The sequence below is a fragment of the Nerophis lumbriciformis genome, linkage group LG09, assembly GCF_033978685.3.
Source record: "Nerophis lumbriciformis linkage group LG09, RoL_Nlum_v2.1, whole genome shotgun sequence".
NCBI lineage: Eukaryota > Metazoa > Chordata > Actinopteri > Syngnathiformes > Syngnathidae > Nerophis > Nerophis lumbriciformis.
In genome coordinates this window covers 23,680,948-23,750,000 of record NC_084556.2, presented here as the reverse complement: position 1 = coordinate 23,750,000, position 69,053 = coordinate 23,680,948, and the positions used below count along the sequence as shown (strand labels likewise).

At 38.8% G+C, this 69,053-nt stretch overlaps 4 protein-coding genes across 4 annotated transcripts in view; 3 read left to right on the top strand and 1 right to left on the bottom strand.

Moving 5' to 3' along the window:
• The window catches only part of brwd3 (bromodomain and WD repeat domain containing 3), a 30,128-nt gene extending 10,323 nt beyond the window's left edge, over positions 1-19,805 (top strand). Inside the window, exons 17-40 of the mRNA XM_061962152.1 lie at positions 1-38; positions 116-256; positions 1,981-2,158; positions 2,241-2,334; positions 2,421-2,579; positions 5,249-5,322; positions 5,403-5,598; positions 5,669-5,779; positions 5,891-5,998; positions 6,306-6,430; positions 6,512-6,594; positions 6,676-6,787; positions 6,924-6,985; positions 7,947-8,102; positions 8,202-8,322; positions 8,411-8,536; positions 8,695-8,767; positions 11,554-11,607; positions 11,718-11,855; positions 11,933-12,085; positions 12,160-12,317; positions 14,834-14,922; positions 15,036-15,161; positions 18,041-19,805. The exon at positions 1-38 is cut by the window's left edge and continues 188 nt beyond it. Coding sequence (XP_061818136.1) covers positions 1-38; positions 116-256; positions 1,981-2,158; positions 2,241-2,334; positions 2,421-2,579; positions 5,249-5,322; positions 5,403-5,598; positions 5,669-5,779; positions 5,891-5,998; positions 6,306-6,430; positions 6,512-6,594; positions 6,676-6,787; positions 6,924-6,985; positions 7,947-8,102; positions 8,202-8,322; positions 8,411-8,536; positions 8,695-8,767; positions 11,554-11,607; positions 11,718-11,855; positions 11,933-12,085; positions 12,160-12,317; positions 14,834-14,922; positions 15,036-15,161; positions 18,041-18,774 — 3,409 coding nt within the window. The 3' untranslated portion in view covers positions 18,775-19,805. The remainder of the gene's footprint in view (positions 39-115; positions 257-1,980; positions 2,159-2,240; positions 2,335-2,420; positions 2,580-5,248; positions 5,323-5,402; positions 5,599-5,668; positions 5,780-5,890; positions 5,999-6,305; positions 6,431-6,511; positions 6,595-6,675; positions 6,788-6,923; positions 6,986-7,946; positions 8,103-8,201; positions 8,323-8,410; positions 8,537-8,694; positions 8,768-11,553; positions 11,608-11,717; positions 11,856-11,932; positions 12,086-12,159; positions 12,318-14,833; positions 14,923-15,035; positions 15,162-18,040) is intronic.
• Positions 19,806-25,676: 5,871 nt separating this feature from the next.
• On the bottom strand, positions 25,677-35,870 carry LOC133607480 (terminal nucleotidyltransferase 5C-like). Its single transcript, XM_061962153.1, has 2 exons — positions 35,409-35,870; positions 25,677-32,504 (listed from the first exon to the last, which is right to left on the bottom strand). Exon 2 carries the CDS (start codon positions 32,496-32,498, stop codon positions 30,621-30,623), a length of 1,878 nt encoding a protein of 625 aa, XP_061818137.1. The 5' UTR covers positions 32,499-32,504; positions 35,409-35,870; the 3' UTR covers positions 25,677-30,620.
• Positions 35,871-35,980: 110 nt separating this feature from the next.
• Positions 35,981-41,628, top strand: chmp1b (charged multivesicular body protein 1B). The gene is made up of 8 exons (XM_061962154.2): positions 35,981-36,146; positions 36,799-36,896; positions 36,980-37,126; positions 38,434-38,502; positions 38,725-38,832; positions 38,902-38,945; positions 39,027-39,099; positions 41,046-41,628. Exons 1-8 carry the CDS (start codon positions 36,131-36,133, stop codon positions 41,088-41,090), a joined length of 600 nt encoding a protein of 199 aa, XP_061818138.1. The 5' UTR covers positions 35,981-36,130; the 3' UTR covers positions 41,091-41,628.
• Positions 41,629-44,752: 3,124 nt separating this feature from the next.
• Positions 44,753-60,734, top strand: rraga (Ras-related GTP binding A). Its single transcript, XM_061962155.1, has 10 exons — positions 44,753-44,918; positions 45,233-45,337; positions 48,705-48,804; positions 48,885-48,951; positions 49,041-49,263; positions 51,088-51,183; positions 53,189-53,311; positions 53,401-53,492; positions 60,106-60,221; positions 60,291-60,734. The coding sequence occupies exons 2-10, from the start codon at positions 45,311-45,313 to the stop codon at positions 60,392-60,394; spliced, it is 948 nt and encodes a 315-aa protein (XP_061818139.1). The 5' UTR covers positions 44,753-44,918; positions 45,233-45,310; the 3' UTR covers positions 60,395-60,734.
• Positions 60,735-69,053: the final 8,319 nt, after the last annotated feature.

Genomic DNA, 69,053 nt, shown 5'->3' with positions numbered 1-69,053 from the left:
GGATCAGCTTATACCTCAACTAGGATACATGGCTAACAGTAAAACACGCTTTCTTGTTCATGAGAATTCCTCACACTTGCTAAAAAAATACACCTCATAGAATCTCTTCCCCAAGGTGAAGGAGAGTTGGTTGAGCAGGTTCTTGGCCAACAAACTGCAGAAAATGGAGAAAACATTTTGGATAACATCATCAGACAGTTGCAGGACGAACAGAATGAGCGTCAGAATGCAGAACGCCAGGCGGATGAAGCTGAGGGTGCGTTTTGCTCATTGGATTTGCAAGTCTGATCCCCGCCATTCGCGGCGATTATGTTCTCTGGCCATTCACAAAACGCAAGAACAATTTAGATAATAATTGATTAGCCAAAAAAATGTCTAATTTTGATATATGTCATGCTCATATCCCTAAACCTTCCCTGCTAGCTGACGTTCAATTTCGGATCGACATTTACTATAGGGCTTGAAAGTGCGATGTGGAAACACATTGCATTGTGGGTCTTGCTGGACTTGGAATCGCTTGAATACAAGACTCTGTGCTTAAGTTAATTTTTTTTCTTTAACCAGTTCAAAATATGGTGCGAATGTGCGGCATAATTAACTGCCTTAATCGTGGTCATGATGGCTTTAGGAAAAAAAAGGATTTGTTGAGATTTTTCTCAGAGACGGCGAATAGCCTGCACAGCAGCCGTGAGACCATTAAACATGACTTTTGATGCCATCACCTGGTACGTGTTGGTGAGTTTGAATCAAAGCATGTTTTATTCTGTTGCACAAGTTGCATTTAGTAGACTGTTAGCATTAGTTGCTAAGATAGCTGCGGGTTAAGAACAACGTACAGTATTTGGGGTGAAAAAAGCAATACCTCTATTCATAGTTCAATAACTGAGAAGACTTTAAATATTTCCACATTAATGCACAGTGTGTTTCAGACTTGAAATATAGTTTGCAACAAATATCTCCAGGAGACGCAACAAAGTGACAAGTCCTGTTGACTTACCGTACCTCTGAAAGATCGACAGTCTTTCTTTTCTTAAATTACACACCCAAACCTGGTTTGTCCGTGAGCCTTTAGCGACTTAGTATTCCGAAATGTTCAGCCTGTATAAAAACGGACTCTGTTGACAACCAACATACAGGATACGTGCAGCAGCTTGCTCAGATTTTGTCTATTGGAGGTGCTCATAAGGATCAATTCTATCAATTTTATATATTTTTAAGGTAGTGAGCCTTTGGAATAGCGTACAGTTTATTTTCATTTTAATCCAGTTTGTTGCTCTCTCTCACAATACCGCTGGTTGAGCACAGCCATTTAACAAAAACTTTGTCCAGCAACAATGGCAACCAAACCCCACAGTGCATTGCAAAATCCTACGTCCTCTTAAGCCGTTTTAAAGTAGGTGATTATTATATTAGATTTGCCTCCAGAATCCTCTCTCTTCAATTGTCACTGCCATCTTGCATTGACATATTATTAAGCTGTGATGCATGTATGTCAGTGATTCTCAAACTGTGGTTAGGGTGTATCTAGTGGTACGCGGGCTCCATCTGCTGGTACGCCAAAATAATCACTTGATTAAAGTACAGCATTTTATTTTCCTATATATTCAAACACAGTGTTACTGTTGAAGCTGTGTGTAATGTTATAGTGACCAAAATAATTGATATATACTTATTAAATATAACCTCGGCCTTGTTTTTAACGAATACTAAGGCCTACTATGCTACTGTATTTTAATGTTGGTCATTATGGTGGTAGTTTTTTCTGAGATAGTACTTGGTGGAAAAAATTTGAGAACCACACCGCTGTATGGTGTAAAAACATTTTTTTTTTTATTGAGGGCCACATTGCAATTTTGGCTGCCCTCAGAGGGCTGTTTAGTGAATAGATATGACCAGAAACGTACTATACTATTTACCTCATTTTGCTTATCAATATATAAATTAAATTTATAACAAGCTTTCTCATTGTTGTTTTTACAGGTGATGCAGTGGACGTGGTTGCATCCTCTCCAACTGTGGGTCCTCGCAGGAGTGGGCAGGTAGACGGCGTGTGGCAGATGCAGCATAATTCCCTGCGGAGTCAAGTGGCCACTGAGCGAGACCTGCTGGCATGGAGCCATAGAGTAGTTGTCAATGAGGTGCCGCAAGGAATATTAAAGTAAGACCGCAGCAGGTTCGGCTGTATGAACACCGTTCTTCTCGAGGTATGATTTATGGATGGTACCCTCTCCTTTTTGTAGAGCCATGGAGGAAAGCAGACAAGCCAAGAGTGACATGGAATGTTCGTTGTACTACTCAGAGAGGAGAAAAAAACCCATAACTTGTCCACCTAAGGTTTGCATTCCGACCCAGCCACTTATTTTTACCATACCACTTTTTGTCTCACTGTGGTTTTTGTTTTTTCTTTCTGCACTTTGTAGACAAAACCATTAACACGCCTGCGCACCCTGCGGTCGACAAAGAAAAAGCCGAAGCACCACACATATCAGACACGCTCTGCTCAAGTCCAGCCTCAACGGAATAGGAGTGGCCATGAACGTACTTCTGACAACCACGTAGACTCCGACAGTGAGAGAGACGTAGGTTCCAAATAATGATTTAATTTTTGTACCATTTAAAAATGCAGTAATCTAAGAATTAAACTTTTCTTAAATTGTAGGCAACATAAAATGTAATGACATAAAAATACTTAAATACAACTCTTATAAAGATTAAGATTGTTTATTTATATACAGTAAGTAAGGAAATGATACATTTTCTTTTCTTTTATCCAAAGAGTTGAACATTAGGCCTTATACGACATATAGACAGTGCTGTGCCGTCAGGGCCAGCTAGGCCTTCTCTGCTGGCCTAACATTACCAGAAATCATGATCATAATTAAAGATGAAAATTATTTTTTAATTTACTTTCTCTAAATATCTAAAAGTATTCACATTATCTTCATGTCATATTCTGTTTGTTCCAGTGCTGTTGTTTTTAAGTTACAGTTTGTATCCAATCAGAATTCAGCTAGCTTATTTTGCCATGCTGTACCAAATCTGCTCGAGGCCTTCAGAATCAACAATGCGGGCGTCTGTGCACTGTAAGTGAACGGGGACATACAGTGACAGACAGTTGTGATAGCCAATCAGATCACGAGTTGGTGTCAGTAAGGCCTTCTAGATGGCCTCACGTTGAATTAGGGCTGGGCGATATGGCCTTTTTTTAATATCTCGATATTTTTAGGCCATATCGCGATACACAATATATATCTCGATATTTTGCCTTAGCCTTGAATGAACACTTGATACATATAATCACCAGTATGAAGATTCTATGTGTCTACATTAAAACATTCTTATTCATACTGCATTAATATATGCTCATTTTAAACTTTCATGCAGAGAGGGAAATCACAACTAAGTCAATTTACCAAAACTGTATTTATTAAACAGTTATTAAGTAGTGACACAAACATTCATGTCATTTCCAAAACAGAAAGTGCAAGATTGTCAGAGACATTTTAAAACAAGTTATTAGTGCACTTTTGTGCATGGTGTCACTAAGATGACTTATCAAAACAACACTAAATTAAAGTGCTCTTTTTGTACAGAACACCACTACAATAGTTTAAAACATGATGTCACACAAGTTATTTCAATACGTGTCACATAAAAATGAGCTGCATATCAAATAGTATATGTCCTACGGTGTTGATGTGGAAATAGTTGCTTCGGCATTTACAAACCCCGTTTCCATATGAGTTGGGAAATTGTGTTAGATGTAAATATAAACGGAATACAATGATTTGCAAATCTTTTTCAACCCATATTCAATTGAATACACTACAAAGACAAGATATTTGATGTTCAAACTCATAAACTTTATTTTTTTTGCAAATAATAATTAACTGAGAATTTCATGGCTGCAACACGTGCCAAAGTAGTTGGGAAAGGGCATGTTCACCACTGTGTTACATCACCTTTTCTTTTAACAACACTCAATAAACGATTGGGAACTGAGGAAACTAATTGTTGGAGCTTTGAAAGTGGAATTCTTTCCCATTCTTGTTTTATGTAGAGCTTCAGTCGTTCAACAGTCCGGGGTCTCCGCTGTTGTATTTTACGCTTCATAATGCGCCACACATTTTCGATGGGAGACAGGTCTGGACTGCAGGTGGGCCAGGAAAGTACCCGCACTCTTTTTTACGAAGCCATGCTATTGTAACACGTGCTGAATGTGGCTTTGCAATGTCTTGCTGAAATAAGCAGGGGCGTCCATGAAAAAGACGGCGCTTAGATGGCAGCATATGTTGTTCCAAAACCTGCATGTACCTTTCAGCATTAATGGTGCCTTCACAGATGTGTAAGTTACCCATGCCTTGGGCACTAATGCACCCCCATACCATCACAGATGCTGGCTTTTGAACTTTGCGTCGATAACAGTCTGGATGGTTTGCTTCCCCTTTGGTCCGGATGACACGATGTCGAATATTTCCAAAAACAATTTGAAATGTGGACTCGTCAGACCACAGAACACTTTTCCACTTTGCATGAGTCCATCTTAGATGATCTCAGGCCCAGAGAAGCCGGATGCGTTTCTGGATGTTGTTGATAAATGGCTTTCGCTTTGCATAGTAGAGCTTTAACTTGCACTTACAAATGTAGCGACGAACTGTATTTAGTGACAGTGGTTTTCTGAAGTGTTCCTGAGCCCATGTGGTGATATCCTTTAGAGATTGATGTCGGTTTTTGATACAGTGCCGTCTGAGGGATCGAAGGTCACGGTCATTCAATGTTGGTTTCTGGCCATGCCGCTTACGTGGAGTGATTTCTCCAGATTCTCTGAACCTTTTGATGATATTATGGACCGTAGATGTTGAAATCCCTAAATGTCTTGCAATTGCACTTTGAGAAACGTTGTTCTTAAACTGTTTGACTTTTTGCTCACGCAGTTGTGGACAAAGGGGTGTTCCTCGCCCCATCCTTTCTTGTGAAAGACTGAGCATTTTTTGGGAAACTGTTTTTATACCCAATCATGGCACCCTCCTCTTCCCAATTAGCCTGCACACCTGTGGGATGTTCCAAATAAGTGTTTGATGAGCATTCCTCAACTTTATCAGTATTTATTGCCACCTTTCCCAACTTCTTTGTCACGTGTTGCTGGCATCAAATTCTAAAGTTAATGAAAATGGATGGATGACTACGAGGCAGTCTACTGTAATCCTTTCATCCGTCATATATGTATAATTTCTGTCTGTGTTATCAGGCAGTAGAGCAAGCAGATGCCAGTGATGCGTCCTCTGAGAGTGAAGCTCAGTGGCAGAGTGAAAGTAGCTCCAGGTGAGGGTCGTCTTTTTCTGGAGTGCTGCTAATACAGTTCTTGTTTGAGACATGACAAATGGCTGTCTCTCCATTCGTAGTGACTCCTCCAGCGAGTATTCAGATTGGACCGCCGATGCAGGGATCAACCTGCAGCCCCCGAAGCGATCAAGCAGGAGGCTTGTCCAGCCCTCAAGTTACAGCAGTTCTGAGGAGGAGGAAGGTGATGACCAGGAAAAGGAGACAAGAAAGAAGGAAAGTGTGGAGAAGAAGAAAAAGCCCAAGGAGACCAAACAAGTTAGTTGGAGAATTCTTCGCCTCGATGTAAACAAATTTGTATATAAATAAACACTGCTTTTATTCTCAGAAACCCACAACCTCTCTGGGTGGACTTGATGCCGAGGCGTGGCTTCCACCTTTATGGGTAATGGAGACCATCCCACACCGCTCTCCGTTTGTACCGCAAATGGGAGATGAGGTAGAAAATGAACACAGTGACCTTAAAGATACCAATGAATATTGTGACATAATCCTCAGTTTGCTTTGGGTGTTATTAGTGTTAATGGTGTGAGCTCTTGTCTTTCTTCAGCTTATCTACTTCAAGCAGGGCCATCAGGCCTACGTTCGAGCGGTCCGTAGGGCCAAAGCTTACAGTATCAACCCTCAGAAGCAACCATGGAATAAACTCAACCTCAGGGTGAGACTCTTCATTTTATAAGCCAATATGGTGTATTTTTACTTTTTAGGAGGTGCCAACTATTCATTCTGCACTCTTGTAAGTTATCGCAGATTGTTAAAGCATGTAAAGACATCATTTAGAATTAAAACTCAACTTATTTGCGTACATCAAAATGATGTGAGAGGTGTTGAATTAACCCACATATACAGTATATTCCCTTATATCTTGTGTCTCTATGCTCATGCAAAATGAGATATAAATTAAACTGTAATTATATTTAATCAAGATGAATCTAAATTAATCCACTTTCTCCTGATTATTGCAGGACCAGGAATCGGTGAAGGTGGTCGGACTTAAATATGAAGTGGGACCTCCCACTCTCTGCTGTCTAAAACTGGCATTTTTGGACCCAGTCTCAGGGAAAATGACGAATGACTCTTTCTCCTTAAAGTGAGCGTAAATATACAGTCAGACATAAATCACAGTAACTCAAATCTATTTGCTCACTCACCACTTCCGTCTCCAATAAAGGTATCATGACATGCCTGATGTCATAGATTTCATGGTATTGCAGCAGTTCTACAATGAGGCTAAAGAGCACAACTGGCAACCAGGTAAGAAAGTCTGCAGTTTTTCAGCTAGTTAATGTACTTTGAGAGGGTGCTATCCTTTTTTCCTCTTTTTTTTGTATACAGGTATGCGATTCCGCAGCATCATTGATGACGCCTGGTGGTTTGGTTCGGTGGAAGACCAAGAACCTTTACAGCTGGATTATCCAGACAGCCTTTTTCAGTGCTTTGCAGTCAAGTAATTACAGATTACTTGGTTTTCCGGAATCTCAACTGTTATAAATTGATGCTAATATTGTTGTTAGCTAATCAAGTCTCAATACAATTCTATTAAATCTGTTGTCTTTGTCGTGGAATTGTCTTTGTCTTATCAGGTGGGATAATGGTGAGCAGGAGAAAATGAGTCCTTGGGACATGGAACCTATTCCTGAGGAAGGTCAGTGGTAATAAAGCAGTTGGACAAACAGTGCCAGACGAAAGTAAAAAAAACTATTTAAGTCAGTATGCGAGTGTGTCCAAGTATTTTTATTATATTGCTTCCAAATAAATACCTCTCAATTACGCCACACCGTTGTTTCTTGGTTTTTGGACGACTCAATTTAATCTTGGAGGAAAATGTTCACCAAAACATTTGCCCCAGTTCTCATACACCATATCGGTATTGTACAACAAACTAGTCTGTTTGCCCATGTATCATTCAGCAGAATGAAACAGTGCCTAAACAAAGAATCCCATGAGTTGGTGACTCAGTCTCTGTGCTTTTAGTATTGAGTGTGGCTGCAAAATAGGCCAACGTGGGGCCAAATAAATGACCAATTCTTTGACAAAAAAGATGGGAAACACTATTGAATTTTCAATAAAGGTAAATAATATTATGTTAAACGGCTTCCTCCCCCCTCCAAAGACATGCACCTGGGGATAGGTTGATTGGCAACACTAAATTGGCCCTAGTGTGTGAATGTGAGTGTGAATGTTGTCTGTCTATCTGTGTTGGCCCTGCGATGAGGTGGCGACTTGTCCAGGGTGTACACCGCCTTCCGCCCGATTGTAGCTGAGATAGGCTCCAGCGCCCCCCGCGACCCCAAAGGGAATAAGCGGTAGAAAATGGATGGATTGATGGATGTTCATTCAATCATTTCATTCGTCATAGAGGACGCACCAGAGACGGGAATACAAAAGAGGCATATAAGAAAGAATGATCAGCTACATAGCGTGCACAGATTTGCCAGTCCTGATAAAATCAACATAAGTAAAAATGGAAAAAAATATAGAGCAGATGTCTTGTACAAAATGTTTTAGTTATGTCAGTGTTATCTATTCTTTGTATACAGTATAGGCAAACACATTCACACCACATCATTCAGCTACTGTCTTTGACATTTCCTTAATGCTTCCAGCTGCATTACCTGACCAGGTGGGTGATGGTGTGGAGGTGGCAGAGGAGGAGCTCAAAGCTCTGCTCTACGAGCCTCAAGAAGGAGAGTGGGGAGCTCACATACGCGATGAAGAATGTGAGAGAATCATCCATGGCATCGATCAGCTGCTTACACTGGGTGAGTCCCATAAGGAGTTTAAAGGATAGAATAGAATAGATTATGTATTATATGCAGGAAACTTACTTACATGTTTGATTTGTTTTGTTTGTTCCACAGATGTAGCAAAGGCATTTGCTTTACCTGTAAATCTACAACAGTATCCTCTGTACTGCACTGTGGTGGCTTACCCCACTGACATTAGCACAATCCACAAACGCCTGGAGAACCGTTTCTACAGGTAGAGCGTTTACCGCAAGTTCAGCAGAAATCTTAGACACACTCTGAATCCACCAATACAGACAGGCTGTTACTCTTCTCTGTTCAAGACGCATCTCCGCTCTGATGTGGGAAGTGCGCTACATTGAACACAACGCCCGCACATTCAACGAACCCCAGAGCCCAATTGTAGCAGCAGCCAAAGTGGTGACCGATGTTCTCCTCCACTACATCGGGTAACAAGTTTACATATCTTCTTTAGCCCATCAGCAACTCTGAATCTCCAGTTTTGGCTGCTGTACTGAAGTGTTTGTGTGTTTTAATGAAGGTTCTAGCTTGGACTGCTTAACGAATACGACATTGTGGTAACGGTAACACTCTTCTTTGGTTCCAGAGACCAGAGCTGCACAGACATCTTGAATCTTTATCATAAACTCAAGTGTGAGGTCAGCAGTGGAGAAGATGAGGTGAGACATTTGGACTGGGATAAGGATGGGTACCAAAACTTGGTTCCATAATGGCACCGGTACCGACATACAAACCCTGTTTCCATATAAGTTGGGAAATTGTGTTAGATGTAAATATAAACGGAATACAATGATTTGAAAATCATTTTCAACCCATATTCAGTTGAATATGCTACAAAGACAACATATTTGATGTTCAAACTGATAAACATTTTTTTTTTGCAAATAATAATTAACTTTAGAATTTGATGACAGCAACACGTGACAAAGAAGTTGGGAAAGGTGGCAATAAATACTGATAAAGTTGAGGAATGCTCATCAAGCACTTATTTGGAACATCCCACAGGTGAACAGGCAAATTGGGAACCGGTTGGTGCCATGATTGGGTATAAAAGTAGATTCCATGAAATGCTCAGTCATTCACAAAAAAGGATGGGGCAAGGGTCACCACTTTCTCAACAAATGCGTGAGCAAATTGTTGAACAGTTTAAGAAAAACCTTTGTCAACCAGCTATTGCAAGGAATTTAGGGATTTCACCATCTACGGTCCGTAATATCTTTAAAGGGTTCAGAGAATCTGGAGAAATCACTGCACGTAAGCAGCTAAGCCCGTGACCTTCGATCCCTCAGGCTGTACTGCATCAACAAGCGACATCAGTGTGTAAAGGATATCACCACATGGGCTCAGGAACACTTCAGAAACCCACTGTCAGTAACTACAGTTGGTCGCTACATCTGTAAGTGCAAGTTAAAACTCTCCTATGCAAGGCGAAAACCATTTATCAACAACACCCAGAAACGCCGTCGGCTTCGCTGGGCCTGAGCTCATCTAAGATGGACTGATACAAAGTGGAAAAGTGTTCTGTGGTCTGACGAGTCCACATTTCAAATTGTTTTTGGAAACTTTGGACGTCGTGTCCTCCGGACCAAAGAGGAAAAGAACCATCCGGATTGTTATAGGCGCAAAGTTGAAAAGCCAGCATCTGTGATGGTATGGGGGTGTATTAGTGCCCAAGGCATGGGTAACTTACACATCTGTGAAGGCGCCATTAATGCTGAAAGGTACATACAGGTTTTCGAGCAACATATGTTGCCATCCAAGCAACGTTACCATGGACGCCCCTGCTTATTTCAGCAAGATAATGCCAAGCCACGTGTTACATCAACGTGGCTTCATAGTAAAAGAGTGCGGGTACTAGACTGGCCTGCCTGTAGTCCAGACCTGTCTCCCATTGAAAATGTGTGGCGCATTAAGAAGCCTAAAATACCATGATGAAAACTGTTGAACAACTTAAGCTGTACATCAAGCAAGAATGGGAAATAATTCCACCTGAGAAGCTTAAAAAATGTGTCTCCTCAGTTCCCAAACGTTTACTGAGTGTTGTTAAAAGGAAAGGCCATGGAACACAGTGATGAACATGCCCTTTCCCAACTACTTTGGCATGTGTTGCAGCCATGAAATTGTAAGTTAATTATTATTTGCAAAAAAAAAAAAAAAGTCTATGAGTTTGAACATCAAATATCTTGTCTTTGTAGTGCATTCAATTGAATATGGGTTGAAAAGGATTTGTATTCTGTTTATATTTACATCTAACACAATTTCCCAACTCATATGGAAACGGGGTTTGTAATCGGTTGTACCCACACCAAGAAAAAAAGTAGCTATCGTTGCCTCATTTCAGTGCTAAATGGACGTAGACTCGGCCACCTGATATTGTGTAAATATCGTCTCGTAAGAAATGACAGAGGCACATAAAGTCGGACGCTCTTTTTTTTAGTGCCGACCTGAACACGACAACAGCTGTTTTCACTTTCATTTCGCTGCTTCCACTATATGCATCAGTCATGGTCACGGCCAGCAAGGGGCATTCATTCACCTACTGCTCTAATTATGACACTTAGTTGTGGATGTTTTTTTTTTTCACATTATTGAATTAATACCTAGTTATAATTTTACAGTGAAGCTTCAATTTACAAAATTAATTGGTTGTAAATAAAAAATATTTGTATATTGAAGAAAAGTTCCCCATAACAATGTAAACATGAATAATGGGTTCCAACCTCAACTAAAGTCCATATTTTACCATCCCACGCGGTGTATTTAGCCCTGTGATGCACTTAGTTTGAGATCATAAAACTCTAACTGGCTACACTGAGTAGGAAGAAATGTTATTATTTCACTTTACCTTGTCGGTTAATTTTCTTGGCGTGCAGCGGAATGCAGGGTGACAAGGGAGGTAGGTAAAATTAATGTTTCAAAACCACACATTGCTTGTCCATTGCTTTTTTTGGACTCCTATTAAGCTAGCAAAACTAAAACAATGCTTTTAAAAGGCTAAAAAAAACAATTAATAAGCACACAAAGTAGCACTGCGCACAGTAGGTAACACCTTCAACTCTAAGCTGACAAACGATAAGCACCGGAGATTGATATGTCCGCCCATATTGAACATGTTGCTGGGCACAAAATGGCCGCACTGCAAGACATGAAACGGTTTGTATGCAGAAACGAGGTTTGTACATCAAAGCATATTTTTGTTCGGGCTGTGGTTTGTAAATAGAGAAGTTTTTACAATAAGGTTCAATCGAGGTTTCACTGTATTTATATGATTGAATTATTCAAATTAGTACTTGCATGTTGCACAATTCCATATAAATGTGTCTATTTTAATTTTTTGTTTGAAAAGTACTGATTTGCCACAGTTATCAGTTTAAATGTAAACAATACCCATCATTAGACGAGAGTAAAAAACATTTGTATAATGCTTTTATATGTTCCTCCGCAGGAGGTAGAGTTGGATGTGGATTCTGACACTCCAGGTACATCCACAGGACATCGGGTGAGACAAAACGATTCATCTTTATCCTCAAGTCGCCAGGAAACTTAAAAAAAACATTAGTATTTAGGGAATTATTTCCAGTGACAAAGATGTCCTTTCCTCGATTTCAGGAAAGCAACCCTAAAAAGCGTGGCGTGGTTTTAGATGCGAGACTGTGGCAGGGTCAATGTCGAAAGCTGCTGCGTAAGATGATCTCCTCCCCTGATTCTCAGCCGTTTAGACAGCCGGTGGATCTCTTGGAGTATTTGGTAAAACAATCAGCAGGAACATCTTGTAGTTTCACACAATGATAACAAATTCAACTTAAATGATCTCCTTTATTCAGGACTATCGAGACATCATTGACACACCCATGGATCTGGGTACTGTGTCTGAGACCCTAGTCGCTGGGAATTATGAGAACCCGATTGAGTTTGCCAAAGATGTCCGCCTTATTTTTAGCAACTCCAAAGCTTATACACCTAACAAGAAATCCCAGGTAAAGACGGAAAACTTGTTTTTAAGATGTCTGAATGAAGTATTTTCTGAATGTTTTGTTGTCTTTCTGTTTAGATCTACACCATGACTCTCAGCTTGTCTGCCTTCTTTGAAAAGAACATAATCTCCATCATTTCTGACTACAAGTCTGCCATTCAAAACGAACGACGAACTCGTCAAAGAGAGAGTTACAGGAATAGTTTGCACAATGGACGCAGCTCGTCAACTATGAGGTATAAACTCAGACCCCACAATACTTTGCTCTTTACTCCACTGCTGCTGACATTGTGCAACATATTATAAACAACACAACAATACGCAAATGTTTGCTCAGCACCAAATTGTAAAACGAATCAAACTACACTGCAAAAACAGTTTGCTTATCATTACTGTACGTGTTAAATCTGAGATATACAAGGTGAAATAAACAAATGAGACAAATTAAATAAAATAATCATATTGTTTCAGTCATGTTGAAAAGCAAAATATTTATTTATCAAAATTCCATAAACATGGTCAAATATATAAATTAAAGTTAAGTCAATAATTCTGTAATTATAGTATAACTAAAATCGATTTTTACAAAGCATCACAAATGTTTATTTTGCACAAAAATGCTTTTTTATTGCGTGTGAATGTAATTTTTCACCCTGAACCCAGAAATGTTTACACCTTGTTAAAATTGTAGATCATTTGCGTGAGAATTGGCTATTTTATTGTACGGTACTATGAAAATATATTTAAATCATTGGGACATATTGTATTACCTAAATTAAGCCAAGTAATCCTTTATAGTGGTACATCAACTTACAAGCTTTATTGGTTCTGCGACAGTGCTGAAATAAACACTCCCATTAAAAATGAATTGAAATCAATTTAGTTGGTGCATTGCCCCTCAAGCAGCACAGTTCAGACATGTAAAATGCATTTTAGGAAGAAAAACTTACTTTAGGAAACAAATATGTATAAAAACAATATAATGTACTAACAACTATGGTAGTTTTATGAAATAATGTGATAACAATGTACAGTATTTACCTGAGAGAATGGATTTCTACTGTATCTCCTTACCGCTGCTTCTCCATCAAACACAGCTACAGCAGCTTTTGCATATTTTCACAAATAATTGTCCACCTATAAGATATTATTAGATATTAGACTCATTCTACCTCAGCATGGTGCATACAAGCAGCAAAATGCCCCAACTGCCTCACCAAGTTGACAACACGCGCAATCCGGTTTTTAATAAATTCCTAAATTCAACCAATATCATTCACTTCTTCTGTTCAGTACTGTCTTTCACACTCCCTTTCTTCCTTTCCGTGGTTGGAAAACAAAGTGATGTCTGTCACGAGCTATAAGCTAATGTTTTGGGCGGATTTTACGGGGTTCAGTTAGGCATTTACTAGGCCAACTGATGGTGGGGATTCTCATAACTAAAGTTTTTGCTTGCAACTCAAAGCATAACAATTAGCCAAAAGGCAGCTCTTATCTAGAAGCACTTTCAAATTTGGGGCACTCTTAAAGTACCACTGTAATTAAAATAAGAATATAATCTCCTACAACCACAACAACAACATTTGACATGCCAAAAACGCATGAAACAAAATGATGTTTTGGCATGTCAAATTTGATTGTTGTTTCACTTACTGTATTGGCCTAAATATAAGACAAGGTGTGTTTCATGGAGATTTTTTAAGTCAAAATCAAAGACACATTCTGAATATCGGTAAATTAGATATCTGCTAGATTACAATGAATAAAGAACATCATATTATTTAGCCATTTACAGTTGTCTGATGACTGCTGCATTGACTTGTGACTGTACTTGAATGTGTGTGAGCAATAGGAAGAAAAGCTCTGACTTGTGTTGGGAGAAGTCATCTGGCTCCACCTGTTGGTTTGCATGTATACATCTCTTGGCCCTCAAATATAAAACAACTATTTTTTTTAAATTCAAAATACTATTTTATAGCCAGATCAACATGGACATAGCATGGTTTATAAGGTATTATATATGCCGGACTATAAGCCGCTACTTTTATCCCAATTTTTGAACTCTGCGGCTAATTCAAAGATGTGGCTAATTTATGGATTTTTCTTTTACTAATGGCTGAATTATGGAAAGGATTAAACAAATAAATCAAACAATGTACTAAAAGGATCCACCTTTAAGAAACTGTTCAAACTCAAAATGTTCACAAATTACAAGAAAGAAGAATCTTGACAAACATCTTGAACCTTATCAAAAAAGGAGAAAATCTTATTCATTTAATGACGAATGAATAAAGACATCAATGACTTTTCTGTTTTGTTTTATCAGCTATTTTACTGCCGTGTTACAGGCACCATATGGAAACAATTATGGTATGTAAATAAACATTTACAAAATATTTCTATGGAAGTATCTCATATCACGACACATAAATGTGCACTTTATACTCCGATGCGGCTAATATATAAAAACAATTTTTTTACTTTACCGGTGCAGTTTATAGTTAGTCAAATCTGTAAAAAATCTTTTATCTTTCAGAGTTGGTACATGTTAGGATAAGAAACTGGTCTAACTTTGAACGTTCCTGTTCCTGTTTTTGACATAAATTATAGTTTTGCAGTGTGAGCAGTACTCAGTACTGCATTTCACTGCAAAACATGACGTTTCCAAAATTCTGGCTGTGTTTGTTTGGGGCCATTGAATCTTCAGCTGATATATATAAATGTCATCTCCCCTCTGTTTTCAAATGTTCAGCTCCAAAAAGAAGCACAAGTCAGACACTGTGTTGCAGCCCAAAAAATCCCAGACATCAGTGAAGAATCGTGCTCGGAAACCTCATCAGGGTATGAAGTCATTTATTTGTGTTATATTTAAAACAAACGGCCTCTTTGAATCACTGTCTGTCCAATATAAAACAATTTGTGTGGCTTGGGATAACATTGTCTTGTTGCTTTAGCCCAGGAAAGCAGCAATGTAGCAACAGAAGACGACGACGACGACAACCAGCCTTCTTCTCCCAGTTCAGAGACAAGTAATGAGAACAGAAACCAGCAAAATCGCAAAAAGCTCTCCAAAAAATCAGGTACAAGAAGCTTCACCTTGATTCAGCCCTACAAACCTTTTACCCGTTCATAATAAAAGACATACCGTACTATGATATCATAATAGCATAATAATGAGGGGGGGGAATTATTTATATATATGTGTACCGGTATATATATATATATCCATCCATTTTCTACCGCTTATTCCCTTCGGGGTCGCGGGGGGCGCTGGAGCCTATCTCAGCTACAATCGGGCGGAAGGCGGGGTACACCCTGGACAAGTCGCCACCTCATCGCAGGGCCAACACAGATAGACAGACAACATTCACACTCACATTCACACACTAGGGCCAATTTAGTGTTGCCAATCAACCTATCCCCAGGTGCATGTCTTTGGAGGTGGGAGGAAGCCGGAGTACCCGGAGGGAACCCACGCAGTCACGGGGAGGACATGCAAACTCCACACAGAAAGATCCCGAGCCCGGGATTAAACCCAAGACTACTCAGGACCTTCGTATTGTGAGGCAGATGCACTAACCCATCTTCCACCGCGCTGCCCCATATATACATATATATATATATATATACATATATATGTGTGTGTATATATATATATATATATATATATATATATATATATATATATATATATATAATCTCCCCATACTGGTACTACAGACATGGCAATTTATCTATATCGGCAAAGTTATCAAGTTTATTTTCATTTATCATTCGATTAATTGATTTATTTATTGGCTCAGGCCTACCGTGGACCAAAAGCCGAGGTACCGTACTGTGGGTTCCCTGTATCGTAGCACCCCTAATGTCCACCAACTCATTAAGTTCCGGTTTACTGTGTTCTTCTTATTGTTAAGTGCCCGTTTGAGTCGACATCGATATACACTGTGGACATAACATTTTAAACACTAAGGGGTCATTTGTATGAAGAATGGGTCTATTTACGGTGTCATGTTGTAGTACAACGCATCCTCATGTTATAAAAAATTTCTGTTCGATGTGTTGTGAGACGAATTTTAGTGCAAGTCGGAAGTCGTACCTAATGTAACACTTAATCCACTCACACTGTACAGATGGACATAAAATACAGTATTAAAAACACTAAATACAGCAATTAAATGAAACTAATATAAAAGAGACAACAATTCCCTCCAATGAGTACTGCATTTGGTACTGACCAAAATGTTGTCGATACTACCAGGTATGAATTAATGTAAAATCAAACATTACCATATTTCAGTACCTTATGTTGCCTGTGACATCGCGTCCAGTTGCATACTCGTTACCGGTTCGAACACTTAGCAGCGAAACTAGCACTCAAGCAGCACAAGTATATCTGACAGAAAACGCTCAAACGTAAAGTAAGGCTCCACCTTTCCAAAATGTGCTAGCTTGATGCTAATTTACATTGGCTCCGCTATATAAATGCTACTGGTTAGCATTTGCAATTTTATGTGGCGATTTCAAGACTTTTAAATTTGGTAATGAAAAAACTACAACGAAGGTGCATGTTACAATCAAACAGCTGGTGTATAATAAGTACAATATCTACAGTATAAACACTTTGTAGTGCACAACAAAAGACTAGACTGGCACAGTCAGATTAATAGCAAAGACTGCTTCATTGATGGGCAACCCACCGTAGTCGCTACACTACTGCCATCTAATGTCTTGGAATTGCAACTGCATGCAAAGTCTACTATATAATACTTGCAAATGAGACACAGAAATGTAATAACTAGAGATGTTAAATAAATGCTTTAAAATGTAATACCGGAAATTATCGGTATCGTTTTTTTTATTGTCGGTATCGTTTTTTTTATATTTTTTTATTTTTTATTTTATTAAATCAACATAAAAAACACAAGATACACTTACAATTAGTGCACCAACCCAAAAAAACTCTCTCCCCCATTTACACTCATTCACACAAAAGGGTTGTTTCTTTCTGTTATTAATATTCTGTTTCCTACATTATATACCAATATATATCAATACAGTCTGCAAGGGATACAGTCCGTAAACACACATAATTGTGCGTGCTGCTGGTCCACTAATAGTACTAACCTATGACAGTTAATTTGACTCATTTTCATTAATTACTAGTTTCTATGTAACTGTTTTTATATTGTTTTACTTTCTTTTTTAGTCAAGAAATTGTTTTCAATTTATTTATCTTATTTTATTTTATTAATTTCTAAAAGAAGGACCTTATCTTCACCATACCTGGTTGTCCAAATTAGGCATAATAATGTGTTGATTCCACGACTGTATATATCAATATCGGTTGATATCGGTATCTGTTGATATCAGTATCGGTAATTAAAGAGTTGGACAATATCGGATATCGGCAAAAAGCCATTATCGGACATCCCTAGTAATAACAAAACAATATATGACAACTGGACAGCACAGTTATCGTAATCAGCTTATTTTCAAATGTTACATCAGAAAATGAGAATTTATTATTAAATAATTAGCATTTATTAACACATGAACACACACATAGGTACCGAAAATTAGTACCGTTATCGATTCCCAGGTACCCAAGATTCAAATGTGAAAGTTAAGATAAGTTAAAGTACCGATGATTGTCTCACACACACACACTAGGTGTGGTGAAATTTGTCCTCTGCATTTGACCCATCCCCTTGTTCACCCCCTGGGAGGTGAGGGGAGCAGTGGGCAGCAGTGGTGCCGCGCCCGGGAATCATTTTACCATCCCTATCCTTACCATCTTTTACCATGCTTAAAGGCATCCTCTTTATCTTTAATGATGGTCGCGACGTTTGGGCGTTTGAGTATACAAATGCATTGGTGTGCGTTTCTCCTCTCTTGAAGGGTTTGATGTTCATGTTCATTAGCGTTCAATGTTGCTAACTGTCAACAACTGTTACAGGTTTCAAGCTCAAGCTGCCGCAGATGATCGTTTCCGAGCAGCGCCACCATCCAGACCCGCCTCAATCTGATGATGACAGGGAGGAGTCCCGGTCCAACAGCTCATCGTCGAGGTCATCCTCCGTGTCCTCATCTTCGTCGTCGTCCTCATCATCGACTGACAGCGAGAGCAGCTCGGACGGCGAGGGGGACAAATACGTGGAAGGCGGCGATCACGACTACAGCAAAGCGCCATGCCTGTCGCTGCGTATCTCCCTGAAGGGCAGGCTGACCACCTCAGGGAAGAGGAAACATAAAGAAGAAGAAGACATCTTGAAGGGTGCTAAGAAAGCACGAGTGCAGCAGCCCGTAGAGGAGGACAATGAAGAAGAGGAAGAAGAAGAAGAAGAAGAAGAGGAGGAGGATGAAGAAGAGGAGCAGCTACCACCGGGAAATGTAAAACCAGATCAGCAAGAGGAAGATGAAGAAGAGGAGGAGCTGGAAGAGGAGGAGGAACCAGCGGAGGAAGAAGAGGAGGAGGACAGCGCAGCAGTTTCATCAAAAGGCCCAGGAAGTTCTCGCCAGGTGAACACTCGCAACCGAGGCCGCAGGACAGTCGTGTACCAGGACGAGTCTGATGACGATGGTCGGGGGTCCAAGGAAGACCGCATTAACCTGGGCAGGTCTCGCTCAGGACGAGTACGCCGCATGACGGAGAAAGCTCGTGTCAGCCACCTAATGGGCTGGGGCCACTGAACCTAAACAAAAACTAAACTACAAAACGCTCAACCACACTGCAGGGATTCTTTTGTTGTTTTTTGTGTACAGGTGTGTATAGAATAAATCTTATATTATATATAAATATGATCAAGGAATTTTTAAACTTGAGACTGTTAGACGGTGCTAACATGTAGCCAAGGTGCTTTTTTGCCTGCCTGGCTGCCAGCTGCTGGTCATCATGGACCTCCTCCCCCACCTCGGCCTTACTGGTACTCTTCTTCCTCTGCTCTTCATCCTTCACTGGCCACCAAAGAACCACGGTGCTCATTTTCCTGTCTCTTCCCAAACATCCCATCTGAAGACCTTTTTTCGTCACTTCCTGCTCTTGCCTTCTCCACCTGTCATTCACAAACTATCACGGCGAAGAAGAACTTGTAAATATTATGTCTTCCCCTTGTTCCACTTTAATGGCATTAATTTAGTTGTTTTTTTTCTTAGAATGTCTGCATCCTGTTTGTATTTGTACACCTCCACAATGGAGGTCTTCATGAAGGCTTCCTCTCAAAGGGACTCATGTATCAGCACAGAGGTATTTATTTTTCCATCCTATCCGACTCGGGTCGCTGTTTCATGTATCGACCGTGAAATATTTTGCACATTTTATCTTCTCCATGCGGCAGCTTAGTAATGAAGATAATAGAAGAAAGGTCATCATTTTTATTTAGGAATGCTCCATCTGTGCCAGCACCGCCATGTTTTTCTGAACAAACAAAACGGGATGCAACTACAAAGTAGTTTGGGTTTTCTTGCTTGATCTGTGGCTCCGAACCAAACAACTGGATTCACAAAGTGTCATGTTTACGGTGTGCCCAAATCAGCTGATTTACAACAACCATTTTTTAGATTTATTTAGTGGATGGATCTCAGTCTGACTTCCTAAGCGTTGCATTAGTCCACACATACGTGTAACTTTCTACTGTAGGTGGGAGAACTTAGCTCTGTGACTTGTCTTTTATACGTAGTGTCTAGCTTTTTTAAAAATAAAAGATACAAATTTCTTAAAATGACCTTTGTTCTTTGTTTGTGTGGGCCCATTTTGGCCTTTTGATATTATTTGTGTAACACGCTCGGGGCCATAGACTTAGACTTAGAAAATCTTTATTGTCCCCGAGGGGCAATTTGGTTTACAGCAGTAGTCATTAAAAAACAAGGTTCAACAGTAAAACGAGGTACAACAGTAAAAAATAAGGTGCAACAGTAAAAACGAAGTACAACAGTAAAAACAAGGTACAACAGTAAGGCAAGGAACAAATACATACAACATACAAACCATCATGAAAGCATTGAGCTAAAATCTAAAAACATTTGTAAAACAATAAAAACTAATCATCACACGTCGCTTCGAGGGCTGACTACAATTTGAAGTTTGCTGCTTGTAAAGATGACTCTGTAGGTGTTATTTAACGTCTAAAACATTTTTAGAAAGTTGGTCTTGATATTCTAGGTATGAAATTATTGAATTTATAATAATTCTTACTTTGTAAACGAGGGCATCCCATATTACTCTTGGCGACCAGAAGTTGATTTGTCTATGGGAGGGAGCCGGAGTGTGTGCATAAAAGATACAACCAACAAAAAAATTAGTTAGTTTATAATTAGATTGTTAATATTTTACAAGTTATTTAAGGATTTTGATTTATTTTAAATACTATCATATCAACAATAAACAGATTACATTGACAACTACAATTCAGTTCAATCTAATTTGTTCAATAGTCATCTGTTAGGATTCTACAAAATGTCTTAAAGGGGAACTGCACTTTTTTTGTAATTTTGTTCACAGTCTTTTTTTTAGGATTCTAACGATAAAACGCTTAAAAGCGGGGCTAATAGAGTCACTTTTGTAGCCTTCAAAGCCCTTTAAAAAAACTTCAAAACCCTCCATAAACGTTTTGTATACACACTGCAAGTCTATATATAATGTAGTAACAGACACGTTCATAACAATATGTAATATGTTTAACATTTACCGTGTTTTGGTCATTTTATGCATTATTGGATCTTCTATCCTCAGCGCATTTATTTTCGTTTCCATATGTGTCTTCCTACTCCCGGAAACAAATGCGAGTGTGTTCTGATCATGGTAGACTTGGTAACAGCCAACGACTATCTTTGGAGAAATGAGGATTCACAACCTTATCTTTTTTAACCTGAATACACGGCAGATGAATTGCTGGTTATAGAAGCAAGGACAAACAGAGGGTGAAACGTTGGAGCTGACGGAAGCCGAGAGAGTGAGGTCGGCGTGACTTGGACGCTGCAAATGTGGAAATTGGAGCCAATCTATGCCGACAGAAATGGATTGCTTACCCAAAATCAACTGGAAACGTCCCCGGCCAGCTGGACCAAACGAACGACTGTCCATCGAGTGAGTCACTAATATTGATCATCCTGCGTATTATTACAACTACATACACTGTTGAGCTACCTGTGTACAAACAAAACATGAAATGTGGGCTAATATTATCTAGGTACTATAATGTGATCGTTCATTTTTTTCAGTCAGTACAGATTGGTGTCTTATCGAATTGTGTTGTGTATTACAAACTCAAAACGCGATTCAGCTGCTGAAGCAAAAGCTAGCTTACCTCTTGCCGTAGCTAGTTTACAGCAAATGCCGTTGCAAGATGATGCGTTACTACGCTAGAAAAATAGTTCCTCAGTGTTCACTCTTACAATAACAATGTTGCTACAGTTTGGTTATTATACAGGTTACCGTATTGTTGGCTGTTTTTGGATGCATTTTTAAAGAGATTGACAGGCAGAATTGATTGCTCCTATTCGCTGCATTGCTAGCCACCTAGAACGAGACAATTTTTACAAATTAGAATGGAAAAAAAAAAAAAAAAAAAACTTTGTTTTCTTGTCTCTCATTAGGATTGTGAACTATTGCCAAAATGAAAACAAAAAGTGCAGTTCCCCTTTAAGTTTATTGGAAAAAGTAAAAAAAAAAAAATTTGATAGGTCCAATTGGAAAATAAAAATGTTGGACATTTCCTACCGGAGTGAAGCCAATTTATAACTGCCAAGTCACTTCGGCAACAATAGAAAGAGTCAACAAAACACAATGAATGCGCAAAAACTATGAAAAAACACATGTTTAGACATTACATATTTAGGGAACATTTTTGGTTACAACACTGAAATAGTACGGTCATTTTGGAAATACAGCTGTAAATCTGTCACGATGACAGCGTTCGAAGCGATGCAAAATTAATAGCAATTATCCATATGGCCTTTTGAATGGATTTGACCGCGATGCTGCTTAACCAAACTAAAACTCTATCATATACCATGCTGAGTATAACTTCATCACAAAATATAACTAACCCTGAGGTAATTCAGTCCATCAAAGAACAAGCAAACATGATCGCATTAATCAGATAAATCAAACAATTTCTTTAAACTTTACCTTAACGGGGTACAGCACTTTTAAAATATTAAATTTTGCCTATCATTCACAATCCCTACTATGCAAGACAAGTACACATATGTCTTTTTTATGCATTCTAATGAGTAAAACACAGCAATTATGAGGTGGCTAACAATGAAGTTAATAGAAGTCATCTATTTCGCCCAAGGCCGTTTTAATGCACGGGCTTACCGGGCCCCCGATTTTGATGGGAGAATGCAATGATTGGTGTTCATAGCTGTCAATCACAAACAACTCAGCTACGTCTAGTGATCGTGACGTTGTTTTTTCCTACTGCTCCGAGCGGGGCTCAAACACACACAGCGTGTGTATGAGACCGGCGTACTACCCATCCCATCCATCCATTTTCTACCGCTTATTCCCTTTTGGGGTCGCGGGGGGCGCTGGAGCCTATCTCAGCTACAATCGGGCGGAAGGCGGGGTACACCCTGGACAAGTCGCCACCTCATCGCAGGGCCAACACAGATAGACAGACAACATTCACACTCACATTCACACACTAGGGCCAATTTAGTGTTGCCGGGGGCGTAATGTTGTAACAAATAATATTTCTATTAAATAGGCTTTACTTTGCATTTTAATTAACGTGGGATTATTTTTTGTATTTAGAAATAATAGTAACAACTTTTTTTTTCTTCTCTCCAACATTTGTGGCACTGGCGTGGCGCCCCCTGATGGACAGCGCCCTTAGCATTTGCCTATACGGCCTATGCCACGGGCCGGCCCTGGGCGGAATCGAGCAACTCCTATTGGCTCCATTGTTTGCTGACCGTTGCTAACATTTATTTACGAGTTAGGATGCTTTAAAAGAAGACAATACATGTGTGCTTGTCTTACATAAGGATTGTGAATGATACGCAAAATTCCCCAAAAAAAGTGCAGTTCCCCTTTAACTGTAGATGGTGTTAGGGCTAGACAAAACTGAAGTAAAACATGCAAAGATAATATTTAATATAACAAAAGGAGTATAACATGTAACTGAAAGAAAGTATGTTAAACAAAAGACAAAGCCAACATAAATGTGCAAAACAAGACTAAAGTAGGCTCCAGCCAACAGCCAAACAGAGTGGCATTCTGGAGCTCCCAGCTGATATCCATGCAGCTGATTAGGAGAATCAGGTGCAGGTGTGGGACCTGCAAACAAAGAGGGAGAGAAGGGCGACCAAGCAGGCAGGAACACTAAGCCCCTCCCAAAAGTCCTGGATCGTAATAATTTTTACCTGACACGATTAGTGATCATATCATATGCCAGCGCAAAGATGAGGAGACTCACTACTGGTGCGCTCGTTGGCAAATTTTACTTCAAAATTCTTCAGTTTTGAGCAAATACATGACGTTCATTTGAGAATTTTTTTTAAAAATGTTCCTGTATGACAATCTGACAATAATTGCATTTGTGTCAAATATACTCAAAGCCAAACTGGGCTAATTAACAGTTTGGATTTTTTAAATTGTTACTTTTTATGCTAACATTTTTCAATACATTCAGGCCTAAAAAAAATGATTAAACATGTAATGTAAGGCCTTTTTCAAAATATTAACCCTTTTGAAGGCAAATGTATATTCATTGAAAACTGTGACAATATTTCATCAACGGGCCTTCAAAGGGTTAAAAGTAAAACATGAAATGTTTAATATTGTAGTTTAGGGCTAAAGTTGATGGAAATATTTAATCAAAAAAGTTAAATAAAAAAAAAATTTAAGGGAAAAAAAAAAGGTTTATGTCCTGTTTGATATTGTTCAACATCCGTGAAATAATTGGACAAAAACAACATTGAGAAAAATCATGTATTATAAAAAAAACATGTATTGAAAGGACAGAAAAGTCAATATTTGTCCCCTGAGGGTTAAATTTAATTTAGATTATGAAAGCTAGTAATTTGTTGTGATTAATCAAACTTTAAACATAATTATTCTGATTTAAAAATGATATTGTTTGAGAGCTCTCCAAAAAAATAAGATAAAACAAGAAAACTAAAAACAGCAACAACAACAAAATTAGTAATTTTCCATCAGTATTTTGCATCACATATGGTCACATAATGTATTATCAACATGCTAGCTGATGTAAACCAAACTTAAAACTGGCTGACAGATGGTTTGCAGAGTTTAGGGTTTTATTTTAAGATGTGTAGCGAAGCTTGCTTTTTAAAGCTTTCCCCATCTGGTTCATAAGAAAGAAGCCTGGCACAAATCCACATTATACAATCTTTTAAAAAGTCCACTTTGCATTATGGAGGACATTTAAGTCCATCCCTCCAGCCACAATTCCTAATATCTGTGACCGTTTCTGCACGTACGAAAGCTGTAAGTCAAAGATGGTCAGGATCAGATGCAGATATACGCTTCCATCTTTCTGACTGTTCCGCCAACTGCATTAATGCAGCTAAAAGGCAGGCTGAGTCAGAGCGGGAACAAACAAGGTTGAGCTGTGACGCACTTTACTCTGCCACGCCTCCAAACTGCAGCTGAGGAGCACTGACTGTGAGGGATGGGAACATTAAAAAAAAGAAAAGTGCCTAATTCCATGTTTGTGTGCTAATATTGGTGAACTGATCATATACAAACACAATAAACAAGCTATATAGCTTCCATCATATTTCTACAAGCAGGTCAGCTTTGTCAAGTTCATGGTTTTATAATCTAAATCACGTGACTCTCATCTTACTTAAGAATTTACTGACAGTTGGTGAGATTTGATGACTCTCCCAAAAAAACCCACAATAATTTTTTAATTAGTCATTCCTTATTAAGAATGTACTGTATTTGTGTAAGAATTGGTGTAATGGGCACAATAAACATGAAGTTAATTAAACTGGAAGTATTTCTGCTTGCATTCCATTATTACAAAAATATTGTTAGAACAAATTGTAAATATTTCTTAAATCATATATATATATTTATATATATATATATATATATATATATATATATATATATATATATATATATATATATATATATATATATATATATATTTATGTGTATATATGTATATATGTATATGTATACACATACATATATATGTATATATATATATATATATATATATATATACATATATATGTATATGTAGAATAAGTATTATTATGGCTGTTGCCATTGTGTTTATCAATATTAATACATTATTAATATTAAAAAGTTTATAACTACATTCACGACAATTGAAATCAACAATTACAATTATATTGACACATCTATCATCAAAATTGTGGTCATTACTGTGGATTTAATGTGATAAGTTTATTATAACATTTATAATAGTAATAAAAACATATTACTATTTGGGTAATGTTATTCATTTGACATTGGTATGATAAATTAATTGTTAATGATTAAAACTCATACATTCTTTTATTTTCATTATTATTAGCGTAATTTATCTTGTTGTTTTTATTGTTGTTATCATCACAGTGTAAGAGAAGACGCCAGACAAAGAGGAGTTAAGTATTTTTACTGAAGGGATTGCACAGCATAGCCAACATCAATACAATGCATTGTTACAGTGACACTACTTGTCATTAATATCAATTATTTGGAAAACCCACATATTACATGTAATATTGTACACATTATGACTTACGTACTTCAATATCACATCTGAGCATCACAAGCATAAGTCAACAACGGACATCTACTGTAAGTGCAAGGAATTTGTGCTTCAATCTCAGACAAAAGTGTGTTTTACCTGTGCTTGATTTTGTTGTTGTTTTTGCTCAGCAGCCACAACATTAGGAGCGTCGGCACAATTTAATGATTTGATAATCCGATTTTAGTCACACTTATCGTTATCTAACATGCATTAGATTTTGTAGGCGTAGCTAACGTTGTGGCCAGTGAGTGTGTACTTTAATCAATGCACATCTATACTGTACACACACAAACATTTGAATAATTGAACATTTAGTGGTACTCACTATGTTCACTGCTACAAACAATAACCACATTGCTGCAAATTCACCTCCTATTAGACAGCTCTACCTTTTTCATTCTATATTTAGTATTGATGAGCGCCCATATTAGTTATGCAGCAAAACAAAACACGTCTAATGCTATACATTGCTTTTATTATTAATAATATTATTAGGGATATCATATCATCAATAGTCCAATACTAATGAATGCAGCCATTGTGTTCATTACATGAGTAAAAATGTGATTAGTCAACTAAAATACTTTTTAGATGTTCCAACTGGGTATATTTAGGTGGAATGCTGCAGTAAAGAACAAAAAGGACTCGTAAAAAGCATCTGAAGATTCCAGTTTGTATTTTGTGTGTATTGAGCAGTACCATAAAGAAGTGTAACCAATTGATTTTTAGTAGTTTAAAATGTGTATTATCTGATTTGGAATTGGGAAAAAAATATTGAAATTTATTTTGAAAGAGTTACAAGGCCACATTTTCCGGCGGAAGTGGGGATCGAACCTGCAACCCTCAAGTTGCTGGCACAGCCGCTCTACCAACCGAGCTATACCGTCCCATTAAAGTATTGTCATTAGAAATACAGTATAAAAATAAACATTTAAATATTGAAAGATGAGGGAGGCCACTTTCATACATTTTGTGCACTAAAGATGCTAAAACTAATCCAATGTAAGTCAAAGTATGCTAAGCTATCTGGAAAAAAACTTCCACATTATAGCTTTGAGTTATGATTGACATAAAAGTGTTGTATTATTGAATAATTTATGTTATTTTTATATACTGCCAATAAAAAAAACAAGCAGAATGATTTTAATTTTTCGGACTTCAGAGAAGATGGGCTTTGGTTGGTGTTTTGATGGAAAAAATGTAAAAGACTTAAGCCAAATATGATTCTGAAAATCAGGAGCAGCCTCGAGGGTAGACAGAGAGTCATAATCTGTGGAACGGGAAAAGTGCAGAGCCAGCCCTCAAAAACGAGATAAAAAATAAAGTAAGCAGCAAGTATACCATTGTGCATCCTCTTCTACTGATGTTTTCCTCAAGATGCTTAAGAGAATGCTGAAATAAACATTAGAAAACACAGGCTATGCTATGTTGTCTATGGAATTGGCAATTATTTTTTTTTGCTCATAATGTTCACCAGTTAATCAGTTTACGCAGGAAAATGGGCCCCAGTTCTATAGAGCAGGGGTTCTTTATCTTTTAACTTTTCCACTACAGTGGGGCCCGGATCTCACCCAAATATGAACACTCAATTGGTAATTATTAATTAATCTTACTCTTGATTTGAAGGGTATTCAATAAAATATCTAACCTTCTTATAGTTAAACATGATAAACCTTGTTAAATGATATGAAACCATGTGATAATCACAAAGATTATTTATCAAGCCTTAGGTCAGACTGATTACAAAATAAATAATGATCAAATATCCTGCAAAAGGAGGTACTCATAAAAACTGACGAGAAATAAATCTACATACAATTACACAGTGCTAAAACACATTTCAAGAACATTAATAATAAACAATATGTTTCTTAAAATAACTATCAAAGTGTAAGTCTTAACTTCAGTCATCATTTTTGCACCTACGAAACTTATCTATGACTTTATCTCCAGACTTCTTCTGTTTGTTTGAGATTGTCATTACTGCCACAAGTGGTGGAAAAGTGTATTACAACTGAGTACCAACATATTTTTCGAGTATCTACCGATTACTTAACAACTAATTGATATTATGGGATATAACTGCCAGACTCATTTCAGGAAAATCTAGGGTCCTTTACGCTATGGGTCCTTTGAATGAATAAACGTAACTTGGCTCATTTTATTCATTTATGAGCTGGTTATTTGCAACCCATACAATGGTTTGCACATATAAAAAATAGCAGGTTATTATTATTGTTATATACTATCGATTCAGAGGGGCGTGGAAAATGGCTGTCCTTGGCAAAGGAGGCAAGACACATTATAAATGAGAATCATTCGTTTATGTAAATGTTCTGTCCACCCAAATGACTTAATAAGGTGACTGTAACGATAAAACGGTATAATGATGAACCACAGTAAAATGCTCGACGGTTAGTATTAGTTTAAAGAAAATGTATCTTAAAACTCACGGACTTGCTCATTTATTGTAGAAGAGAATTAGTGCTAGCTAGCTTAAATGCTAACATGAATAAAAGAGACATCATCATCTTTCCTCATTACAAACGACATTCCCCAATCCAAACTTGTATAAATGTATTTCTGTCCGATCAACTAAGTTATTCGATTTTTTTCATTGAACCCCCATGCTCCCTTAGTAAAGTGATCGCTGTGTACATTAAGGAATATTTCACAAATACACGGTGACTACAGGGCAGCACGGTGGAAGAGGGGTTTGTGCATCTGCCTCACAATACGAAGGTCCTGAGTAGTCTTGGGTTCAATCCCGGGCTCGGGATCTTTCTGTGTGGAGTTTGCATGTCCTCCCCGTGACTGCGTGGGTTCCCTCCGGGTACTCCGGCTTCCTCCCACCTCCAAAGACATGCACCTGGGGATAAGTTGATTGGCAACACTAAATTGGCCCTAGTGTGTGAATGTGAGTGTGAATGTTGTCTGTCTCTCTGTGTTGGCCCTGCGATGAGGTGGCGACTTGTCCAGGGTGTACCCCGCCTTCCGCCCGATTGTAGCTGAGATAGGCTCCAGCGCCCCCCGCCACCCCAAAGGGAATAAGCGGTAGAAAATGGATGGATGGATGGACGGTGACTACAACCAGAAGCTAATTTGCATTACGTCACATAAATCGGAAGTGACACGACAACACACGTTTTCCTCGATCATTTAAAACCTTTATAAGTTATGACGAAATAAGATAAACAGATGAAAAAATATGTATTTATGTATATGTATATGTATATGTATATACAATCGTGTTCAGAAGTTTACATACACTTGTAAAGAACATAATGTCATGGCTGTCTTGAGTTTCCAATAATTTCTACAACTCTTATTTTTTTGCGATAGAGTGATTGGAGCACATACTTGTTGGTCACAAAAAACATTCATGAAGTTTGGTTCTTTTATTAATTTATTATGGGTCTACTGAAAATGTGACCAAATCTTCTGGGTCAAAAGTATACATATAGCAATGTTAATATTTGGTTTACATGTCCCTTGGCAAGTTTCACTGCAATAAGGTGCTTTTGGTAGCCATCCACAAGCTTCTGGCAAGCTTCTGGTTTAATTTTTGACCACTCCTTTGCCAAAATTGGTGAAGTTCAGCTAAATGTGTTGGTTTTCTGACATGAACTTGTTTCTTCAGCATGGTAGTATTATGCTCTGGGCCTGGTTTGCTGCCAATGGAACTGGTGCTTTACAGAGAGTAAATGGGACAATGAAAAAGGAGGATTACCTCCAAATTATTCAGGACAACCTGAAATCATCAGCCCGGAGGTTGGGTCTTGGGCGCAGTTGGGTGTTCCAACAGGACAATGACCCCAAACACACGTCAAAAGTGGTCAAGGAATGGCTAAATCAGGCTAGAATTAAGATTTTAGAATGGCCTTCCCAAAGTCCTGACTTAAACGTGTGGACAATGCTGAAGAAACAAATTCATAACCTTTGACCACGACTGTATGTGTATATGTATGTAGATTTTTTTTAAATAAAACTTGGTTTCAATAATTTCTACTTTTTGGGAATATCCAACAATACCGTGACAATTTTGGTCACAATAGCCTTGGTATGTAATTTTCATATTATTACATTTCTATGACTTATCAATTAAAGCAAAGCGTGATCCATTAACAGCCATCTTGGCCCCAAACACAACATGTCGGATGGATACGCCACCAGTGTTTTATACTGATCACTTTTGGATAACACTAACAAAAAACACATTAAAATGTGGTTTACATATACCGTATGCATATTAGCAGGTTCTTAACAGTATTTCAATTAAGGGAAGGTGGGGGGTGTGGAAAAAAAAATCTCCATTGGCGGCGACATGACTGCAATAAATTGAGACACCTGCAGTTTGTCTCATTTCCAGTTGATTTCCTACACATTCCCATGGAAACGTTAAATTTTCCTGGAATTTTGCAGCCCTATACACACACACACACACACACACACTGCTTACAGTTACACTTACAGAGCAAATGAGTTAAATATCCACACTGTGTGATACAACATGCTGACAAGTTGTGATGCACATAAGCGTGTTGATATTTCATGATTATTCATCACCCTACGATGATAACACTTTCCCGTGTTCGTAAGTCCATGCAAACTTCTCCTGTGCACTTGTCGTCCTTGTTGACGTTTCATGTCCAAAAGACTTCGCTCAGTCCTGGCGATGTCAAAGCCTGAAAGGACACCGTGCCCGACGGTCCCTCTTCTTGTCAAAAGCAGTGCCAGTGAAGGCCCGCATTGAAAAAAAAGCTGCCTTCCCGCCTCCCTGGGGGCACGTGGCCGCGGCTACACCACGCCGCTCTGCATGTGCACGTGCACCGGGTAGGGGTGGTAGACGAGCGGCGGCAGCGGCGGCGTGACAAAGTAGCTGCCGTAAATGGGCTCACTCACGTAAGGCGCGGGCTGGTAGAAGCACGTGACGTTGGCAGCGTTGGGGATGGCGTTCTGCTCCCCCAGCACCCTCAGAGCCAGGACGGTGATCATGTTGAGTGTCTGCCTCCTCTCGTGGCCCATCAGGCACACGGTGCTCTCGTCGATGACGCGCCGCAGCGTCATCAGGTAGTCGTACCTAATGCTCTCCTCGCTGCCCGTGAAGTGATACTGCAGGTAGGCCTCGATCTTGCGCTGCTGCTCGCCCACGTCAGAGAAGTCGATGAAGAAGCGGGAGCACATGTACCTCTCTAAGGACTTGATCTCGGTCTCGCTTGCCGGGCGGAAGTTCCTCACCAGGAGGTCGCTGTACTTCAGCAGGCCTCCTCCTCGAATCTCCTCGGGATTGTGCGTGGCGATCAGGCGGTGGCGCAGGTGCTCGATTGCCTGGCCAAAGTCTCCGTACATGCACTCTGCCTCCACCGCCATGCTGGACCCCCATGAGCTCAATGGGGGGGCTTCTTCCTGCTCCTGCTGTGTGCATCCTACATTTACAAGGTTGCCATCTGGAGGTTCCTTGTGTTTCACGGTCGGTTCAACGGCTTGATTTGTCTCAGGGTCTGCGAAACTCTCCTGTGAGGCAGCCTCTTTATGTACAGGAGGCTTCGGCTGAGGTGGTATCTGGATGGGCGTGAACATCTGAGTGGTCATATCAGAGACGTCGGTCAGTAAAGACCATCTCTCAGGGGTGCAAATCATCTTGCGGGACATTTTCCGCTGAAGTTTGGGCGAAGGACAGTAGTCTGGGACGACATCCTGTGACGTGCTGCAGGTTTTCTTTGCTGGGGGAGGAGAAGAGAACTCAAGACTGGACTCTTGCTGGGTGGGGACCTGGAGACAATCCTGCGCCATGATCGGTTGAGAGGTCTCCTCTTGAACCTTCTCGGCATTTGAGGGTGAAGGAGGTGAAACTACAGGATCATCTTTGCAAAAAGGCTCACAAACAACATCCTCCTCTTCCTGATTGGAGTTGACGTCGTCGGACGCTAACTCAACCTTCTCTGCATGAGGAGGCTCCTTTTCCGTAACATCTTCATGCCCATGTGGAATCTCTCCGCAGGAAGCCATCTTAGACTCTGCTTGTTCCTCACTCTCTTCTCTTTTTCCCAAGTTCTGAGCATCCAAAGACAAATTGCAACTTTGCCTCCTGTCAGTCTCCCAGTAGGACTGCAGCACACGGTCTAGAATGATCTGGAAGGAGTCTACGCTGAACTCGAACTGTCTGCGAAGCGCACTAACAAATCTCAGCCCGACGGTTCTGGCTCGGTTGTTGGACAGAGCGATGAGGCTCCATCTATCCTGCTCGGTGAAAACTTTCACCATCTTTTGCACGTACGCTTCCTTCATAGTGAGGCAGGTGATCTTACGTCTGTTCACTCCGCTTGGAAGAAGGTCTCTCAGGCTGCCCAGGACCACCTCTTTAATTACCTGGAAGTCCTCCTGCCTCGGTAACTCCACTCTGAAAATGATGTCTAAATCTCTGACGCCCAGGCCATTGTCCTTCACCAGAACATGGCTGGCAGTTGCTCCATTCAGGCGGATATCTTTAACGAGGATCTTTCGTTCCACGAGTCGATCCTTTACCACGCGGATTAAGTCTTTGGCTCTCACCTGCAATGTGGGGAAATTCCCGCGTCCTTGGATGGGAATGACCTCGGTCAGGATTTGGTCCAGAGCCTGGAGTTGCTGCAAGGTCAAGTTGTGGAATCTTTTCTCCGTTTGAGGCTCTGCCATGTTTGCCTGTGAGGAAAGAAGTGTGACAATACGTATGACTCGGGTTGGGCGATAATATAAATGATAGAAATATGACCGACGATAGAGCTTTTAATACTGTCGTTATATCGCGATAATGCATGTTGATGACATATTTTAGCTTTATCTCACAAATTTGACAGCGACTAGCGAACGAAGGTGTCCTTAACGCGATGTAGCATTTTTGCTGGCGTTTGACGTCCCCACAGTGCAAAGCCACTTATAAGTCACCGATACTCACCTCGATGGCAGAAGATAAACTATGTTTCTTACAGGTATCCTTATTACATGAGGACGGGAAATGGATAACATACTGCTCTACACACCCTAAGAAGATATGCTACCTGCTAAGTGCAAGCTAGAGCACCTGAATGTAAAGAAAGGTGGGCGGATCGATACGAATGTCAACAGTAACGATACCAGATATAGTATCAGTATATGGTGGATACTACAGTTAGATCGATATTTTTTTTTACTATCAAAAATCTTTTGTCGTTTTTGTAATTGTTTATCAACTCATACACAGGAAGACTTTAAGGGCAAAAACCAAATAATTTAAAACAAAGCTAATAGAAGGCAATAATGTAAATATTTAATTGATATTGTTACATTGTTATCCTGTGTTTTTGTCTGATTATAATAGTGATTAAAAATGTATTCATTCAATGATCTTGAAAATGTATATCAGAATCGGTATGACCGATACTGCGTCTGTGATATTGAAATTTGTAGTGTCGCCCAAAACTGATGTAGTGTCCAACAACAGAAGAATAAGTGTTTATTACATTTTAACAAAAGAATAGATAGAACCGTGTTACAACAGAAAGCTAATCAGATATTAACAGTAAATTAGCATGTAGAGTAATAAAAGTTTTGAAAATTAATACAATTGTACATGACGCAATATGTTACAGCAGACGTCAGCAACTAAATTAGGAGTCTTTGTAACCCGTTTTGAAATGGTTCTACCAACTTTTACATACCAAAGAATATATGTTGATATATATACGGCGTGGCGCAGTGGGAGAGTGGCCGTGCGCAACCCGAGGGTCCCTGGTTCAATCCCCACCTAGTACCAACCTCGTCATGTCCGTTGTGTCCTGAGTAAGACACTTCACCCTTGCTCCTGATGGCTGCTGGTTAGCGCCTTGCATGGCAGATCCCGCCATCAGTGTGTGAATGTGTGTGTGAATGGGTAAATGTGGAAGTAGTGTCAAAGCGCTTTGAGTACCTTGAAGGTAGAAAAGCGCTATACAAGTACAACCCATTTATCATTTATTTATATATTGTTATCGCAGGAGACTGCAATATATGTTGCAATAAAGACTTTAAGCCATATCGCCCATCCATCCCTATTCCAACAACCACTGAGCTTGCCACTAAGTTGTTTTTCAGATTCTATGGTTGTCATCACACTTTAACTTTGCTATTACAGAAACCTTTGCTTGGTAGGATGACAAGAAAGAGTTTGACACTCAAGTTATTAGGAATTCAAATAATAGATATATTATAGAAATTGGATATTAATTTACCTAATATTTTTTTTATGTTAAGAAACATTTTCACATGTAATATGGAATATAAAGTATGTAACAAAAATTGATGCATACATACAGTATAGTCCAGACTTTTGTTTATGACAATAAGACCAACTTTGACACGACAATGCACACCTCAACCTTTGCATAACTGTAACGACCCTGCCTATATGCTGAAAATGTATCCGCGTATTTTGCGGGTTTCTGCTTCTCCTCTGAAGTGTCAGTGATGAATCTAAGCTAATCACACACTTGACTGCATCCTTTGGATAATGATGTGCTTATTATGCGAGAACATTGCATTTTTAAGAACGGGGCGGGAAAAGGTATAAGTAACCGGTGTTGTGTATGCGATGACTCATTCATTCCGCAAAGCAAATGTCAAAATCGGGCCGCTTGTTGATGCAACGTTCAAAGTCTAATGTATCATTTCAATGCGCTTATCTAATTTTGGGGTTGTTATCGTCATCAGCATCACAAGTCATACAGTATATTCTTCATGTTACTGTGCTACTAAAGTAAACATGTATACATTATGCACTTTAATGTCCAGGGTGTACCCTGCCTTCCGCCCGATTGTAGCTGAGATAGGCTCCAGCGCCCCCCGCGACCCCGAAGGGAATAAGCGGTAGAAAATGGATGGAAGAATGGAATTACAAAGTGTAAGTAACATAACCCCTAGTAATGTGCTTGTAGAATAAAATATAAAACATATGACCCATATATAGCTTCTTTCTTTTTTGTAGTTTGAATATTTTTAAACTCATTTATGATACTGTTTTTTTATTCGGTATATTTACTAAACTAAGAAAGTGTCATATTCTAGTAGACGAGTACTGTTGTTCTTGTTTTGCAATGTGACACACTATTAAAATGCTGTCATATGTATATTTCTACATTAATATATATATATATATATATATATATATATATATATATATATATATATATATATATATATATATATATATATATATATATATATATATAATTTATTTACATTAAAAGGGGGCCCACAGCATCTTCTAAGTCAAGCTTGGTCCTGCAGCAGGAGTCATCTCTCCTCTGCCACTTTTTTTTTTTATAGGTACCACACTATGAGTCATGCAGCTGCACTCAATGGTAAAAAACACATCAAATATTTGAAAAAAAATAGCATTTAGTGCATGTATATTACATAATTAAAGAAAGCGCACCCATACATTACTAATATAGACATATATGTTTATAGAATACTGCTGCCATGTAAATGTACGTTAACATTACACTTATTGTGCTTAGAAATAATTTGAAAGATTGGATTATAATAAAAGCAGCTTGCTTTTTAAAGTATAGAAAACTAAAATAAACTTACCGGCTTATTTTGCTCGCGTTTTGGTCAAATTAAAGACAAAAAGAGACTTCAGGTATCCAACAGGTTTAGAGATTAAAATGCCAAAACGCAGCGCAGCAATGTTTCCATGGAAACCAGTGGGACGGGGAAATGACGGTAAATCACGACGGCCTCTCTCTCCCTAACTTGTAGACTCTCAGACGCCTAAGTAAACTGTGTATTTGAGGTCCAGACAACTATTTATCAAAGTTTGTCTTGTTGTTGTACGAAGCAAAAAGCGACATGTCGAGCTGCTCCGCCGCACTGCCGAGCTGTCGCGGGGTGAAACATCTCAACAGACGGAGTGAGTCATCCTCTCTCACCCGCTGCGATCCACGCCATAAATCTTATCATCAATCAACCGCTGGCCCCGCCCACTACTCGAGATCAACTTTCGCTTTTGTTGCGCAAAACACGTCAACATAATATTTTGGACTCCCAACCAAAAAAATATTAGCATTTTGTGATCGTTATTCCCCCCCTTTTTGTTCCCAATTTTGCGGAAAAGGCGGGAGGGCAGCTTCCCTGTGACGTCGACACAAGGCTACATCACGTGAGGATGACGTCAGCCATATTTTGGTGAGACACCAGGAAGTGAAGTGAGACGAACGGAGACGGAAACCTAACCAGACCGACGTTTTTCCCGTCAAATTCAGCTTTATTTGACTTTTTGGAGGGATTTGACTACCAAAGCCACACCGAAAATGCCCGGCATGGAGAGTATCCTTCTTTTTAAAAAGTCCCCGATTACCGGAAGTGTCGAAATGTCAACGCGAAGGCTATGTTACCGAAGGCTATGTTACCAAGATATTTATGGACGATACTGTTGTTTCCGTGTTTACAGGCCTTTAGACATTGATAAATATTTATATTTGTACTAAATGTTATTATACAATCGCAGTTACGAACTCCTCTTGACGTTTTGTATACAATACTACAAAACTAAAGGCCTTGAAAAGCCTTCAATTGCTTCCAACAACGGCTAGCTCCATGTCCGAATACTTCATAATCGCATGTAAAATATGCGATTATAAACTATTCAGACATAATCCTAATCGCATGCAAAATATGCGATTATAAAGTATACAGACATAACTCTTTAATATGTGAGTAACATCTTGTTGAATTACTTACAATTATCAATACTGAGCTGCTGGGAGTCCTGATAGTATTCATGATTTATTAATACTTTTGTTTGAGTGGTTACAGAACTTTTATTTCTATTAGGGTGTGCTACTGTGCTCTGATCTCAGGACTTGACAATGTTTGCATTGTTTTGCTGGGAGCTCTGACTAATACACTTGTGTTAGCAGAAAATATTCAAGATCACTCGCTGTTTTTAACTTGTATTTGCTTTAACGTCACACACCAGAGCATCTTTTCAATTTAAAGTTTGCCGCCAAAGAACTCCAAAGAAACTCCAAGAAATGCGACAAAGATGAGAAAGCAGAGAAGGCTAAAGTCAAGAAAGTATGTTGTACAGCCTGCTAGTGACTGGTTGTCTGCTGATAATTATATTACAAACATTTTCTTGTGTTTGTGACCCTTTTTAGGCCATTCAGAAGGGCAACACGGACGTGGCAAGGATCCATGCAGAGAATGCCATCAGACAGAAGAACCAGTCAGTTACTTACTTGAGGATGAGTGCTAGGGTGGAGGCAGTGGCTGCAAGAGTCCAAACTGCTCTGACCATGAACCAGGTACACAATGAAATTACAATCTTAAACTATTTATCAATAGGATTTATTCAAGGATGGGCGATATGACCTAAACTATTATTTGGCATATAAATGATAATAGAACCATTTCCAAATGGGTTACAAAGGCTTTTGATTTACCTGCTGACGTATGCAGTCACCCCCGCGACCCCAAAGGGAATAAGCAGTAGAAAATGGATGGATGGACGTATGCAGTTACATATTGTATCATTTCCAGTTGTATTATTTTCTCACAACTGTTATTAATATACTTGAAAATGTACTCTTATTAGCTGGTTACTTTTGGTTGTAACACTGTTAAAGTGTTATTAATATGTTAGCACTTATTATTTTTTTGTTTATTTTATTTATATTAGTTTATTTGGACAGGGACAATGCACATTAATCAACATTTCTGTAAACATACCAGTTTTAGCTACAAAGCTATTTTCCAACCGTAGTACCTGGGCAAGATGTAGATCGCCAGCAACAAACAATACACAATAACAACAACAATCATTAAAAGTCTACTTAAAAATAGTAAAACAATTCATTAATATCTCACACACACCTACAGCAACGTTCAGCACAAGCACTACAGATACTACAAATGTGTTATTCTATCCAATGCAAAGTAGTAATTGTAAATGGAACCATGTTACAGCAAAATGTGAGCAGATATTATCAAGAAATGAACAAGTAGATTAATAAGAGTCTAGAAAAAGGATAATATAACAACTGTTGGTGTGTCAGCATTGTCACCGTAAGTACACAACACTTATGAGGGCGACAGATGAATCCATAAATCTGTGGTGTCGATGCCAAGGGTAGTATCAGTATATGATTTATACTAGAGTGATTAGGTCTATATTTGAAATTTCTCCCCAAAAAATGGTTGTATTGTTCATGTTTACAAATTTAGAGAATAATTAATTGGACACAAGAGCACTTTGAGGGCAAAAAGTAGTAGATAATCATTTTTGTTTTTCTTTAGTTATTGACTTTGTTTTGCTTCAACAATTGAATGTAATAATGTAAAATGAGGAACTAGATTAAATATTGTTGGACTGTGTATAGCACTTAGCATAAATAAATTGATAAATGTACAGTTCATACATGTAAATGGTATCGCCAATCTCAGTCATGAATTATCGGAATCGGCACCATAAAACACTGGTCGTAACGTCCCTAGATTAATCAAAACTTGCCTCTAGCTGTATAGTATCATTGAAATGTTCAAATGAAATGTTCTATCCTGTATGCACACTTACTTGTCTGTTACACAATGGTAACCATGTGCTATTTCTCAGGTGACAAAATCTATGGCTGGAGTGGTAAAAGGCATGGATGTTACTCTGAAGTCCATGAATCTGGAGAAGGTAGAGTTTTTCATATGTTTATTTTCGAAACAATCACATTTGTATGCCTTTACAAGGACAATGCCACTTTCAGAAGGGTGTTATTAAATTAACATAACAATGTATGTACATATATTTTTGTAATTATTGGTTGTGATGGCATAGAACTGTACTACATTATAGTGGGAGTTGTTTAATATTTTGGTTATTTAGCACCACTTAACGCTTCCTTCTTTTTTGCAGATTTCTGCTCTGATGGACAAGTTTGAGCACCAGTTTGAGACGCTGGATGTCCAGACAGCCCAGATGGAAGACACAATGAGCAGCTCGACAACGCTGACCACTCCACAGGTACCCACTGCACTTTTTCCACGATTTAAGAGACAATCGCACTCACTATGTGTCTAACGTGTGTTTCAGAACCAAGTGGAGTCGTTGCTGCATGAGATGGCCGATGAAGCAGGGTAACGAAAGTTATTAGGAAAATAATCAAACCCACACAAATTACGTCATTAGCAAATTGACCTTGATGCACTTTTTTTAAGGTTGGACCTGAACATGGAGCTCCCTCAGGGACAGACGGGATCAGTCGGTACCAGCGTGGCCTCAGCAGAACAGGTAAAGTTTGCACTGCTAGTCTGTTGTTTACAAAAAAGTGCATTCGGTCTAAAAGAAAAAAGAAAGACAACAAAAACTGACACAATAATACGAAAGAGTATTAGGGCCACTGTAGAAAGGTAAACTACTACAAGAATAAAGGCATATTTTTGAGGGAAAATGCTGTAATATGATGAAAACAAAATAATTGTTCGAAATAGGGCTGGGCGATATGGCCTTTTATTAATATCTCGATATTTTTAGGCCACGTCACGATACAGGATATATATCTCGATATTTTGCCTTAGCCTTGAATTAACACTTGATGCATATAATCACACCAGTATGATGATTCTATGTGTCTACATTAAAACATTCTTGTTTATACTGCATTAATATATGCTAATTTTAAACTTCCATGCAGAGAGGGAAATCACAACTAAGTCAATTTACCAAAACTGTATTTATTAAACAGTTATTAAGCAGTGGCACAAACATTCATGTCATTTCCAAAACAGAAAGTGCAAGATTGTCAGAGGCATTTTAAAACAAGCTATTAGTGCACCTTTGTGCATGATGTCACTAAGATGACATATCAAAACAACACTAAATTAAAGTGCACTTTTTGTACAGAACACCACTACAATAGTTTAAAACAAATAAAGTGCACTTTTGTGCATGATGTCACACAAGATATTTCAATAACTGTCAAATAAAAATTAGCTGTATACTTCCTTCACTATTTGGTAGTTTACTGCGGACGTTATCTCCTTCAGTTGTAGACTATTTTTTTCATACGGTGTTGATCTGAAAATTTATGCTTCGGCATTTTGTTGGGTGGCACCGGCCGGAGATATTGACAAGCGGAGTTTCAAGCACTCTTCGTTCTCTAGCGGGTGACTTTTCAAATGATGCTACAAATTAGCAGTGGTGCTACTTTTTGTAGCAACGCTTTTTCTGCATACTTGACATATTACGGTTGTCTGTTCAACATCTTCTTGCTTGAAGCCAAACCACCGCCAGACGATGGACCTCCTGCTGTTTTTTTTGGGAATTATTATTCCTCCATTTTGTTACCAGATTCGCACCTTCTTTCTCTCGTATTACCACTCGCACCGCTCCGCTAGCATCCCAGCTAACGTTACCCATGCCGCTACTTGCCTGCTCCGCGAGAGCGTATGACGTTGCACGCACGACAGTATGTATCGTATGTAAGAAGGTGCGCTTGTTTTATGTCTCTGTGAGAAGGAGAGACAAGAAAGAGTGAGAAGAGCCTGTAGTGTAATGCCCGCAGCTAAAAGCAACTGCGTGAGAACGTTTACTCGAATATCACGATATAGTCATTTTCTATATCGCAGAGACAAACCCGCAATATATCGAGTATATTCGATATATCGCCCAGCCCAAGTACGAAAGTAAGTTTGCAAATAAAATATGAGTTATATATTTACAAGAATAAAGTATCTGCAAAAAATACTTTCATTAGAATGAACACCAGTCTTCCCTCATTTATCGCGGTTGATTGAGGCCGACCATCACAGCGATAAACAGACTTTATTAATAAATAAAAAATGTTCATAGTTAGAGCACAAAAACAGTTCACAACCTTTTAAATACATTTTTAACATTGTTAAAGCTCTCTAAACATAAAGTAACACACATAGTCCCCTTGACACTTGTTTCACCCAAGATGAAAGTGTAGTCTCGAGTTAGCTTTGATATTAGCATCCCGGGTTAGCATTGCGTGTTTTTTATTACACTGATATTGAAAACATGGTTGTCTTATATTTCTTTTTTTTTTTTTTTTTTTTACAAATACATCTTTATTCTTGTAACTAATTTTTTACTTTTTGTTTTTTGTGTCCCAATTATTCTGTCAGATATATACAGTATAGTACATCTTTTCTTCAAACAATTTTTTTCCAACATCTCTACCAATGACTGTCTTTTCTTATTCTTGTCTACAGGATGAACTGTCTCAAAGATTGGCCAAACTCAGAGATCAGATGTAAAGGACAAGTGCAGCAGAGCAACACTGTACCACACAGCCCTGACATGGCCATACACTACGAAAATTATAACTTCCTCAAAATATCCTATCTCCTTTTTACATCTCATGATGATAAGATTATTAGACTCTGCAGATAATAGCTCTTACTGGTTTTGTGTGTTGATAACCAACTTAAATTGAACAGGGATGCTGGTTGTGGAAAATGTTCTTATGTGATGTTACTATAAAACATATACACTGAACAACTTGCATACACTTTAAATAGTGTGGTGTATATAATACCATATATTGATAGGCCAATGCCTCATAACTGCGGTGAAGAAGCTTTGGTCTGGGAAGGTATTTTCTTACTCTTACTGTATGTTTATCGTTTAAGCAAACATTTTCTTGTATTGGTATGCGTGTATGTGTGTGTGTGCGTGCATGCGTGTGAAGACCTTATCCCTTCCTGGTGAATAGACCTCATGTTGTAATTTACTGATCATTTGGAAGAAGGTTACACTTTGAAGATTACACAAAATAAAGTTTTATAATAATAATTGTATTCCCTTTTCAATAAATTATTCAAAATCTTTTTTTTAAATTAAATTAAATTTGGAAAAATAATAGATAATTTTTCATCGTTTGTTGTGCCAGAAATAAATATTGTGACAATAAATCTATTTTAAAACATAGATAGCTTTGAACTAATATTGTACACAGCCTCTTGCCCTAGTCTGCTAACAGACTCCAACTGGGATAGGCAGCAGCTCACCCGTGACCCTAATTCTGAAAAGCAATATAGAAAATGAAATTAATTGGATTTGTATAACGCTTTTACATTGAGAAACCCATTATCTACATTTACACCAGTGTGGGTGGCACTGGGAGCAAGGTGGGTGAAGTGTCTTGCCCAAGGACACAACGGCAGTGACTAGAATGGCGGGAGCTCGACTCGAACCATGAACCCTCAAGTTACTCGACTCTACCATCTGAGCCACTCCACCCCATCATGATTATTTCATCAATCGATGTATTAAATTACCCACCGATTAGCTAGACAAACAGCTCTAGTTATGTCTTGTGGCATACCTCAGGGATCAATGCTGGGACCAAAATTATTCATTGTTACAAAGTACTTAAATTTAGTACAAGTTTCAGATGATACGGCTGGGTTTTTGTTCAGAAGAGAACACACGGAAGCTAATACAAATACAGTTGTGACAGAAAAAGAGATGGTTTGATGTCTTTGAATCTCAGTGAAACTAAAATAATGCTATCGGTAACAGCAGAAGAGAAAGTCAAATACAACTAGAAGGTGTAGGCATTGAAAAGGTAAAATAAATCAGATTTCTAGGTAGATAAAATTAAATGGAAACCTCATACAGAAAATATACAAAATAAGGTGGCATGAAATACAGGTAATAAGAATTTTAATAAACATCTTGAACCTTATCAAAAGATTGTAATTCATCTCATGTGTATCACAACTAAATGATTCATAAGAGCTTTACTGATTATTTAATTTGTTTGTGTTACAAATTGAGCACAGGACATGAACAAACAAAGATGTAAGAAATTGCTATGAAATGGGAAAGGGGTATGGTGTTAGTTTATTTCGAAAATAGATACAATTACAGCATAATACATATATTTAGTTTCTCATTACATTATGGCCGAAAAGGAGTAGGAAGAAACAGATCCTATTTAATCGTTTATTTCGAACATGCATTCAATTACAGTATGATGCATCACATATTTCTAGTTTCTTATTTCATTATGTCCGAAAAGGGGTAGGAAGAAACAGATCCTATTTAATCCTGCCCTTTTTGTTTCATAACCATTTCTGACACATTTGTTTGAACTCAATCTGTAACACAACAGTGAAAAAATGATAAATGGATCATACTTGTACAGTGCATTCAAGGTACTCAAAGCGCTTTGACACTATTTCCACATTCACCCATTCACACGCACACATGCATTCACACACTAATGGCGGGAGCTGCAATGCAAGGCGCTAACCACGATCCATCAGGAGCAAGGGTGAAGTGTCTTGCCCAAGGACACAGCGGACGTGACTCGGATGGCGGAAGCTGGGATCGTTCCTGGAACCCTCAAGTTGCTGGCACGGCCGCTCTATCACCCGAGCCACGCCCTATAAATGAGTACATAAATAAATAAACAAGACAAATGAGTAAGTAAATACATGTTAATAAAGTTCTCAAAACGGTTAAGTGGTTTAGGATTCATATGTGATGAATAAGAAGATTAACATTCAATAAGGGACAAGCGGTAGGAAATGGATGGATGGAATAAGGTTCAAGATTGAGGATTAAATAAGCTCTGCTTCTTTCTACTCCTTTTCGAACATGTTGTAAGAAGAAACTTGAAATATGTCATGATTAAAAAATTATTGTTCTGCTACCCGATTATATTTGAACAATAAAAAAATACTACAAAAGCACTTCTTCCGGGACCTTTTCCGGATATTTTCTGAACAAAAAAAACCCACTCTAAACCATGATTAACCACAATTGTATGACTGGTTGTTTGTTGTTGTTTGGTGACAGAATAAATGTCAACTATAGGTAATTTGGCAAGTTCAAGTATAAACAATAAAAACTACAAAAGTGTGTGAATGTATGTGTGAATGGGTGAATGTGGAAATACTGTCAAAGCGCTTTGAGTACCTTGAAGGTAGAAAAGCGCTATACAAGTACCCATTTATCATTTATTTATTTACTTGTTCCACGACCTTTTTCGGACATTGTTTGGAAATTTAATCCACATCTGTCCATTACGTATGTTGCTAACTATCGGATTATGCAACTGGTTGCATTTTTTTTAATGAAGCAGCACATTTTTTATGAACACCGGAACCATCCATCCATCCATCCATCCATCCATCCATTCCTACCGCTTATTCCCTTCGGAGTCGCGGGGGGCGCTGGAGACTATCTCAGCTACAATCAGGCAGAAAGTCGCCAGCTCATCACAGGGCCAACACAGATAGATAGACACATTCACAACCATCCATCCATCCATCCATTTTCTACCGCTTATTCCCTTTGGGGTCGCGGGGGGCGCTGGAGCCTATCTCAGCTACAATCGGGCGGAAGGCGGGGTACACCCTGGACAAGTCGCCACCTCATCGCAGGGCCAACACAGATAGACAGACAACATTCACACTCACATTCACACACTAGGGCCAATTTAGTGTTGCCAATCAACTTATCCCCAGGTGCATGTCTTTGGAAGTGGGAGGAAGCCGGAGTACCCGGAGGGAACCCACGCAGTCACGGGGAGGACATGCAAACTCCACACAGAAAGATCCCGAGCCCGGGATTGAACCCAAGACTACTCAGGACCTTCGTATTGTGAGGCAGATGCACTAACCCCTCTGCCACCCATTCACAACCAATTAAATTAAAATATTAATCATGTATTTGTAATGTTCATTAACGTGGACCCCGACTTAAATTAGTTGAAAAACGTATTCGGGTGTTACCATTTAGTGGTCAATTGTCCGGAATATGTACTGTACTGTGCAATCTACTAATAAAAGTTTCAATCAATCAATCAAAACATGTTGACAAGTACAAATGAGATGGTACAACACATGCTGTTGTTACAAATCGACCAACAAAACGTATTTGTTGCCTTTCAGACAAAACCGAGGGCGTACGTTTTCCTCCCGTCATGTGACTGCGGCGTAAACAGGAAGCAGCTGAGCTCTCTACTCCAATGCCTGATCCCATCAAGTAATGTGCACAAGTGGACTCGTTAAACCCCAGCAACCCTATGTGTACGGTTGATTGAATACACGTAACCTCTCTTTCCAGGTCGGGTAAGTAAGATGCCTTATTTCTAGTCGAATTTAGTTTAGCTAGCGGCTAAGCCTGGCTAAACTACCTGGCATAAATCTGGAGCGTTTTTTCTTGCTAGGCAATTTAGCATTAGCTTCCAAGTTGTTATGGGGGCATAGTCTGGGTGTAGATAAAGTTAGTTGGCGGCTAAGAAGTTGTAACTTCGTCTAAAAACACAGCCTGCTGGCGGATATTTTCTACATTTTTATATCAGGTTGTTGTAGCTTTTAACCACGTGATGTTTGTTAGGCGCAGTGGAAGTAAAAACACCTCAGTGAAAATATTTGTCCCTCAGCTGAGCAGCAAGAGGACTCAGCCAGAAGTCATCTGATCTGCTGCTCACAGGAAGCTTCCATCGTGTCTGCATAAGGGGATGTCCAGCTCAGCCATGAAGAAAAAGGTCAGCAGCTCAGTCACACCATTTGAGTCGTAAATGATATTGTCAGAGGGGGTATTCGAGCACCATGTGTGTTACTGTGGTTGTAGTTTCCAGTGTGTACAACTTCCACTGCTCCCTAAAGACAAATAACAAACAGCAGATTACAAACAGCTCTCTGTGATGAAGTGCAATCCTTAATTACAGCAAATTGCCAATTAATAAAACAAGACGAAAGAAATTGTATTTATAAGAACTCTTGTATTGTTGACATACAATTCATTGTAGTCTTTTTTTGTTGTTGGAAGAATTCTAGTAAACAAGCTATTGGGAATGTAATACTTGTTGGCGCTGCAACGATTAATAAATTAATTAGATTATGAAAAAGCTTTGATTCATAATCTGTTGCTTCAAACAAACAGTAAATGGGTGTAGCTAATATGAATTTAGAACCGCAAGGAATGCGGGGAACTTTAAATACCTGGACATAGTTTTTGCTCGGCCGCTGCAATAGAGCGCTCGTGAGAGCTAGGATGTCAGTGTTGCCAACTCAGCTTTGTTGCTAAATCTGGCAACTTTCCAAGCTGTTTTTGTAAACAACTACTAGTTGCAAATCGAGCAACTTTTTCAGGTGTTATTGGAGACTTTTCTAGTATCTTGGAGACTATTCTCGTGTCTTGGAGACTCTGAAGTGCAAGCATGCTGCAGTTACTGTCCTCAACGAGCAGTGGCAGTTGCTGACGTGAGTACCTCCCCCGTTCCAAAGCAGTCACAGGCCTTAGGTCTTCTGTACGAGCAGAGTGGAGACCCTCAATACTCAAAGGCCAGACTAGAAATAAAATGTGCATGTGCAAAGCTGCCGCTGTTTTCGCCTTGGTTTCAAGAGCAAGATGTAAATCCATCCATTTTGTCCCTTTTTGGGGTCACGGGGGTGCTGGAGCCTATCTCAGTTGCATTCGGGCGGAAGGCGGGGTACACCCTGGACAAGTCGTCACCTCATCGCAGGGCCAACACAGATAGACAGACAACATTCACACTCACATTCACACACTAGGGCCAATTTAGTGTTACCAATCAGCCTATCCCCAGGTGCATGTTTTTGGCGGTGGGAGGAAGCCGGAGTACCCGGAGGGAACCCACGCAGTCACGGGGAGAACATGCAAACTCCACACAGAAAGATCCCGAGCCTGGGATTGAACCCAAGACTACTCAGGACCTTCGTATTGTGAGGCAGACGCACTAACCCCTCTTCCACCGTGCAAGATGTAAATGTAAATATTTATTCACTGTCATGTCACACAAAAAAAATCACTACAACCTCCTAATCCCATCGATCATGTTAATGAGCCAGTCAATAGATGAGAATAATGTCGCAACCCTCCAGTCTTTTGATCAAATTTGATTCTCTAATATTTTTTATGATTTATATTTAAAGAAAACAAGCTAAGAATCAGCAGAAGAAAGTTTGGTTGAACTCACTTTTTTTCTCTCAGTTATTCCTCTCTCCTACAGCATCAATTGCAACCAATTATGCAAATGAGGCAGCGATGTCATCTCGCAACTTTTAGGACTCTTCAGTACTTTCCTTACTGAAGAGTTGGCAACACTGGGTGGTGTGTTGGCGGCGAAGAGTTGAGAGTTTTTTGTATTCTTATTTTTATCAATGCACACGTTAAAAGTGCAATTTCAATGTTGATGATGTGCTTTAATTAGAAATCAAGAATGTAGGTTATGGCAAGCAGATATAAAACATTTATATGTAGTTTATTTTAACTATTTTCCGTAAAATACACATTGAGGCTCCAAAGCGTGTTTCATCCGATTACTCGATTAATCAAACAAACTAATCGATCACTAAAATAATCAATAGCAGCAGCCATACGAGTTGAGAATCTACAATTAGTAACAAATATAAAGCGTTGCAGCCCATTAAGAAAGCATGATTTTGTGAGTGAAGAAAAAGATTCCCAGTTTGTTAGTGAAGAAAAAGATTCCCGAAAACCAAAAAATAGGTTGTTATATAAATAAAAAAAATAATTGTGTTGAGATTTAAAAAATAAAAAAAATGTGTTGACACATTTCATTTATTTTATTTCAAATGCAACAATAATTAAAATTCATCTCCATTACAAAAAAACAAATGTCATTCAGAATTTTTTTAAATTTTATTTTATTTTATTTTTTACAAAAAATATATTGTAGTACCTCATCTTACGAGCTATTGATTCTGTGATGGAGCTCTTAACTCAAAACACTTGTATCTCAAATCAACATTTCCCATTGAAATGAATTTAAATCCATTTATTGGTGTTTGGCCTCTCCAAAACAGCACCATTTTAACATGTAGCATGCCTTTTAAAAAGTAAAAAAAACATTTTTGCTAAGAAATATTGTATAAAACCAATACAAGAGCATACATTCTAAACAACTACAGCAGTTTTATGAAGTGATGTAATGATAATGTACAGCGCTTATCTTGGAAAGTGGACTTTTACGGTAACTCCTTCCAGGTCTGTCAAACAAACCATCAGCATTTTTTCCATATTCTCATGGATAAATGTCCACCATTTAGATATAATTTCATCGTCTTTGGCTGCGTTATCAGCTCATTCTGCTTCAGTATGGCGCAGACTACCAGTGATACGCTCAAATTGCTTTGCCAAGTTGGTTACACGCTTGGTCATGTTTTTGATGATTTATTTATTTTCTTTATTTATTGAATATCAATCCCTTTCTTCTCAGCACTGTTCCCTACACTCAATTTCTTTCTTCCTATGGTTTAATAAAACAAAGTTATGTCCATCTCTAGCTATAAGCTAATGCTAGTGAATAAGACCAGATGTTTGGGCAGATCTTACGGGGATCACTGACATTTGCTACAGCAACTAATGGCAGGGTTGCTTTAACTCACATTTTTGCTTGCATCATAAAGCATAACAATTAGCAGAGAGACTGCTCTTATCTCAAAACACTCTTAAGTTGAGGTACCACTGTACTGAGAGAAGGAATCAGAGAGCATTAACATCCGCCAGACATATCTCCCAACAGTAATGAATCCTATTTAAAATCCTGAATCCAGACGGCGATCCGGATCACCCCCAAAATGTAATAACTTTTTCCTTGTTTCATCTCAAGGACTCAATAAACTTTATTGTCATACCACCACACGAGAGGGCATGACATTTAGTACCGGAGGTCCCAGATCTAGCCCTATGAGTAACACAAGAACGACAGTATGTATATAATAATGTAAATAGAGTAGGTTAATAGAATAACACTGAGAAACTGCTGTTCATTGAGGGGAACATGTATACTGCTTTCCAAGCTGTACACTGACCACTCACTTCTACCCAAGTTTTATTCCAGTGATCTGTCAAATTTGTGCTTTCAGGTGTTACTGATGGGGAAAAGTGGGTCTGGGAAGACCAGTATGAGATCAATCATCTTTGCCAATTACATAGCTCGAGACACACGGCGCCTTGGAGCTACAAGTAAGAACCTAAAGAGAGTTGGTACTTTGTTTCTATGAAGCTCATCTTGGAATATGTTGTCATTCTTTTTTTAAATATAGTTGATGTGGAACACTCCCATGTGCGGTTTCTTGGCAATCTGGTTCTGAACCTCTGGGATTGTGGAGGGTAAAGTCAGCTTTAAAATTGCCACCTTCTAGTATATTTAGTTGGGGATACAAAAAAAACATTGTTTTCTATCTGCCCAACCCCACCAGGCAGGACACATTCATGGAAAACTACTTCACCAGCCAGAGGGACAACATCTTCAGGAACGTGGAGGTGCTTATTTATGTATTTGACGTGGAAAGCCGCGAGCTAGAGAAAGACATGCATTACTACCAGTCGTGTCTGGAGGCCATCTTGCAGAACTCCCCCGACGCTAAAGTCTTCTGTCTCGTGCACAAAATGGATCTGGTGCAGGAGGACCAGAGAGACCTGGTAAGATGAAGGATAATGATCTCTGTGATATGCAAGGAGAGCATTGATAGTTTAGTAGTGTCTCTAGCTTTAATGCTAATGAGCTGTGTTTCACTGTCAATATAATTGTACATTTTACCTACTTTTTACATACAGACACTGTAACGTTGCAAAAACATATATCAGACTCAACAATGTAACATTAAGGAGTGGGACAGGAGGACACAAATGATAGCAACACAAGTACAGCGAGGTGAGCTTAAGTGTTAACAATACAGTCACATTTTAATAGCAACATCATGCTAGGTTTGCTACAGAAAATGATCAAACTTAATTTCCTCATCAATCAATCAAATAAACTTCATTTGTAATGCCCCTTACATCAGCTATAGCTGAAGCAAAGTGCTGTACAACATTGCCATAAAGACAAAGTATAAAACAAGAACACATAATAAATATATAATAAAACAATGGAAAATTAAGTTAAAATTCATTAAAAACGTGTAACCATAATGTTAAGTACTAGTTTTAAATAAATTGGTCTTAAGTTTAGTATTAAATAAATGTAAATCTGTAATAGAGCTGTAGTTTGGCGAGTAATTTGTTCTAAAGTCTAAGACCAGTTACAGACCGATCGCCAAACTGCTGATATTTGGATCTAGGAACCTCCAGCTTCATGTCTGTAGCTGAATGATGGATAGTTGACGGAGGTCTGTGTTTTATTTTAGATGTGTAGCGAAGCCCTTGCTTTCTTTGTTTTTTTTACCGTTAACTGATGCACATAAACACTGTGGTCCATGTGGTAGCTGGTTTGTCATTTTGCTGTCATAAAAACCCAGACTTTCAGAACAAACCGTTTGAGAGCCTCATCTGTCAAGTGTAGCCAACCAGTTAGTGAGATCAGGGTTTCCCCTACATGTAGTTAATAGAGGTAGCCCGCGAACAGCGATCTACAAAATGTGCAATGTGCGAATAATAAGAGGGCAGTGGCTGCTTTTAAGGAGAGAAAATGCAGTTGGAGCAGCAGCGCAAAGCAAGTGTGACGACAGGCCCGCTGCAGCTCTTTCTGTTTGTCGCAGACATGGAGTGACAGAAATAAACAACTCTCTAAAAACAAGTGCAATCTCCAATAACACCAGAAAAAAAGGCTAGATTTGTTGCAAGTCGTTTTTTATAAAGAAAAAGTATCTTAAAGTATTGGAAAAGTCACTATAAACTTGAAAACATCTAATCAATGTACATTGTACAATAAAAGCAGCAACAATTGAAAAATCAAGCAAAAATATATAAGAAACAAATATATGTTAATACTAACTAATAATAATACCGGTTTGGTTTTAAATGTATGTATAAACATTTTTTTTGCCTAAAGAAAATGTATGCATAAATGCAGATTATGCAAGTTGTACAATAGCGTCATATTGACCATGCCCTTAGCCACGCTCCCACCACCACAGGTATTTTGGCAATCTGGGGGAAACCCTGGAGATGATAGATTATTCTTACTTTTGCTGGTCATACACAGGTTCTGAAGACAAACATTACTGTTTTAATATATATAAAAAGTGGATTTTGCTTAACTCCTTTTGATCAAAAGTGTTTGAATGACCTTTGCTGTGTAGGCCGTGTTATTGTAACAAGGAATTTAGTTGATGCTAATTATCTTTTTAAGCAATTGAATATGGTAAAAAAGCATATCCAAGTCTGATGGGACATTAAGCGACTCACTAAATCACACTGTTTGAATTGTTTAGCTTGATGCAACTCTTCTAGATCATTTTAAAATACCTCTTTATCTTACTTGTACAAGTGTTAATGCTGTTGTTGTGTTTTGCTGCTCTACAGATTTTCAAAGAGCGTGAGGAAGATTTAAAGAGACTCTCCCGACCTTTGGCCTGCACATGCTTCAGGACGTCCATATGGGATGAAACCTTGTACAAGGTTGGCCTTTTCGACTGTTTCCACATGTGTTTTTTTAGATATTAAAGGGCCATTCTAATGCTGACAACATTGGCACCTATTTCATAGTCCTGGAACTAAAAAGTATGTCTACAGGAAGAATTCACCCCAAAATAGACACAGTAGAGATTATAGGCTTGATTTTTTTAGTGATTTTTAACACATTTTTTGGCCACTCTTCTCTAAAATGTGGGCGGGCCTGCATCAGTCTGCTGACATCACCTACAGAAGACTGGAGGCAATTTCATATACCGTATTTTCCGCACTATAAGCCGCCCCGGGTTATTAGCCGCACCTTCAATGAATGGCATATTTCAAAACTTTGTTCACCTATAAGCCGCCCCGGGTTATAAGCCGCGCCTACGCTGCGCTAAAGGGAATGTAAAAAAAACAGTCAGATAGGTCAGTCAAACTTTAATAATATATTACAAACCAGCGTTCTAACAACTCTGTTCACCCCCAAAATGTAATGTGCAAACGTGCAATCACAAAAATAGTAACACTCAAATTAGTGCAGAGCAATAGCAACATCAATAACTCAACGTTGCTCGAACGTTAATGTCACACAACACACAAAATAAACATCTAAAGCTCACTTTCTGAAATTATTCCTCATCCATAAATCCCTCAAATTCTTCTTCAGTGTCTGAATTAAAAAGTTGGGCGAATACGGCATCCAAAATGGCCGGCTCCGTCTCGTCGAAGTCATCAGAGTCAATGTTGCTGTTGTTGTCCAGCAGTTCCGTGAATCCTGCCTTCCGGAAAGCTCGGACCACAGTTGAGACCGATATATCCGCCCAGGCATTTACAATCCACTGGCAGATGTTGGCGTATGTCGTCCGGCGCTGTCTCCCTGTCTTAGTGGCGCAGGTCATCTTGTTGCTTCCTCTACCTACGCACCATTGATTCATTTATGTTCAATTCTCTCGCTGCTGCTCTATTTCCGTGTTCTACTGCGTGACTTATTGCCTTGAGTTTGAATTCTGCGTTGTACGCGTGTCTCTTAATAGGAGCCATTTTGTGGTCTTTACAGATGTAAACACACAAATGAAATGAAACGTAATATCCGCGCGCTTCTTCTACGGGGGCGGGTGCTTACCTTGGTGGTTGCTTACAGTAGAAGAAGAAGCGCTTCCTCTTCTATGGGGGCGGGTGCTTCCCTTGGCGGTTGCTTACCGTAGAAGAAGAAGCGCTTCCTCTTCTACGGGGAAAAAAGATGGCGGCTGTTTACCGTAGTTGCGAGACCTAAACTTTATGAAAATGAATCTTAATATTAATCCATATATAAAGCGCACCGGGTTATAAGCCGCACTGTCAGCTTTTGAGAAAATTTGTGGTTTTTAGGTGCGGCTAATAGTGCGGAAAATACGGGTAGTTGTTTTGGTAGCAAATCCATTCAAAATCATGTACTTTATTGCAGAATTTGAAGGAATGATCAAATACGTCTGCCAGATGCATTGCTGTAGGTTGTAGCAATACAAGTAGTAAATAATGGGTCAGCCTGCATACATTTCCAAATGATGGGGACAAATGTGGAATATGAGGAAAATATGGACCGCTCCAGTCAAATTAACTTGAACAAAAATGGGACGGACCAAGCGAGAGGAATGTAATTTGCAGCAAACATTTTAAAGATTATAACTTGAAGTAATTGTGGACCAGGGTGACAAAAACATGCTACTAAGTGATAAAAATATAAGTTTTACATTACTTTATCCACACTGTCTATGCGGGGAAATGGGTTCCAGTTCTGTAGATGACATCACACCAAGAGTGGTGGCATATCGCGTGCATGTACAGTAAGTTATCTACCGATTACTCAAAAACTGTAAAAAATATATATATTATGGAAAATAACTGCCAGATTCATTTTCAGGAGCAAAATTACATAAAGAGAACTTGTTTGTGAAATTTCGTTCATCTGGTGGCTATGGGTCCTTTTAATCCTGACTAGTGCTGACAATATTGTTAAACTCTATTTTCACAGGCGTGGTCCAGCATAGTTTACCAGCTTATCCCAAACGTCCAGCAACTGGAGACAAACCTGACAAATTTTGCACAGATTATCGAGGCAGATGAAGTCCTTCTCTTTGAGAGAGCCACTTTCCTGGTAGGTTTGTTACAAAAGAAGGTGTCCGTGCACTCTAAATGCATATATTAATCTCTACTTCTTTTGTGTGTGATGTGTTAAAATGGCAGGTGATCTCCCACTACCAGTGTAAAGAGCAACGTGATGCACACCGCTTCGAGAAGATCAGTAACATTATCAAACAATTCAAACTCAGCTGTAGGTAAGTTAATGGAGCAAAACTATCCCTCTGCACACCATCTGCTTACTTCTTTTTAATGAACGGACAAAAAGTGCAAGGCGAGATGTTATGTTGTGATCAGGAGTTGTAAAATGGTTTGTTACAGTGCATTCGGAAAGTATTCACAGCACTTCACTTGACCACATTTTGTTATGTTACAGCCTTATTCGAAGATGGAATACATTAATTTTAACCTCAAAAATCTACAGACAATACCCCAAATGACAATGTGAACGTTTTTTTTTTTAATTTTGCAAATTTATTCAAAGTAAAAAAAATTACAAGTACATAAGTATTCACAGCATTTGCTCAATACTTTGTTGATGCCACAAGCTGGGCACACCTATCTTTGCCCATTCCTCTTTGCAGCACCTCTCAAGCTCCATCAGATTGGGTGGGAAGCGTTGGTTTTAATCCAGGATGTCTCTGTACATTGCTGCATTCATCTTTCTTTCTATCCTGACTAGTCTCCTTGTTGCTGCTGAAAACCATTCCCACAGCATGATGCTGCCACCACTGTGTTTCACTGTAGGGATGGTATTAGCCTGGTGATAAGTGGTGCCTGGTTTCCTCCAAACATGATGCCTGGCATTCACGCCAAAGAGTTAAATCTTTGTCTCATCAGAGCAGAAAGTTTCTCATGGTCTAAGAGTCTGTCAGGTGCATTTTGGCAAACATTTTTACTAAGAAATGGCTTCCACCTGGTCACTATACCATACAAGCCTGATTGGTGGTTTGCTGCGGAGATGGTTGTCCTTTTGGAAGGTTCTCCTCTCTCCACAGACGAATGCTGTAGCTCTGACAGAGTGAGCATTGGGTTCTTGGTCACCTCCCTGACTAGATGAAGATAAATGCAGCAACACTTCCCATCCAAACTGATGGTGTTTGGGGACAAGGAGGAATGGGCAAAACTGCCCAAAGATAGGTGTGCCAAGCTTTTGGCATCATCTTCGTAAAGACTTGAGTCTTAATTTTTGCCATACGTGCATCAACAAAGTATTAAGCAGCGGCTGTGAATACTTATGTACATGTGATTTTTTTAGTGTTTTATTTTTAATACATTTGCTAAAATAAAATAAAAAAACCTTTTCACATTGTCATTATGGGGTAATGTGTGTAGAATTTTGAGGACAACAATAACAATGTATTCTAATTTAGAATATGGCTGTAACATAACAAAATGTGGAAAAAGTGAAGTGATGTGAATACTTTGCGGATGCACTGTATGTGTATTGACTATACTGACTCAAGTTCTTGTGAGTCATTCGTTCAAGTGAATCTAATACCCAGGCGCCCATTGCCCCTTTTAAAAACATGTTACTTGTGCTATATTTAAATAACACACGCAAAAAATAATGTTGCACACTTTGTAGGTAAAAAACGAGGAAACATTACCTCACGAAGCACTCAAGAGTGGACTCAAGATTAATTGCCTCTAGTTAATGTTACAGTTTTCCATGCCAACAAAGCAAGTCAGCCTGATAGAAAACTCTCTAACCTAAAGTAAGCCTCCAGTGATCCAAAGTGTGCAAATTGGTACCGTTGATTACCGGTATCAATTCAAATGTGAAAGCTACCCATCCCTACTCGTGTCAGTGAAACACACAGGATTCAAATATCTGTGAGTCCGTGAAGCTTGTTCATCCAGCACTTGAGTGTCATTGAAACTCTGGGTGTCGAATACCAGAGAGTCTGTGTAGCCTTACAGGCTTCATCTAGCATTTGTGTGTCTTTGTTTAGCACCTGTGTTACAGTGAAGGTCGCTGGCTGAGTGAGGGAATCATTAGGTTTTTTTTTTATTGTTGTTGTTTGACGCATTACCTGCTCTCCCTTTTTCATTTAGCCAGAGCTAATAGTGCAGATTAAGTAAAGAAATGTGCAAATTTTGAACATTTTGTTCATGCAGTGTAGATCTGAGGTATTCAACAGGTGGTCCATGACACCAGGGTGAGGTTTGTAAAAAGAATAGCTGATTGAAATTTTTAATATATATTATTTTCCACAAGTTTAAATGTTTTTAAATACACAATAACATCAATCCAATACACTGTAGTGTTGTTTATAAATATCATTTGCATGGACACTCTACTCACCGTACCTTTTAAAATAAAAACATAAGATAAGTATATTATTGTATTCATGGTAGCATTCAAGATAGCTAGCGATTAGTGCGCCAGTTTCCAGCTAGCGATTTGCCCTCTATTTGCCGGTTAGCGATTAGCGCTCTAGTTTTCAGCATGGGATTAGCTCTTTAGTTTTCAGCTAGTGATTAACGCACCATTTGCCAGCTAGCAATTTGCGGACTAGTTGATAGCTAGCAATTAGTGGCACCACTGCTATTTTTTTAATATCTTGGTACAATACCAATATACCTTTTACAAACCCCGTTTCCATATGAGTTGGGAAATTGTGTTGGATGTAAATATCAACGGATACAATGATTTGCAAATCATTTTCAACCCATATTCAATTGTATATGCTACAAAGACAACATATTTGATGTTCAAACAGATAAACATTTTTTTTTTTGCAAATCATTAACTTTAGAATTTGATGCCAGCAACACGTGACAAAGAAGTTGGGAAAGGTGGCAATAAATACCGATAAAGTGGAGGAATGCTCATCAAACACTTATTTGGAACATCCCACAGGTGAAGAGGCAAATTGGGAACAGGTGGGTGCCATGATTGGGTATAAAAGTAGATTCCATGAAATGCTCAGTCATTCACAAACAAGGATGGGGCGAGGGTCACCACTTTGTCAACAAATGCGTGAGTAAATTGTTGAACAGTTTAAGAAAAACCTTTCTCAACCAGCTATTGCAAGGAATTTAAGGATTTCACCATCTACGGTCCGTAATATCATCAAAGGGTTCAGAGAATCTGGAGAAATCACTGCACATAAGCAGCTAAGTCGTGACCTTCGATCCCTCAGGCTGTACTGCATCAACAAGCGACATCAGTGTGTAAAGGATATCACTACATGGGCTCAGGAACACTTCAGAAACCCACTGTCAGTAACTACAGTTGGTCGCTACATCTGTAAGTGCAAGTTAAAACTCTCCTATGCAAGGCGAAAACTGTTTCTCAACAACACCCAGAAACGCCGTCGACTTCGCTGGGCCTGAGCTCATCTAAGATAGACTGATACAAAGTGGAAAAGTGTTGTGTGGTCTGACGCGTCCACATTTCAAATTGTTTTTGGAAACTGTGGACGTCGTGTCCTCCGGACCAAAGAGGAAAAGAATAATCCGGATTGTTATAGGCGCAAAGTTGAAAAGCCAGCATCTGTGATGGTATGGGGATGTATTAGTGCCCAAGACATGGGTAAATTACACATCTGTTAAGGCACCATTAATGCTGAAAGGTACATACAGGTTTTGGAGCAACATATGTTGCCATCCAAGCAACGTTACCATGGACGCCCCTGCTTATTTCAGCAAGACAATGCCAAGCCACGTGTTACATCAACGTGGCTTCATAGTAAAAGAGTGCGGGTACTAGACTGGCCTGCCTGTAGTCCAGACCTGTCTCCCATTGAAAATGTGTGGCGCATTATGAAGCCTAAAATACCACAACGGAGACCCCCAGACTGTTGAACAACTTAAGCTGTACATCAAGCAAGAATGGGAAAGAATTCCACCTGAGAAGCTTCAAAAATGTGTCTCCTCAGTTCCCAAACGTTTACTGAGTGTTGTTAAAAGGAAAGGCCATGTAACACAGTGGTGCACATGCCCTTTCCCAACTACTTTGGCACGTGTTGCAGCCATGAAATTTTAAGTTAATTATTTGCAAAAAAAAAAAAAAAGGTTATGAGTTTGAACATCAAATATCTTGTCTTTGTAGTGCATTCAATTGAATATGGGTTGAAAAGGATTTGCAAATCATTGTATTCCATTTATATTTACATCTAACACAATTTCCCAACTCATATGGAAACGGGGTTTGTATGACCAGTTTAATATAAAACACAATTTTTTAGAAGGTATTTAAGTACGGGGTCCATGCTCCATCGCTCAACCAGTTTTGCGGTCCTTTTCCGAAACAACCTTGAAGAACCCTGCTATAGGTCCTTATCAGGTGTTTCCAAAATGGGCCCCAGGGACCTTGTCACTCAGCTAATTTTTTTTTGTATTGGACCACGACATGGCATAGTTTAACAATAAAATTAAGCACTGCACTAGAAACACTAATAATAACTTTTTGGTTTTCCACCTATTAAACAAAGCTCAAATGTAAGACGCACAAATTATTTTCACTTAAAGTGGAACTGCCCTTTTTGGGGGGAATTTTGCCCATTATCCACAATTCGTATGTGAGACAAGAACACATATGTCATTCCATTTTCTGTGCATTCTAAATAGTAAAAAAACTGCTAGCAAGAGGCGGTTCACAATGCAGGTAATTGACTTATTCCGCCTATAATTCCCTCTAAAAACCTCCAACATTTTATATACAGTATATGATAGCAGATAACATGTAATATTTACAGTATTTTGGTGCATTTAAACATTAGTGGATCTTCTATCCTGGGTGCATTTATTTCACAGAGCGCATAGCAGCAAACCCTACTTTCGTCAACAACATTGAGAGAGTGTTCTGTGTTTGTTACCACAGACTTTGTAAGAAACAATCATTTTGGGACAAATAAGGATCCAAAACCTTATCTTTTTGAGCTTGAATATACAAAAAATGATCTACTGGTCATAGAAACAAGAAGAGAGGGTGAAACGTTGGAGCAGACGAGGGCCGAGAGAGTCGGCATGACTTGGTGTTGTAAATGTGGAGCTTGTCAAGCCATGCCGACAGAAATTGGGGACAGGCAGTGTTAATGAAAATGCGTCTTGTATCTGGCGGAGAGGACACTGAAAAATTGTTTGCGCTAACAAACCCTGCAGTGGTAGAAACTGTTTTCCATCTAACCAACATCAACTGGAACAGACCAGTTGGACCAGGCGGACAACTGTCTACCGAGAAAATCACCATGATATTGGTTCTGATAGATGAAGCACACGTCGCTTGATATTACAGCTGTATACACAGTCGAGCTAGCCGAATACAAACACAATAATGAAATATGAGCTCATTCATATGATTTTTATTTCTCAGTCAGTACAAATTGTTGTCCTATTGCATTGTATTGTAAGTGAGGAGCAAGGCAATGTATCACTACGCCAGAAAAGTAGTTCCTCTGTGTTAGTTCTTACATTGTCGCATAGCTTGGTTAATATTCAGGTCACGGCATGTCAATGGAGGGTTGTTGAATGTTTTATATGCGTAATAGATTAATTGTTTTTTCCTTTTTCTAGCAGTCTGTCACTATTTAGAACGCACAGAACAAAGAAAGCAATGTGTTTTTGTCTCAAATAGGACTGGATAATGGGCAAAATTCCCCCAAAAGGGCGCAGTTCCCCTTTAAGTGTGAAGTTAACTTAAGGGTTAAGTCAGGTACTTACCCAGCAGATCCAACAAGTGGCAGTGAAAAAAACTTGCTGTTGTGTGTGTCATTGTAGGGACCCATGTTGTAATGCTTTGTAATACTGCCACCCAATCATATGAACAGGATTGTTCTGATTTGGTGGACGTCTGAGTGACATTCTATTAGGGCTGCACAATTTTGAGAATAAACCGAATTATGATTTTTCTCTCCAAAATTGCGACTGGGATTTGATTTGTGATTTTTATGTTTTTATGCATAAAAATGCGAAAATAACAAGTGAAGGAAGACATGTTACGTTTAGACTGTCAATTAACATATTCTTGTCTCAGGGTGCTACCCATTAAAACAATATATAATAAATTACTTTCAAAAATATTTGGCTTTACGCAAACTGACTCGGAGGTTTTGTCTACATCATGCTCTTAAACTAAAGAAATAATTATTTAACTACTATACAGTGTTTATAATGTAAAGTAATCATAATATATAATAATGCAAGTAACCATTTAAAAGGATATTAGCTTTAATTTCTCATTACTATAGAATGTTTTGCCATTGTACTGTAGTTGGAAGGCAAATAACTTTGTTATCCTAAACAAATAAACAAACAAAAAATAAAATGGACTCATTTCTATAAGCAAAACTTTCACTTAAATGAATATTGAACATCTTAAAGTGCATTTTTTCCCCAGATGTTAAACCGAGGTCTGACGTTGTCTTTTTGTTTGTTGACGTCACGTCATCACGGCATTCTCACTCGTTCGTCCGTGTTAATGGGTTCATATTGCCCATTCTATTTGAAGCTGAGATGTTACCACAACTGGACATATGGCTTTTTTAAAATAATATCTGTTTCCTCATAATTTTTGTTACTTTGCAGCAAGTCGTAGTAGGGGGGCTGTCTGTCTGTGCTTCCTGTGTGTGTAAAACTTGTTTGAAGCGAGAGATGAAGAAACGCGAGGCTCAACAATTCTGATCGGCGAACATGGCTGTTGCTCAAAAGCCGGTGGCGGCGGAGGAAAAAAACCGCCTCTTGCAGTTATGCACTAATTAAAACCTTGATGTCGATTCGTTGTTGATTAACCATGCAGCTCTACATTCTACTAGTTCCATATTGTATATATGTAAAATTACAAGTCATTTTTTTGTATTTCAGTAAACTGGCGGCCTCGTTCCAGAGCATGGAAGTAAGGAACTCCAACTTTGCGGCCTTCATCGACGTCTTCACCTCCAACACATATGTCATGGTCATCATGTCAGACCCGTCTATTCGTAAGTAATGCCCGATGAACGTCACACATCCTTTAAACACATCTTTACATCTTAGTTTTTTCTTGACAGCATCTGCAGCCACCCTCATCAATATCCGTAATGCTAGGAAACACTTTGAGAAGTTGGAGCGGGTGGACGGACCCAAACACAGCCTGCACATGCGCATGCGCTAGCATGCACGTTTTTGTCCACAGCAGATCCTCTCAGCCAATCAGCTCATAGATCGTCGTGCAGGAGTCCTGCATCCTCGCCTTACTATATCCTCACATTCAATCACTCTTACCATGAGGAAGAAAACCCCACATTTTTCGGTCTAATTTCTTAAGTGATCTTGGGAACACAAGTTTATTTTGAAGGGGGGTATACAGTAATGTACTTAGCTGTCGTAGACAAAGACCCCAGTGATCAGGGCATCTCTTTTTCCGCATGAAACGCAACAGCTAGTACTCCTGCGTAAAGTGTGCTGTTCTTTGAAAATACAAGCAATATAGTTTTATTCAAAAATACCAACAATGTGTGTGTTTTGTTATTACTCTTTAAGACACCACTGCATGATTTAAAACTGGCTTGAGTTTGAGCGTCATTTGATGCCATTTTAAGGACAGTATTGTATTGAAAGGTGTAGGAATTTCCAGAAAAGCCCATACATTTCTAGTTTAGTGGGAAAATGAAAGATTAAAAAAAAATCTATTTTACCCTTTGAAATGAGCAACAGTCAAGCATTGACTCAAGTCAGATGGAATAGGCTCCAGCTCACCTATGACTGTAATGAGGACAAGCGGTATAGACAAAGGATGAATGAAACGACACACTACAAATAAAGGTGAGCACTGCCACAAAAACCACAAACACGACAGACAAGCTGCACACTTATTGCTACAAAAACACTTGGTGCCATTTGCTTGTAACTCTTAAAAATAAACGTACATTTTTGTCTTTATTTTGAAGGAGCCATATGTAAGAAGCTGGCCAGAAATGGTACCGCTATCACGGTCAAAATTCTGTGGTTCCCTCCCTCTCTCCCTGACTGAAGTTGCCAGATACGCAGCCGAATCCAGCTCAACCCAAAACTAAGAGGAGACATTTTACCAAGGTATGCCTATAGGCTACTGTTTCAACATTTCAGATTGCCATATAACTTGGTACATGTAGTCCACAATATCCAAACACAAATGAGGAATTATTTGATCATGTGATTTAACTGTCTCCATACGTTTCACATTGCCATGACAGCCTTGCTAATGTTGGAACCCATTTCCTCAGTATATCAGCATATTGAGAACGAAATAGGCACTGACACTACCCATATCTACATAGGTTTTATTTGTCGAAAATATATTTTGCTCTGTCAGTTCGAATACACATCGAGATACATGCTAACGGGCATATATTTCCCCTGTTAGCCTATATGTTGATGTGTCATTGACCGGGCTAGCATGCTAAAAGCATTACACTAGTGCAGTGGTTCTTAACCTTGTTGGAGGTACCGAACCCCACCAGTTTCATATGCGCATTCACCGAACCCTCCTTTTTTTTCAAATTCAAGACAAAGTTATTATATGTTTTTGGTAACACTTTAGTATGGGGAACATATTCTAAGTAACAAAGACTTAATTTAGAGTTATTTGGTTAGGGTTCGGGTTAGGGTTAGAGGGTTAGGGTTATAATAAGGTCATGCCGAATAAGGCATTAATAAGTACTTAAGAATGACTAGTTAATAGCCAATATGTTACTAATTTGCATGTTAATAAGCAACTAATTAATGGTGAATATGTTCCCCATACTAAAGTGTTACCATGTTTTTTTACTGGTGCACAAAATGAACCGTCCATTAACATCACCTTGTTCAAACAACAAAACCAACACAGTGCATAAACTCACAACAAATGACACACCTGCAAATCAGTCTGACTTCTGCTGTTGCCGTATCCGTAATACGCCAATAGGGAGAAGTTTTTATTTACACGATGAGTCGGGTGTGTTTTGACCTCCGTCGAACCGAGCCCGACTCACCGAACCCCTAGGGTTCGATCGAACCCAGGTTAAGAACCACTGCACTAGTGTGATGTGTGATTTGTTAGACAAGATCATAGACTGTATTGGACAATATAGTTCACATACGAAATGTCCATTTATTACAAGTAATAAGAAAACGTAAATGCCTGACTTACCTATGAAGGAGGGAATTAGCAAGTTTGGCGTCAGATGAAAAAATCTTCTCCGCCTTCAATCGTCTCCATCTTTCAAAGGCGTCCCTGATTCGAATCCTCGTTTTGTTCCTAGCTTTGTTATGAATAAGTTGAGAATCGTAACGACGCCTTTTAGATTTACTAAGGTCTGACATGTTTAGTAACTTTACCAGTGGCAGTAGCTTGACGAAGAGGGCGGTGCGTAACTGGCAACCTGGATGTGACACACTTACAGACTTTCTAATTGGTTAAAACGATGGAGGGCGGGACATCGAAAAGAAAACAATAACAATATTTCGGGGCTGTAAATCTAATGTTCTAATGAACATATCCCGACTGAACTACTGTTATCAGTTACAGAGGTATTCAAAAAGAACATGATTTATTAATGCCTTTTGACATATCAGGGCCATTTAATGATGACTTGACATGCAATTCTTACATATGGCTCCTTTAACTGATAATACATGTATTGAACAACTCAAAATGAGTATTGGCCCGTGTCAGGCAACTTTGTCATTTTTGACACGGTTGCTCTCCCATAAATGACGAAATGGAGTAACAGGTGGGAGTTTTATCATTAAATTAGCAAATACTGTACAGTTGTCCCTCACCACATTGCACTTTGAAGATTGCGGCTTCTCTTTTTCTGCAGATTAAATTTTTTATTTTATTTCAAGCGTAGTCTTGTGTATTTTTGGCCATTTTATAGCAAAAATGGCGAAAGAAACTAAAAATATCAATACTACTGTAGTATTTGTCACCAGAGGAGACCAAACTAATCAGAGCAAACATTGTGGCCACTGATTGACTCAGCCTCAGGCACCATTACTATATTGGATTAAAATAGTTTAAAGGTGTGTGGGTGTTATTTAATGTCAAAAGCGTATTTAGAAGGTCGTAACAGTTTTTTTATGCTCTATTTTGAAAATATTTGAAAAATTATTACTCAGCAAAATTTCTTTAACCACAATTTAAAAAAACAGCTGATGAATGAAATCAAGCCACATGGCATTTCCTGTTAATAGCATGCTGACATTAATTACTTTACAATGATTTAACAGAAATATATAAAAATAATAAGGGTAATTAAATTAATCAAAAATAATTTAGGTTACAGGACTTTGTATTCAATATGCTTTGGTGTAAATTCTGCTTCACGTCCCATTTTTAACCTTAGGGTAACAGGACGAGATAAAAACAAGACTAAATTGTAAACTTGATTTTGTTTTGAAGAAAATAAAAATAATTGGGATAAGGAATAATACAAATGTTAAAAAAAATTGTTCTAAAGGATTTAAATGATTATATTAAATGATTATACTTTAAGGTTTTACTACTTACGTATAAAATACTACACGGTATAGCTCCGTCCTATCTTGTCGATTGTATTGTACCATATGTCCCGGCAACAAATCTGCGTTCAAAGAACTCCGGCTTATTAGTGATTCCCAGAGCCCAAAAAAAGTCTGCGGGCTATAGAGCGTTTTCTATTCGGGCTCCATTACTATGGAATGCCTTCCCGGTAACAGTTAGAGATGCTACCTCAGTAGAAGCATTTAAGTCCCATCTTAAAACTCATTTGTATACTCTAGCCTTTAAATAGACCCCCTTTTAGACCAGTTGATCTGCCGTTTCTTTTCTTTTCTCCTCTGCTCCCCTCTTCCTTGTGGAGGGGGGGGGGCACAGGTCCGGTGGCCATGGATGAAGTGCTGGCTGTCCAGAGTCGGGACCCGGGGTGGACCGCTCGCCTGTGCATCGGCTGGGAACATCTCTGCGCTGCTGACCCGTCTCCGCTCGGGATGGTGTCCTGCTGGCCCCACTATGGACTGGACTCTTACTATTATGTTGGATCCACTATGGACTGGACTCTCACAATATTATGTCAGACCCACTCGACATCCATTGCATTCGGTCTCCCCTAGAGGGGGGGGTTACCCACATATGCGGTCCTCTCCAAGGTTTCTCATAGTCATTCACATCGACGTCCCACTGGGGTGAGTTTTTCCTTGCCCTTATGTGGGCTTTGAACCGAGGATGTCGTTGTGGCTTGTGCAGCCCTTTGAGACACTTGTGATTTAGGGCTATATAAATAAACATTGATTGATATTTTATAGTAATGTCAAATTTTATGACGTGGAGATAGTCCACTGTTCAAGGTTCTTTCTATTAAATGTGTAATCAGATCAAAGTTTGCTTAGTAAAACAAATGTTTTAAAGTTTACATATTATGCAAACATTTTATTCAATAGAGATGCAAATGACAAGTTTATACTTACAATAGTTACCTCAATATATGATGTTATTTTACTAGAAAAAAGTTCAGGTTGGAGGATCCAAGATGGCGCTGTGAACGGTCTTACTTGCGGGAGCATCATCTAAAAAGAATATAAACTTGAGAAAACGGCTCATGTATGATTGAAAATAAACCTAATAGTTTCCCTATAGTCTGTAGTTCCTTTTGTGTTTCGTTTGGCTGGACTTTGTAGGTTGTTCCTTTGAACTATGTCGTTGTTTTCTGGCTCGAAAAGAAAAGGTGTGGCGAGGAAGATGGCGGAAAACTGGAGCCTCAAACCTGCTATTTGAGAACTGCCATGACTATTACATCGGTGAGGACAGCATGAAAATGTGTCTCATGAATGAATAACACTTTCCTTCCCTGCCAGAAGCCTCCCACTAAAAGAAGAAAAGATGGAATGGACAATAGCGACATTGTCACTACGCTATCCGCGCTAATCAACGCCCGCTCGGACCAGCTGAAGAAGTTGATCCAGACCAACACCACTCAGTATGCCAGCGTGAGTGTTAAAGTCTGCAAACAAGTGAGCGAAATTATGGGGAGAGTTTCTGGACTGGAACTGGCTGTGGAGGGGGATAAGAAACTAATCAGTGTACTTTAAGAACGTGCCAGCAACCTGAGGGTTCCTGGTTCGATCCCCACCTACTACCAACCTGGTCACGTCCATTGTGTCCTTGAGCAAGACACTTCACCCTTGCTCCTGATGGGTCGTGGTTAGGGTTGCATGGCAGCTCCCGCCATCAGTGTGTGAAAGTGTGTGTGAATGGGTGAATGTGGAAATAGTTTCAAAGCGCTTTGAGTACCTTGAAGGTAGAAAAGCGCTATACAAGTATAACCCATTTACCATTCATCACCGAGATGGAGAGATATTCAAGGTGATAGAACCTGAGACTGCATGGTGTGGCCGAGCGTGTAGAGTACACAGATGTACATGAAGAGGTTATCCGAGTTTGCCAGGCTCTGATGCTGAACGGCTCCCGAATGTTATCGTCACTGTGCACCACGTTGGAGTGAAGAAGCCGAAAGGTAACAGGTGTGTTTTACTGCTGTTTTCCTCCCGGGTGCACAGAGCTGCAGTCTGGACCGCTGCAAAGAATTCCTCTTACCTGCGAGGCAACGGGCTGCGCTTCGCCGAGGATCTCTGTAAAGCCGACAGAGAAGCAAGAATGAAGTTTTGGCCTCTTGTGGATGAAGCTCGCAAGGCAGGGAAAATTGCCTACCTTGTAGGTGGTCGAGCATTTATTGACCAAAAAGTCTTCCAGTCTGAAGATACACCTTTTAGACATGAACTTACTCCTGACTTTATTTTGTTAAAAGAGGATGGATGGATGGAGGGAGTTACAACTTACGCATAAGCCAGTTTTTGCCCTTTTTTGAATATTAATATGATGCTCTTCCTGTAGCATCTAATTGCTATGTTTCTTACTCAAAGCATTTTCTAATTCATTTTGTTAACTTTGTCTTTATCTATAGTTTCTCTCAACGCCAGGGGATTATGGCAGCACTTGAAGCGCAAAGCTTTATTTTTATTTCTTAAACAATATAAAACAGATGTATGATTTTTGCAGAAGACACACAGATGTACAGTTTTTGAGATCTCAATGGGGTAATGAGATATATTGCTCTCATGCATCACAGCGTTCTGGTGGAGTTGGCACACTCAAAAACAATATCACAGGGGTTTTATTGCATCATAGTGACTATGATAAAAATGGCCATTGGTGAGGCGGAAAATAGAATTCTACATTGGCTTGCCAAATTTCCAAATGCTTATATACCTGTAGGAGGGGATGTCAATGCTGTCCTTGACAATTCACTTAATAGATGGCCACCAGGCTCTCAAAATAGTGTCAGCTGAAATCTAAACTTACTAATGCAAAGGCTTGATTTAATTGATGCCTGGAGATCTAAAAACCCTGATAAGACATCCTTTACCTGGTCTAATAAGTCAGGCTCAAGAAAATCTAGAATAGACTTGTGGTTAATTTCTAACGCACTGCAAGACAATGTGACTGTTAGAATTCTCTCCACTCCTTTGACTGATCATAAGTCTATCAAAATTCACATCTCTCAACGTCCGTTTCACAATTGTCCAAATAACTCATACTGGAAACTCAATAATTCCGTTTTATGTCATGAAGCAGTTAAAATGAGGATTAAAGAACTAATACATTTTTTTTGGAATAAAGCCAAGACCCCAAAAAATTATGGTAGTAATTGGGAACTCCTTAAATATGAGGTAGGTACATTTATTAGAAAAAGCGATATGAGGAAGAAAATGTGATTTCCATCATTACTGCATTATCCTCTATATGTCCAGATAATATGTCAGCAGAAGAAGAAAAAAAGCTCTTAGAGAGTCAAAGTAAATTAGACAAAATGTATCAATCGAAAGCAGAAGGAGCTTTTGTAAGATCTAGGAGACAATGGTTGGACGAAGGTGATCACAATTCCGCGTACTTCTTTTAATTAGAAAAATTGCAGGGTCATAACACCACAGATTAACTGAAAATAAACAATATGGTTTGCAATGATGCAGAACAGATTGCAAATTATTGTTCTCAATTTTACAAAAAAATATACAATAGTCAATACCGTGAAAGTGATGCTGTTTCGTTTATGGAAGACTTAACTTATACTAAATCAATCAGCACAGCTGACCAAGAATTTTGTGACTGTCCAATCTGTCTCAAGGAGGTAATGGAATCAATTAATAGCTTAAAATATAACAAATGTCCTGGAGTGGATGGTATTACATCTGAATTCTATAAAATATTTTCATAGGAGCTAGCTCTCTTCTTACGAGAAGTAAGTATTTTGCGAAAGTATTGATAAAGGTGTCCTTCCTCCATCTTTAACACAAGGCCTCATTACTCTTATACCCAAACCAAACAAAGATTTGCTTGTCATTGATAATTGGCGTCCAATTAGCCTTCTAAACAGTGACTATAAGATTGTAGCTATTGTTTTTGCTAAACGTTTAAAAATGGTTCTGGATGACATAATTGACGAGACACAGTCAGGATTTATCAGAGGGACGCACATATCGAATAATATCAGGCTTGTACTTGACATACAGGATTAGAGGTCATTAATGATGAAGGCTTCATTCTTTTCTTGGACTTCTACAAAACCTTTGATTCGATCGAACATGAATTTATCTTCAACACTTGATAAATTTGGCTTTGGCAATTTTTTCTGTAAAACAATTAATACTTTGTACTGCAATGGTAATAGCTCAATAAAGTTCAAATCTGGAACATATCCAAGGTTCAAATTAAAACGTGGGATACCGCAAGGATGTATTTTTGTTTGCCACCCAATTGTTATCTGTTTATTTAAAACTAGTCATTTAAAAGGGATCTCTATATTAGACAGAGAAATAACTATCAGCCAACTGGCTGATGACACACATTATTTTTTTTTTTGCCTTGTATGTGATTTGTGTATTCTCTTTGGCGTCTGGTCTCCATTTAAATGTGTATAAGTGTGAACTAATGGCTGTGAAGAGATGTGAAATGCTGTTTATACGTAAAATCCCAATTAAGGAGAGTATTAATTACCTAGGAATAATTGTTACTAAAAATCAGAGTTCTAGATCGGTTTTGAATTTGACTCCAATTGTAAAAGAAACAAGAAAAGATTTAACCAATGGCTGCAGAGAGATTTATCCTTAAAGGGCATAACATTACTCTCCAAAGCAGAAGGTATCTCTAGGCTTACATATGCAGCTATTTCTTTAGATGTAAATCAAAAAAATTGTACGACTTCTGACAAAATACTTGTTGACTTTATTTGGAAAAACAAAATTTCTTTATATTAAGAAATCTGTTGTAATGAACAATTACAGTCAGGGTGGTCTAAATGTTCTAAATTGTTACTACACTAAACAACACCTTCAAGATTAATTGGATAAGACACTGTTTGAAAGACCCTACCTCAATCTGCTCATGTATTTTCTAATCCTGGAGGCCTAAAACTTTTGTTATTGTGTAACTATAATATTGATAGGATTCCTGTGTCTCTTTCAAACTTTCATAAACTGGCATGTTCTCTTCTCTATAAGCACAATTTCTCACCTACGAAATGCTTCATTTGGAACATAGAGATATACTGTATGTTACAAAAGGAAATCACTTTTCCTCAACAATTGATTCAAGAATGGTATTATTTTGATGAGTCAGCTTTTCAATAATGAAGGTAAACTTTTTAATTACCAATCATTTCTCAACCATTTTAAGGTCCCTGTGACTCCCAAACAATTTGCCATTGTATTTGATGCCATTCCAGCAGGTGTTATGCTGTTCAGGCGTTATTCATTTCCTCTTTCTGCTGTAACAATGT

Bases quoted from the DNA above. Each gene is read 5' to 3' on its own strand.
- LOC133607480 (XM_061962153.1), bottom strand. From the start codon at position 32,498: ATGGCAGAGCCTCAAACGGAGAAAAGATTCCACAACTTGACCTTGCAG.
- chmp1b (XM_061962154.2), top strand. The intron at 38,503-38,724 runs GTAGAGTTTTTC...TCTTTTTTGCAG, and splicing joins AGTCCATGAATCTGGAGAAG to ATTTCTGCTCTGATGGACAA. The intron at 38,946-39,026 runs GTAACGAAAGTT...ACTTTTTTTAAG, and splicing joins GAGATGGCCGATGAAGCAGG to GTTGGACCTGAACATGGAGC.
- rraga (XM_061962155.1), top strand. From the start codon at position 45,311: ATGTCCAGCTCAGCCATGAAGAAAAAG. The intron at 48,805-48,884 runs GTAAGAACCTAA...TTTTAAATATAG, and splicing joins ACGGCGCCTTGGAGCTACAA to TTGATGTGGAACACTCCCAT. The intron at 53,493-60,105 runs GTAAGTTAATGG...TTTGTATTTCAG, and splicing joins CAATTCAAACTCAGCTGTAG to TAAACTGGCGGCCTCGTTCC.